General features: G+C 37.8%; 2 protein-coding genes across 7 annotated transcripts; both read left to right on the forward strand.

The window, feature by feature from the left end:
- Positions 1–7852: 7852 nt before the first annotated feature.
- LOC148874993 (farnesyl pyrophosphate synthase-like) lies at positions 7853–22597 on the forward strand. Its single transcript, XM_088963988.1, has 12 exons — positions 7853–8419; positions 9815–9839; positions 10010–10125; positions 10262–10348; positions 10484–10600; positions 10688–10776; positions 11661–11712; positions 12755–12850; positions 12959–13003; positions 13107–13196; positions 13279–13350; positions 22274–22597. Exons 1-12 carry the CDS (start codon positions 8288–8290, stop codon positions 22400–22402), a joined length of 1050 nt encoding a protein of 349 aa, XP_088820114.1. The 5' UTR covers positions 7853–8287; the 3' UTR covers positions 22403–22597.
- A 1009-nt stretch (positions 22598–23606) lies between these two features.
- Positions 23607–49091, forward strand: LOC148874994 (C2 and GRAM domain-containing protein At1g03370-like). Of its 6 annotated transcripts, none has more exons than XM_088963983.1 (10): positions 23607–23761; positions 24461–24806; positions 25075–26328; positions 40921–41103; positions 41299–41582; positions 41677–41793; positions 42027–42289; positions 47178–47319; positions 47829–48101; positions 48237–49091. In XM_088963983.1, the coding sequence occupies exons 1-10, from the start codon at positions 23717–23719 to the stop codon at positions 48432–48434; spliced, it is 3105 nt and encodes a 1034-aa protein (XP_088820109.1). In that variant the 5' UTR covers positions 23607–23716; the 3' UTR covers positions 48435–49091. The 6 variants fall into 6 exon arrangements, with proteins under 6 accessions (XP_088820109.1, XP_088820111.1, XP_088820112.1 ...); XM_088963985.1 differs by having other exon boundaries at positions 41434–41582; positions 47178–47346; XM_088963982.1 differs by having other exon boundaries at positions 23608–23761; positions 47178–47346.
- The last annotated feature ends 22998 nt before the right edge of the window (positions 49092–72089 follow it).

Below are 72089 nucleotides of genomic sequence, written 5' to 3' on the forward strand. Positions count from 1 at the left end.
TGGACCAAATTTAAAAATTAGAATATTTTAGTCAAACAAAAGTTCCACACTCTCATCACACTTTTAATAGTAGTATAAATTAAAATATACTGAGCATCTATTTTAAATATGTATTTAGTATCATAGACATTTTCTGAATAGAAACTACCATGTTAGTATCATGTAAGCATTTTAAGCAATTTTTTATTTGGTTAACTGATTCGGATAAAAAGTGGTTACAACTGTTGAGAGGCATTTTCTAGAGAAAAAAAAAAAAAAAAAAGCCAAACTAACCCAAACCTAAGAGATAAAAACATTTTGGTAACATAAAGTGAAAAAAGCCAAGCCAACCCAAATCCAACCCGAGCCCAATCTAATATTAGGGTTAGAGATGATGACTCTACAACCAAAGTCAAAGTCAAAGTCAAGTAGATTGACCTCAAACCTGGCCTAACCTTGCATGATTTCCACCCCAACCCTTATGTGACAATGTATGGTTTCTAAGAGCAATTACAAGTATCTCTGCACTAAAAAAAATAAACGGTCAATAATAAATTACCACTAGCTTTGGGACTTGGAGTAGTAATACTTAACCCCTTAAATTTTCATGTACAGCAAAGACCCCTGAGCTTTCATGTTCCAACATTTTTGCCCCCTTTATTAGCATTTCATCAATTACGGAATTACTTTTTTTTTTCTTTTTTAAAAGCTCATTTGATTGTTTTGTGCATTTTAAACATTTTCCAAATCCCTAAAGTATCCTTTCGCTTATATAAGAGAGAGAGAACAAATCAGTTTAGTCATCAACACATTGTTAACAAAGGTGAGGTTATCTACTTTTACCCTACCCATTTTCATCATTTTGAAATAACATATTTTCACCCATGTGAAATTTGAAAAGGCATTTTAGCAAGGTATTTTTGCAAAATAATTGACCAAGTTTGGTCAATTGACAATATTGGTTGTTTCATAAATAATATCGAATCTAGTGAGCGGGAGAAAACATAGACATTTTATGATGAAATTACCCTTTTGTTAAAAACAGGATCAATCCAAATCCAAAAAACATTCATGTTTCATTCATCTTCTCCAAAGTTCGAGTTCCAGTGATTTGGGGTCCCATTCTCTGTTCAAGTTCAAGTTTGAGTAATTCGGGTTTGCATTCTCCATCCAAGTTCAAGTTTGAATGATTTGTGGTCCCATTCTCCAAGTTTGAGTTTGAATTCAAAATTACCCTATTTCAACTAGAGGGGTTTCTTCTTCTCACAAACTTCAGAGCTAGCAACTGAAGGTTCTACAACCTATAATATTGCTTTCTTCCCCATATGGAAAAGCATCTTTATCCTCCTAAATAACTGAAGACCTAGAGTAAAACAAGGACAAAGAAATTGGTGTTGCCTTGGGAGTATGGCAAGTAGAAGAAACTTAAGAAGAATAGGAGGGCTCCCCGTTGGAGGTACACATATACTTGCCGATTTCCAGATATTGTACGTGTTGCTTATTGGTGGAATGATGTGGAATGTACATCATTCCTTTGATTTGGTTCTAGAAGTGACATCGGCAAATTACGTTTTTTTTTGTCTCTTCTTGTCACACATAAGTGGTCTAGTCTCTTTCTAAAACTTTTAGTAACTATCCATTGCAATCCTTGTCATTGCTTATGTTATTCATCCAATATCTTCCTACATTTTTTTGCTTTATAATAGAACTTGTATATGAAAACACTGTGACCTTAAATTACAGTATTTAAAACAGGATCTCTTGGTCTATCCTTGAGAAAGATATTTCTTCAAGGAGTTCTAAGTCTTGTTGCGTTGCTTGCAATGAAGTTAAGAAACAAGTAATATACTAAAATGGTTTTTAAGTCTGTAAACTATCATCCAGTCTGTTTAGTGTTTCAAAAGTGCAAACCATCATCCGGTCTATTTAGTGTCGGATGGTTTCTAAGTCTGTAAAACACCACCCAGTCTGTTTAGTGCCAAATGGTTTTTAAGTTTGCAAAACACCATTCAGCCTATGTAATACCTAATGTTTTTCAACTCTAGAAAACACTATCCGGTTTGTGTAATGCTAGATGGTTTCCAACTCTGTAATAAACCATCTGCTACTTTTATGAAATATTGGGATTTATATGTTTTAGGGAGTAAATACTCTTTATCAACCGTGGGGTTGAAGTTGACAATCGAGAATTGAAAATTCAAAACTACAATAAAGCATCCAGTCTGTGTAATGCTGGATGGTTTCCAACTCTATAATAAACCATCCGGTCTTTCCCTTGTCGAATAGTGTATACACTTATGAGAATCATATACTATTTGTATGGAATGTTGGGATTTATATGATTTTTATGGTGTAAATACTATTTTATCACCTGAGGGGCTGAAGTTGACAATTGAGAACTGAAAATTCAAAACTGCAATAAAGCATCCAATCTGTGTAATGCCATATGGTTTCCAACTCTGTAATAAACCATCCAGTCTTTTCCTTTCCAGATGATTTATACACTTGTGAGAATCATATACTACTTTTATGGAATATTGGAATTTATATGATTTTTAGGGTGAAAATACTATTTTATCATCTGAGAAGCTGAAGTTTACAACTACACTTGAAAATTAAAATTGCAATAAACCATCCAGTCTGTATAATGCCAGATGGTTTCAAATTTTGTAAAGCACCATTCAGTATTCCCCATGTCGGATGGTTTCCAATTCTATTAAACACCACTCGGGTTACTCCATATCAAATGGTCTAGGCACAAAATATGCTCTTGTTGTTGATCATATAAGTAGATATGTTGTTTGGATATTAATTAGTTTGGAACAAACCAAAACTGGTCCAAATCCAACTAATTAAGATATTCTATCACAATACCTCCCCATAGAAATAAGCATTATGAGTTTTTTAGCCAATTTGGCATTATCAACCACCACCTTCTTCTTGTACACTTTCCTAAAGTTCTTTGCAAGGACCAATCTCTTATTGACTGTTCTATTCATGACTCATTGGCCCATATGCCATTGGTGAAGGATGAGAGGGTGGTGACAGTGGTGGTATTTGCTTTTGTTCCCACTAGTATACACTAGTATAGTTGGTGACAGTGGTGACAATGGTGGTACACCTTCCTCTTATTGACAATTTTGATCAATATTAACCACTAGTGTAGTTGTCTGTATTTGGTATGCTAGCTGCATAGTGCCAACATGTTGCTACAATGCCGCAATGCCATTGAGGATAGTATTAAACACCATTTATGCTAGTAGTATTTTAAGATTTATATAAACATAAAACATAAGAAAATGTTTCATCTTTTATCAAAATATGTACCTCTAGTGTACAATAAATAACCAAACACGTCTTTCATTGTTTCCACTAGTGTATTTTCAATATATATGCATTTACAAAAGAAATTATCTCCTTATATGTATTTAACATAACCCCACCCATGTATTAACAAAAAAAATCATTTTCCTCTCTAAGCATCAAGTTTCAAAAAAGCATTTGGTGCTTCATTTTGAATATAGACAAAAAAAAAAAAAATCAAAATGAAGAGTATATCAATTTCTTAGGCCTTGAAAAGGGGGATTCTTGCATCCCCTTCTATTGTGGCCAAATTCCTTGACTTTCCACAACATATTGACACATGAACCATAGATTGAGACTCAGTCCTCTTTTTCCTAGGTTAGCCTGGTTATCGCTTTGCATTTGGAGGAAGAACTTTAAGTTCAGATTCCACAGATGGCCATTGCAATTGATCCAATAAGGGATGTAAATTTCTTGGTATGTCATGCGATATGTCTCACAAGTAAATCAATCTTGACAATACTTATATATATATATATATATATATATATAAGTATTGTGTGTGTATCAAAATGCACGATAGGAACATGTAAACTTCTAGAGATTATTGATACAATGAAATCACTTGATATTCATATAAAGAAAATGGAATTGGATTAGTTGATCCTCATCTTGATTAACCTTTTGGATGTACTTCTCACCAAATGGAGTTAATCGTGTTTTCATTTTTGCACCTTCCAATTGCCTTTTAAAAAATAAATCTGCAACCTTCATTATTGTTTTCTCAACTAATCGTGCAATTGACAACTCTCTTGCTTCTTTTAATGCAAAGTTAAAACTTTTAGACAAGTTTGTCATGTCTATATTGTACCTATTTCCATCAAAATAGGCTCTTGCCCAATGTCTCTTTTCAAGCTTCACTATCCATTCAAAGGCATTTGCATTTATTCCTTTAAACGTTTTCCAAGATTTCATCATGTTCCTGCATAGTAAATCCACAAGCTGCCACCCAAAACAATTTTCTCAATGACTCATCTTTGAATGTACCCCAAAAGTTCTCCAAAACATGATGAAGACAGAAACTATGATGTGAACCAAGAAACACCTTGGGAACTCTTTTAAGAAGTTCATGATGTCGATCAGTAACTATTGTGAGGTATGGCTAAAACCACTCCCAACAGCCATTGTTCTCAATCTTGACTATTCCAAATGCAACTAGAATAATACCATTATTTCCATCAACCCCAGAAGCTATTAACAAAGCACCAGGCACAAAACCCTTCAGATGTGTCCCATCAATTGGTAGAATTGGCCTTAAATTTTTGTGAAAAGTGCAAATACATGCTCCAAATGCCCAAAAGAAACATGAAAATGTCGAATCATCATTTAGTACAATGTGTGCCACACATCCTTCATCCCTTCAATGCAATTCCTGCATCAAACTTGGCAATTTGGTATATGAGTTTTGAAATGTCCCATCTATCAAATCTAATGCCTTCATTTTAGCCCTTACCACCTTTGAATATGATATTGTAATGCCAAACATTATTTTTATATCTGTGATCATTTCAATTAGTCGAATGTCCCGATGTTTCTCTAGCTTTCCCTTTAGTTTGGATGTTATCTAATATGAAGTTGCTTGACGGTGATCATGACCACCTTTGCGCATATGTATAGAACATGTATGACTTTACTATATTTTGTCATTTTAAAAGTTGTCAAATTATGCAAATTTTTTGGCATGTACATGCCAAGAATACTCTGCAACAACACACTTCACGGTTATCATTTGTGGGCTTGTATAAATTGGATTGTATTCATACTTTGTCTTGATTGCATAATCTTGAAGAAAACTTTTCAATGTTGATAAACCTGTAAAAGACTGTCCAACTGATAATTCAAATGAATCACCAAAATTGTTGCTTGTATTTTCATCACCTACATTGTAATCCATTGCCTTTACAAAAAATGTATGTTGGGATCAAAATTATAATCATCAATCAAGTCTTGCTTGAATTCCTCTCCATGATGTCCATTTCGAAATTCCATTTCTTGTTGCCCTTTTGTTGCCTCGCATAATTGAAATCATCTTCACATGTTTCTTGATTATTTGGGCTTAAACTAAAATCCTCTTGAAATTTTGGTTCATTTTGGCTTAAATTTGGGTTGAATTTCTCTTCCAACTCTCTTTTTGGTTGACTTATCAATGCATGATGGAAGTGTTTTTCTATAATTGGTTCTTGTGACCCAGAAGACATCAAAGTAAAATAAATTATATCGAATCAATATAAAATAAATAGTCATTTCTTTAAATAGTATACCGGGGAAGTGATGAAGGAACATAAGATATATTGGATCATCCCTCAACATTATATCTACCACCAGGCTTGGTATTTTTGTTCATGCTCCCAACTCCTAATTGAATTTTAGCTTCAGATTTAATTAAAATAATAAAACATAAATGTTAATTTAAATAAAATAAGTAAAACATGATTCAATAAAGTGATGAATAAAATGCTTAATAATATGAAAAGAATTACTAGAAATGGCAACAGGGCAGGTTCGGGGCAAGGATCATATTCCCTGTCCCGCCCCCTATTTTGAAATTAACCCTCATCGTCGTCCCCGATCCCCACTGGGGATAAAATTTGTCCTCCATCCCCGATCCCCGATGGGGATGGGTTCCCTGTAGGGACCTGAATCGCCAAAATTTTTTTAGATAATAGTATTTTTTTGAAAAATAAATTTATTTAAAGCAAATAACAATTTTAAATTATAAATAATGTTTTAAATATGTTTAATATATAAATTATATACATTTAATATATATATATATATATATATATATATAATCGGGGTTGGGGTTGGGGTGGGGCGGGGACCTCAATCCACATCCCCGATCCTGACTCCGATTGGGGATTCCTATTAATCCCCCTCTCCCTTATATATATATATATATATATATATATATATATATATATATATAATCGGGGTTGGGGTTGGGGTGGGGCGGGGACCTCAATCCACATCCCCGATCCTGACTCCGATTGGGGATTCCTATTAATCCCCCTCTCCCTCCCCGCCCCACCAAAACAATCACCATCCCTGACCTGATGGGGTTAGGGAAGTCGGGTCCTCGACAAGGATGGGGAAAATTGCCATCCCTAATGTATACCATGACTATATTACAATGTCGAGGGTATGGATCTATAGCATATTCTAATGCTCGATCATCATCTGCATCTATGGATATCGAAGAATGTTGGTCAAGCGGATATCAACACTTGATTTTTATCATTGACCCCTCCACTAGTTTTCATATTGAATGTAATTTTTGAATAGATTCAACAAAATTGATACCCTTAACAACTTGATCCACCTTGGTATACCCTGATATATATTCAGAATTATTGCCACTATCCTTTAACTGTCCATCATAGTAACATTTCAAAGGCACATATGGTGTGTTATCTTGAACATGTCGTCCTCGTTCTCCCGTATTGCTCTACATAAGTAAAAAAACATAAAATTGTTTTAAATTATTCAACATGGGCAATAAGTGTTTGTGAATCAAACACTTTACTATAAAAATGTAATGCTCCAAATTTATTCATAGATGAAAAAATGTGGAAAAAAAATTGTTCTCTTTATTTGTGCTAATGTTCTTACTAAAATTCTTCATCTTAGCAACAACCTTATGTATTACATTTTAGAGAACACAATGGATAGAAAACATTACATGAAATTGAGGATACTTCTCTATAAAGAAAAGAGGATGCTCGAGGCTTTCCTTCTCTATCGTTGTTGATTTGGAGCTCTGTTTTGAAACAAACCAAGCACTAAGGAACTTCAACCGTCAAAACCCTCTGTCATTAACTCTAGAATGAAAGACAAAACATATGGAAACTAACGATTGAACACGTATGCATTTCTGATATTGCTTTGAAGATGGAATCTATGCTTCCTAGTTGTAGATTCTGAAATTGCTTTGAAGATGAAATCGATGCTTCCTAATTGTAGAGTCTGATATTGCTTTGAAGATGGAGTTGATGCTTCCCAGCCAACTGTAGTTTGAATCGATGGAGTCAATGCTTCCCAACCAACCGTAATTTGAATTGATGCTTAATCAGTTATCTGTGTGAGATGGAGAATGAGAGCCCAAACAACGAATGAAACAAGATTCAGTGGATTATGTTTTTAACAAAAGGGTAATTTTATCATAAAATGTTTATGTTTTCTCCCGCTCACTGAATTCGATATTATATATGAAACATAACTGAAATTGTCAATTGACCAAACTTGGTCATTTTTTTTGCAAAAAAACCCTTTTAGTAAATTAATATCTTGTATAAATCTAAAGAACATAAACTAAATGGATAAAAATAAAATGGTCTTTGTTGCAAATGAAGGTTCAGGGGGCTAAGTATCATTACCCCAAACCATTGGGTGGTAATCTGTAATCTACCCAAATAAAAACAAAATGATTTATAGCATTGAAAAGGGTGCTTTAGAAAATCATCTATTAAGGGTAAAATTGCAATACAAAAACTACAAAGTTCAATTATTGATTGTGCTAACAAGTAAGCTTATGCATGCATAGAGGACAAAGACTTCCATAAATCATAATTAAATAAAAATTTTAAAATGCCTATAATTTTGACTGTTCAGCCCAACTTTTGGAAATGGTAGAATGAATCTGACCGTGGATTAATGTCAAAATTAACCGGCAGTGCATTATAGGGGGCGGCTACTAATAGACTAGAGATGGCTGCAATTTCAGATTTCTGAGGGTAGTACAGTCTACTTATCCCTTTTCATATTTATTTGTATTCCGTCTTTTTTGCAGGCAACTCAAGCGTACTTTCTCATAAGCTACCATTAGAAAGTAGAAAGTAGAGACTCCATTCCGGTCCGCGTGACTTGCCTTGCCATAAGCCATCTTCTCCATCACCAGGTCATATACTGACTGCATTCTCTTTGCGCTCTCCGCCTCTCTGTCTTAGTCATGGCGGCTCTGAACGGAGCAACAGGTGATCTCAAATCGACCTTTCGCCTGGTATACTCCAAATTGAAATCTCAGCTACTCCAAGATCCCTCTTTCGAGTTCACCGATGATTCTCGTCAATGGGTAGAGCGGGTAACAAAACTCCTCTCCTCTTCTTGTTCTTATTTCTTACCACTCAAGATCTATAGTCCTTAATGTTTTCTTCCCGTTAATATTGTAATTGTTGGTATCTGAATGCTTATTCTCACGCAATTGGATGTGAACGTTTGCTGCTTTATTTGTCGAGTAATCCGAGTAGTTGGTAGGATTCTTTTTCCTGTATCTATGTTATCTTGTCATCTATGCACCAGTTTTTCTTTCTTTCTTTCTTCTTGCTTTTTGAAAATGGCTTGGAAATGGTATCTTTTACTTGCTCTGTTGCTTAAGTCATCGTTCAGAGCTATGATAAATAAACCGTAATCTGTTTGATTAAGCGCGGTATTCTTGGATAAATAGATACGGGACTCCAAGAAGGGGAAGAAAGAATTGTTCTTTTATGAAGTGGATTTGAAAATCATCTCTAATAATGGATTGTGTGTAGCTCAGGAGAGAGCTGAAAAGGGAATGAATAAATGATCCAAATCCAACTTGATAGATTTAGTGCTATGGTTTACAAGGGTATTAGGGCGTGCTTTGTTAGGAGGTGGAAATGGAGATCCGACTTTACTGCATGCATAAACAATTATTGTTACATGATAGAATGCATATTTTCTTAGCTCGGATCATGTTTTGCTTCAAGACTCTACAGAAAAGACTACCTCCTTCATGCCTATGTTCTTGTTAGCTGCTACCATGCTAACAGCCTAACACTACCTTTTTTTTCACAACCTGTTCTCTCTGATTGTTACCACAACAGGAAGGATTTTACTTTACAAATATCTTTTTATAAGATGTATTGTCATGCAGTTTAAGAAATTTGATGATGACTGTTCTAGTCCATTTCCATGAGGTGGTGTTACTCTTCTCTAACAGCTTGTTAAGAGATTTAAGAACTGTGCTAATTTCTAAACATATGCTGCTGATGGTGCTAACACTAGACTTTCTCAACCAAGATATACCATTGCAGCACTACCTTTGTTTTGATTGCACACAGACAACAGATTGCGATTGTCAAAGTGGAACCATTAATTCTGCATGCATACATATTCCCCCTCCCTAAAATTTCTCAAACAAATCAACAGAACAGCAAAAGTTTTGTTCATATTAGCTTACATTACCATTCATTATCATTCTGATCCTCCAAGAGGGTTTATGGTATATATTGTTCTTTCATCTTGCTAATTCATTTGAAGAAAAGCTTTGGGTTTTTATTTCTTGTCTTGCCAATGGTAAAATGGCCTAACTGGTTTTAAGTTCAAGGTACTAGGTTGTAATTATTAGCTCTTTTTTGTCATATTGTTTTCTTGAAAACTTTCTATCTATTTTCTATTCATTGTAAACTTAACTTATTCACATTCTGACCATGTTTGTTTGCACCTTCTGCTGCAGATGTTGGATTATAATGTGCCTGGAGGTGGGAAATAAATTGCTTATACTTGTATCATTTTTTATTTGAGAAAAAAAGGATAAGTTAGTATTCGTTACATGATTAGTTATGCATTTGTTTCTGCAAGGAACTGACTAAAATAGGAAGGCATCATCTAAAGAAACATGGTCCAGTCTCACCTTTATAGGTATTGGCAGGAAAGTTGAATCGAGGTCTCTCTGTGATCGATAGCTACAAGCTGCTGAAAGAAGGAAAGGAACTTACAGAAGATGAAATCTTTCTAGCATGCACACTTGGTTGGTGTATTGAATGGGTATAGTATTGGACACAATCCTTGGGCTTTTGACCGTTTGAACTTTTGTTACTAGAACATTCTTATACCCAAAATTTTCCCACCATTTATCTGTTATAGTGCATAGGATCTTACTCATTGACAAAATACCATGCAGCTTCAGGCTTATTTTCTTGTTCTTGATGATATTATGGACAACTCTCACACACGTCGTGGTCAACCTTGTTGGTTCAGGGTACCCAAGGTATGTGGCCATTGTGAGTATAGCCATGGTGCTTCCGTTGCTTTCTTTTGTGGTGTTACATACATTTCTATTATCATCCTTTGATTTTTGATTTGGCAGGGAGCATTACTGACTTGTATAAGTTATTTGTTATAGGTTGGCCTTATTGCTGCAAATGATGGGATACTCCTTCGCAACCATATTCCTAGGATTCTTAGGAGACACTTCAGAGAGAAGCCTTACTATGTGGATCTGTTGGATTTATTTAATGAGGTTATTGTCTTCGTGCAAGGAAAATTCACTTTGTTTCATTTTTAGCCAAATACTGAAAGTTATCCAATTTCTCTCATTGTTTATCAGATAGAGTTCCAGACAGCTTCAGGGCAGATGATAGATTTGATTACTACACTTGAAGGAGAAAAAGATTTGTCCAAGTACACGATGCCACTGTAAGTGAGAAAACATACATTTACTCCAACCAGTAAGTACTATATAGTGATAGTGTTCTGTAACAAGCATTATACACTTGTATCCATATCTCACCATATGCACCATTTCTCACTATTTAGCTGGTGGGCCTCGTTTAAGGTGTGAAATGCAGGACATTAAAGTATTCAATAAAAAAGAAAGGCAGGATATTAAATAGTTTCCATGGCAGTAAATGACACCATGCAGTTCCCTTAAATAAAACAATGTATGCAATTGACAAGTGTTTGTTAGAGGATTACACTATGGTTTCTGTTATTCATATCCTTGTGCTATTAGCATCATAATTTTTCTACAAACTCTTCTAACCCAACCAGTCAATGCATGGGTCATATGTATTCTATTATATGGAGTTCAGAAAACTGAAGCTTTGTGTTGTTGATGGATGCATTACAGTTTTTCCAGTGAGAGCATATCCAAGTAACATGATGCATTGACCCATTGTGCTTCTGTTCTGAAAGGAATAACATACTAGTGATGCTAAATGGCATAAGTGACATCTTAGCTTCTGAAAGTATCTTGTTTGTTATCAGCAGAAAATGTCTTTTTGACTTCAGGGGTTTTCATTTTAAGCATTTTGTTGATCACTGGAATGCTATTTTGTGGGTAGATTTCTTGGTCTAATGTCTAGCCTGTTGGCTAATTTCTTGTTTTCAGCTGTTGAGGAAATCTCTCCCTCAGCAGCTTTATCCTATCTTTATTAATAATATTCACCATTTCTCAAAAAGAAAAAAGTCTTTTTGTCTTAATATGAATTTCCAGTCTGGATTAAGTTATGATTTTAATTAAATCAAATTTCTGATGGTCTTTGCTGATTTGAGTTATGATGTGGTTTTGATGGATGCAGTCACCATCGCATTGTTCAGTACAAAACTGCCTATTACTCATTTTACCTTCCGGTGAGTATAAAAAAGGAGAGGAAAAAAGAAATCATTATTCTAATGCAACAATATGCTGACTTTAATTGATTTGTATATTTTAATATCTATGATGATGTTTGCTTAAAGAACTATTTTCTAGAGGGTAGTCTAGTACTAATCTTTCTTTTCCTATTTTTATTTTCTCTTATTCTTCCACATAGAATTCGTGATACCTGGGAATAATTGGACATGAAAACTTTACTTTTAGAAGCTTGTTTGATGCTCACTGGTTTGGCTTAATTTTTGTTCTTTATTTTCTTAACATTTAAATGGTGCACATCTTTTTTTTTTCCTCTTTCAATGAAGCGATAATATAACATATTCAGTTGCTTTTTCCTTTTGCTAGCATCATCCAACAAGTATTGCTGACTTACAGGAAGATGGGTTCCATTTGCAGCTGCCTGTTATGCTTGACTTCCTTTTTCTCAATAATCTGGCTGTGGCTTTGAAATATGTATTATTTGAATTTTGAAGCACTCTTGATATTCATATAACTAATTGCACATTTCTTTTTTTTATAAATTTTTTAATTTCTTATTTCTTAGTATCTGTTTTATACTACCTTTAGAATCTTATTCTTTAGAAAAAAAAGAAGCAGCTTTTATGTTTACACAATTTGCTGTCCTTCACTTATTTCCTGAATGGTTTGCCAAACAATTTGGAAACAATGTACTCTGGTCTGGTATTGGTAAGGAGGTAATGGTCCTCCAATACATGTATGGAAGGATGGATTGAGATCTCACACTAGAAGTTGTTATAATCAGTGTGACTTGACCATCCAACTTGTAGATACATGTCAAATTTTCTTTACCCATCGAAAATAAAGAAAAATAAAATCTTAGATTTTAGATATGAGCAGTACTCAGAGTAAGATGTTTTCCTTTATTCCCTATGCTTCTTAGAACTTTATTGGTATTAATACTCACTTTGATGAATCCAACTTCTTGTCAGAATTATTGCTATTCTTTTCGGTATAATGTGTAATTTGACCATTCTATTTATATTTATTTTGAATCAATAGGTTGCATGTGCATTGCTTATGTCTGGTGAGAAACTGGATGACCATATTCATGTAAAGGACATTCTTATAGAAATGGGAACCTACTTTCAAGTACAGGTGATTGACCTCTGCACATTAATATTTCTGATATCCTAAGTTCTATTATCTGTCTATTTGGTTCTTTTGTTGTGAATTTAATGTTTTGTTATTCTTTATCTTTCATAGGATGATTTTCTGGATTGTTTTGGTGATCCTAAGGTTATTGGCAAGGTAAGGTTTAGCCTTGATCTCTCATTGCTATTTGATTTTCTATAAATATGAAGTTTCTAACCCGTCAAGGAGATCTTATTTTGTGCTTTTCTGAGGCTATCAGATAGGAACGGATATTGAAGATTTTAAGTGCTCATGGCTGGTAGTGAAAGCACTTGAGCTCGCCAATGAAGAACAAAAGAAATTATTATATGTAAGATGGCATTTCTTCTCCACCACTGTGGTGCTACTTGTTTCCCCAGTGATTTTCTTATTAATAATAATTTTATTTTTAGGAGTATTATGGTAAACCAGATCCAGACTCTGTCGCAAAAGTAAAAGAACTTTATCAAGCTCTTGATCTTCAGGTTTGATCTCTCTCTCTTTCTCTCTCTCCCATTGTAATTGGGACTGAAGAGTTCTTTATAGATTTGGCTTGCACTCCACATCTTACTCCTAAGGACTCTTTATTTTTTCTTTGTATACAATATGTCAATATGTATTGTTTATATTAGTATAAATTGTAAAATTTAGAGTACCTGCAATTGTTTTTTTTTGATCGATAACAGAAATTTTTATTAATGAATAATACTTGTGAAATTTTATTACAGAAAATGGGGAGGTAAACTATCTTAACTCCCCAACATCAAAATGGCAACAAAATACTAAAAATGTGCCCAAAACAAAGAATCCTTAGCCACCCCTTGCTTAGCTAACCCATCAGCCATTGAGTTAGCACTTCTCTTGACCCAGCTGTATTGCACCTCTAAGTCCTTACACAACCAATAAAATTTTTTCTTCTCATTGCTGTAGCTCCACAAGCCACTGATATCTCCTTTCAGCCACCTAATCACCGCCTTTGAGTCCCCCTCAATCACTAAGCATCTAATGTTTAATTCTCTTGCTCTTTGGATTCCTTCAAGAACTGCTAGAATTTCGGCCCTAAGAGTCACCCTCTCCAATTGGCTCAGAGAACATGGCAGTAATATACCCCTCCTCATTCCTAAAAACACCCCCTATCCCAGAAGGCCCTGGATTCCTTAAGCTACATCCATCAAAATTCAGTTTTATGAATCCAGAGGGATGGGGGGGTCCAAGTGGGACTACAGTTCCTTTTATACATGGCAGCATTAGCAACCTCTTTCCACTTTCTCAGCATGTCTGCCATAGAGAATTCAGAGAATATCTCTATTGATTTCAGCCAATGAGCAACCCTTGAAAGTATCAAATCTGTTAGGTTTTCTGTGGTTCTTTCCTTATCAGAAAAGATTTGTGAATTTCTTTCTTCCCATATTGATTAGCACACTGCAGCCCTAATGCTTCTCCACATAATCTTCCCCCTTCTCTTAGGCCAACTAAAGGAGAGAACAAGCATTGCACACTCACGGGGGGTTCCAAGTATACTCCAAAAGGGAAAACACCCACTCCCAAACAGTCTTAGTAACTGGACAAGTAACCATAATATGATAACCCGTTTCCCCATCAGCTTTGCAAAGAATACACCTATTGGGAAGTAAACAACAGTTGGGCCTCTTTTTTTGAAACAAGTCATTTGTGTTAAATCTTTCTAGGAAAATTTCCTAACAAAAGCTACCAACCCGAGGAGGAATGGGTTTGCTCCAAATGTCTTTAACCAGGAATGACAGCCCAAGCGGAGTAGTAGGTTGGACTAATGTCTCAAAAGACGAAGCACAAGAGAAAGAGCCGGATGAAGAAGGGGTCCAGATTCTGGTGTCTCCCTTACTAGGGTTCAAGAAAACATTTTCAAGGATGGTTAGCAAAGATGACATACACCCCAAATCTGTATCCCTTATTGCCCTTCTCAACCCCAGATTCCACCCAAACCCAGAAGAAGAATTATAAGGAACCAAGGAGAAAGTGGGTTCATTTTTCAAATCTGACAAAGCAAACAATGATGGAAATTGGTCTTTTAGGGGTAGGTCCCTGTTGAAACTGAAGAGAGGAGAGTTGAGTGTTCTGCAATGAGGGTTTGAGAAGAGGATTTCGAACTCTACATCTCTCAGCACCCTAACACTATTTTATTAAAATAGGTTTGAATAATTACAAGGAGGCCCTTAGTTGGGCAAGAATTTACAAAGAATTTAATATAGACAGGATGGGCCCAGAATAAGGCCCATTACAGAAAAACATAAATAACAACAAAGAATAAACAGCCTATGGGCCATTCGGCCCACCTTCTCTACACTCCCCCTCAAGCTGAGCATAGATGTCAATCATGCCAAGCTTGCTGGTATCATGCTGAAGTTTTGCCTTGGGAATGCCTTTGGTAAGAAAATCTGTCAACTGTCCTTCAAATGTGATGAAAGGAAGACACACTTCACCCGAAGAGACCCTTTCCCTAATGAAGTGTCGATCAACTTCAATATGCTTGGTTCTATCATGTTGCACTGGGTTGTGAGCAATGTTGATGGCAACCTGATTATCACAGTATAACATCATTGGCTTGTCATATTCAATTCCAAGTTCTTCCATCAAAGATTTTAGCCATAATAATTCAGAAACCCCATGTGCCATGGCCCTGTATTCTGTTTCAGCAAAAGACCGAGCAACAATTGATTGTTTCTTGCTTCTCCAAGAAACAACATTACCAGCTACCAAGCTGCAATACCCAGAGGTAGATCTTCTATCATCAATGTTCCCGGCCCAGTCAGCAGCGGTGTAAGCTTCAAGTTTCATATGACCATGCTTGGTAAACAGAATACCCTTTCCTGGGGAGCCCTTCAAATAACATAGGATTCTCTCTACAGCTACCAAATGAGTGTCTCGAGGAGCATGCATGAATTGGCTAATGCAACTGACTGCATATGTAATATCTGGCCAAGTCATGCATAAGTACAAAAGTTTCCCAAGAAGTCTCTGAAAGATTCCTTTATCTTCTAACAATGTCCCTTTTGAGGCTGAGAGTTTATGACTCATATCAATAGGAGTAGCAACTGGTCTAGCACCCATCTTTCTAGTTTCAGAGAGCAAGTCAAGAACATACTTCCTTTGGGAGATAAGAATCCCATCCTTGGATCGAGCCACTTCTATGCCAAGAAAGTATCTCAATTCCCCTAAATCTTTAATCTCAAACTCTGTATGGAGAAAATATTTTAGATCATGAATTCCTGAGGCATCATTACCCGTCACTACAATATCATCTACATACACAATGAGGTATACTGCCAGAGGTCCACTCCTCTTCACAAAAAGAGTATGATTGGACTGTGTCTGCACATAACCAAAGTTAACAAGTGCTGTTCTAAATCTCTCAAACCATGCTCTAAGGGATTGTTTTAGTCCATAAAGAGACTTCTTCAGCCTGCATACCTTCCCTTTCATATCAGTTCCATACATCCCTGGAGGAAGAGACATGTAAACCTCCTCATGTAATTCACCATTCAGAAATGCATTCTTCACATCCAATTGATAAAGGGGCCAGTCAAAGTGAGCAGCTAAAGATAGAAGAACCCTCACAGATGTCATCTTGGCAACAGGTGCAAAAGCCTCTAAATAATCAATCCCATATGTCTGTGTATAGCCTTTTGCAACCAGCCTGGCCTTGTACCTTTCAATGGTGCCATCAACTCTGTATTTGATAGTAAAGACCCACTTGCAACCAACAGGGTCCTTCCCTTCAGGCAAATCCACCACTTCCCATGTGTCATTCTTGTGTAGGGCATCGATTTCAGATTTCATAGCATCCCTCCATTCTGGAATCTTAAGAGCTTCTGACACAGACCTGGGAATAGGATGAGAAGCAACAGAAGAGAGATAGGCAAAATATGAAGGTGAAAGCAAACTGTAAGAAAGGTGTTTGGAAATGCAGTGTGCAGTGCACTTCCGTTTTCCTTTTCTAACAGGAATGGGAATATCAAGGTCAGGGAAGGACGAATCCAAAGGTGTTGAACCAGTACCTGTTGTCCCTTCTATGACTGGAAGTGTATGAGGCTCATGTGTTGTAGGAGAAACAACCTGCACATTTTTGGATCTTTGCCTTTGATACACCTTGGGATTGAGGATAGGACGAGGAGGTAGGGTACTGGGACAAGGAGAATGGAACGACTGATCCACCCTTGATTCATTTGAGGGAGAGGCAGACACATCAAGGGACTCAACAAGGACAGGAAGAGGAAGAGCAAACACCTGTGTCAAATCCTCCCCCTATGGACAATGTCCTTCTGGAGAGGAACCATAAAAAGGAGAAAACTCATCAAAGGTGACATCCATTGAGACATACCGATTGCCAGACTTTGGATCAAAACAACAATAGCCCTTTTGTTTGGGGAAATAACCAAGGAAGATACACTTTTGGGCTTTGGGTTCTAACTTATGCCTTTGGACACTTGGAACATGTACATAACAGGTGCGGCCAAAGACACGAATAGGAATAGGAAAAAGGTCTTTGTCTGGATGAAGAAGAGTGAAGGGAGACTTAAACCCCAAAACCCTGGATGGCATGCAGTTTATAAGATAGGTAGCAGTAAGTACAGCATCACCCCAAAACTTGGTAGGAACATGTGAGGCAAATAAGATACTTCTTGTAACCTCAACAATATGCCTGTTTTTCCTCTCAGCAACCCCATTTTGTTCTGGGGTCCTAGCACATGAGCTTTGATGAATAACCCCCATGTCCGAAAGATAGCATGATAGGTTTTTCTCAAGGTATTCTTTTGCATTGTCTGATCTGAAGATTTTAATCCTGGTATCAAATTGGGTTAGAACATATTCATGGAATTGTTTTACAAGTCTTGGAACTTCATCACGGGATTTCATCAGGAATATCCAAGTGAATCGTGAAAAGTCATCAATAAATAGGATAAAATATTTGTAGCCACCCATGGAGGGTAAGTGGTAAGGTCCCCACACATCAGAATGCACAATATTAAAAGGAACAGAAGATCTTTTATTTCTCAAAGGATACTTGCTTCTACAATGCTTTGACAATTCACAAGGCTCACAATGAAGAATGGACAGACTAATTCCCTTAAACAGTTCAGGGAATAGATGACTCAGGGCCGAAAAAGACAGATGACCAAAACGACAATGACACAACATAATCCGACTAACAGACTCTGAAGAGATAGATCCAAGAGCAACATTCCCAAGATGATCAGTGCATTGTCCCGGAGTATCAAGCAGGTATATTCCGTTCGCCTCATGGCCACTCCCAATCACCTTCTGAGACTCCAGATCCTGAAAAACACAATAGGAAGGAAAAAATGTTGCACAACAGTTTAGTGACTTGGTTAAACTGCTCACAAACAACAAATTTGTATTTAGTTTAGGTACATGAAGGGTAGAAGGTAGGTACAAGGAATCCGTAGCCTTGATGGTTTCCTTACCAGAGATAGGGGCAAGTGAACCATCAACTAAGGTGATTTTATCACGTCCAGTAAGTAAGTCATATGAAACAAACAAGGTAGCAGATTGGTCATATGGTCAGAAGCACCTGAGTCAATAATCCAAGGGATCTTGAGATTACCTGAAGAGGTAGTATGATTAGCAGAAGCCCTTATACCTGAATGAGCAAATGCTGAAGTAGTAGAATTTCCTGAAGGGTCGGAAGTAGAGGTCACATCACTCAGCTGACTGATCATCTTCCCAAACTTTTCATATTCTACTCTCATGGCTGCCAACTGTGCAGAAGCAGACATCTCTTCACTATCTGACCCGGTAGCTACATTTGCACTTCTTGATCTTTTATTATCATGTTTTTTTCTGAAATCGAATGGGAACAAGATTAGGATGTAACTTCCAACACTTGTCTTTGGTGTGCTTCGGCTTCTTGCAGTATTCACATATAACTTCTTTCTTTCCTGTGCCACTAGAAGTTCCAACATTCCCTTTAGGTTTAATCCCCATATTGGCAAAGTGATCATTAAGATCAGCCCCTTGAACCTGGACATCCCTTCTGCTCTCTTCACTACTCACCAATGCATAAGCTTGTGACAAAGAGACACACTCCTTGGAAAGAATATTCTGTTTTGTGATATCATATTTTGGGTTTAGTCCAGTTAAGAACTCAAAAACCCTGTTCCTTTCAACCAATTTCCTGTAGGTCTCTGCATCATTGGTGGTGTCCCAAGTTACAACTTCTATTAGGTCAATCTCTTGCCATAGGGATTTCAGGGTTGAGAAATATACAGCAAGAGGTTTCTCTCCTTGCCTTAAATTCTTTACATCACTTCTCAATTTATATGCCCGGGCCACATTGAGTTTTTGAGAATAGGATTCTGCAACACTGTCCCAAATTTCTTTTGCTGAATTCATCCATAGGTAGTGTTGACTGATTTGTGGCTGCATTGAGTTCACAAGCCACCCAATGACAGTGTAATTTTCTTGCATCCACTTCTCGTAGGATGGATCATCTTCTGGGGGAGCCTTCTTACTCCCGGAAATGAACCCCCACTTTCCTCTACTATATACATGAATCTTTACTGATTGTGACCATGCCAGATAATTAGTTCCATCTAGTTTAACTGTGGTCACAGTCAATAAGGAATCACTAGGAGTCCCCTGAACCAGTCCATATTCAACACCACTTTTATTTTCAAACTCTGAGGAGTACATCATGTAAACACTCCAAATATGATTTCAGATGACTTCTACAAGTATACTGAATAAAGACAAGCAATAACTGAGTTCGGCCGACCACAAGGAGGCAACACACTGAGTTCAGCCGACCACAAGAAGACAATACACTGAGTTCAGGCTTCAAGAAGTAATCAGAAACTCCTAGGCACTGTGCACTCAGCCGAAGTACCTTTTCAAGGTTGTACATTCAGCCAAGAAGAGAAAGCACCAATCGGTATTGCTGAATAGGCCTTTTCACAAACACAGTGTGGGCAATAGAGACAACCCCACTGTCAAGGAAGAGAAAAGACCCCAAAAAACAGTTTGTACAGCCCCCTAAAACAGCCGAACAAGAGTAACAATACACAGCCTTGTTACAAGGATGTTTAGGCAGGTTTTAACAGTCCAAAAAGAAGAGAAAAACAGCCCAGAAATTTCTGGGTTAAACCAGATTTAATGCAGTTGAAGGTAGTACAGAACAGTTAGGATTTTCGGACACTTCAACAGTCCAAACACAACCGAAGGTAATACAAAACAGAACCAGAAAACTGAGCACAACTTACAGTTTGAGCTTCAACAGTCCAAACACAGTCGAGCTTCAAAAACAGAACCGAGCTGTTCCCCTTCCCCTTTTTTTCTTCTTCTCTGATTCTTCCTGGTCATCGAACCCCTTCTCCAAGAGATTATAGTCTTGGGCTCGTCCATTGACCTCCAAGAATTAGGCAGTATGTGACTAAGCCTCCAGCCCTAGGATGTTTAAGTTCAGATACGCTCTGATACCATGTTGAAACTGAAGAGAGGAGAGTCGAGTGTTCTGCAATGAGGGTTTTGAGAAGAGGATTTCGAACTCTACATCTCTCAGCACCCTAACACTTTTATTAAAATAGGTTTGAATAATTACAAGGAGGCCCTTAGTTGGGCAAGAATTTACAAAGAACTTAATATAGACAGGATGGGCCCAGAATAAGGCCCATTACAGAAAAACATAAATAACAACAAAGAATAAACAGCCTATGGGCCATTCGGCCCACCTTCTCTACAGTCCCCAACCCAAATTTGCTCCCAGAATTTTATTCGATTACCGGAGTTCAAATCGTACCTGATCCAAGGGGAGAAAACTGGAAGCAGATCATGAATGGCTTTCCATGGGATTGCGGCAGTAGTCCTTGCCAAAATTCCAGAATCCCAGTCATTCTCATCCAGCCCATATATGCTAGCCACAATCTTCGTCCACAATTTGTCCCTTTCCAATAGGAATCTCCACAACCATTTCCCCAATAATGCCATGTTCCTTTGCTTGATATTCCCAATCCCAAGCCCCCCTAGCTTCTTGCTCCTATTTACCACTTCCCACCTCACCCTATGGTCTTTCTTCTCCACTCCTGGTTCCCATAAAAAATCCCTCATTAATTTTTCTGTCCTATTGGAGACCTTTGTAGGAATCTTGAACACTGACATGAAGTAAATAGGAAGGTTGGAAAGGGTAGACCTAATCAAGGTGATTCTCCCCCCAAGAGAAAGATAATTTTTCCTCCAAAAAGCAAGCCTTTTTCTCAAATCTCTCTACTACCGGGTTCCAAAAGCTTTCATTCTTGGGGTTATCTCCTAGGGGGAGGCCCAAATAAGTGATAGGCCACTCCGAGATAGCGCACCCTAACACACCTGCACAATCACTTACTTCCCTTTCTTCCAAATTCACTCCCACCATACAACTCTTATCGAAGTTCACTTTAAGATTAGACATCTGCTCAAAGAGTTGTATTGTTCGTTTTAGGTTTCTGATCCATCTTATATCCCCACCCTCACAAAATAGGATTGTCTCATCTGCAAACTGCAAGTGTGTAAGTGGTACTTCCCCCCTTCTGACTCTCCAACCTCTTATTAAGTCTCTAGAATCGGCTCTATGTATCAGTCTCCCCAGGACATCTGCAATCAGAGTACCTGCAATTGTTGAATAGAGAGGGTGAGACATGTGAGGTAAACAGACCGGAAATGCATTGGGATATATAAATGTGGAATCATTATTAATGTATCTACAACTCAACTCAGCCTTGCCTAAGAAACACTCGGCCTTAATCCCAATTATTTGGGATTGGCTACACAAATCCTGTCCTACCATTGTACTCTATCAAGAGGCATGCTTTCTGTCAAATTGATGTCTCACTACTGTAACATTTATTTTTGGACATAAAGAGGCATGGCATAGTCTAACCTGTAGCAGAGGTTGATACTCCAAATAATAGGTGTGTTTGACCTAGAAGACTAGAATAGAGCTCAATGGGGGTTGGGCTAGCTAAAACAGAAACTAGAACTTCATTATGGCACTACGGAACCCGTAGGATATTTGTTATTGGGCACTCTTGATCTAGTTATATTGTTATAAAATACTTGTGCCTTATTTTTTGAGATATGAGAGTCCTTCAGAGGGTTGACCTTGGTGCAATGGTTGGGTTGCTCCATTGCAACCTGGGTGACCAGGGTTCAAATGTTGGAAACAGCCTCTTTGTATTGTGCAGGGGTAGGCTGCGCACATCTTCCCCAGACCCCGCATTGGCGGGAGCCTCGTTCACTGGGCTGCCCTTTTTTAGAGTCCTTTAGGCTCAGTTCGGAAGGAGTACAAATGCAAATCAAGTTTCTGTCTTCCATGTGTATCATGTAAATAAGTTGCACATTGGGTTGGAGTATCCCATTTGATGTTCTTTTTTAACATTGCAGGGTGTATTTGAAGAGTATGAGAAGGGGAGTTATAAAAAGTTGATCTCCTCCATTAAAGATCATCCAAGCAAAGCAGTGCAAGCTGTGTTGGAGTCCTTCTTGGAGAAGATTTACAAAAGGCAGAAGTAATGAGGGCATGAAGAAACAATTGCAAAGGGAGGAGAACGGGGATAATATAAAATTCCACTTCTTTCTTTTCCTAATTTGTTTTCTTTGTCCATTTATCTTTTAATTTACCTGTGATGCCGTCTTCTATATGCGTGAACACTTACTGTTGCTTCTGTTAATTTTCTTTCACCAGAACATATCCTTGCATTTTCGAAATTTGAGTTTTGGATTCCATCCATCATTAGTTATTAGAGCTTAATGGCATGCCAAACCACAGTGTGAGGCAAAATTGGGTTCGTCCAATTGAACTACAGAACTAAATTTGACCTAATCATGCATGCATTTTATAGATTAATGCAACTAGAAGCTTGGGCCTGCAGATACAAGAAACGTAATATGGGACATTGGATTCAGTTCTCACTAGACTGCTCACACTGTCCTCACAGCCATATCTCCATTGTATCGCATGTTAAGAGAACCAAGATATACCACCGGAGATATACCGCCGGCTTCGTGGAAGAGATCAATTGGGTAAAGATCATACAGATGCCATTTTGACAATGAGAATTCTGGTAAAGTTGAAGAGCTGCTTTTTGATCAGGGAAGATTCATCTGATTATTCTTTTTAATGTAGAAAATCTGTTATGGATCGATTCAGTGTGTGGGCTGTGGACCACTGTTATTTGCAGTCCGTTTGTTTGCACCAGGGCAAATGAAATTTGCAACCGGTGAAACCTTCAGTGAAACCCCTGAATCATAATATTTCACGTTTCAATGACCTCGAAAACCGTACACACCGACGAAATCCACCCAAATTTCAATGAGTGAATGGCCATGGCCTCGTGCCGCTGGCAGAAATCATGCCCCGAAAGAATTCGAATTTCCTCCTTGACAAAATCTCCCGACTCCCGTCGTATACGTATCTTTTGATTTTCTTTTCATTCATGGGAGGTGTTCCGAATGCGAACCAATGCACGGCTGCAATTACTGTACAAGTGTGAGATGGTTCAGGTGGGTGTGAGGAGGGAATCGGGATTCGCCCCGAATACTCACCGCTTTTTAGGAGAGTCCACTCTTTTTTATTAGCCACGTGTCATCCGACAATTTCTGGGCATTAAAAATGTCAGATCATCGTTTGTAAACGGGTAAAGTCTCCTGCTGGTTATAGGGAGACGAGACCTGGGGAGTGGGATCCATTCCCGCCTTCGTCAGCAATCATCAGGATTGGAGACAGGGTCAATGGGCTATCCCCATCGAGATTTTGATCTGCCACGTCACAATTAATTTAACCACGTCAGATCATGTGTGAGACCCCAATCAGTCAATCACAACTCAATGACGAGGATTCCTCCTCCCCTATTTTTACTTTATTTATTTAAGGTGCGTATGAATTTCCAAACTTAGACCAGACAAAGAATGGATATGGAGTCTCTTTGGCTTTCATTTTCATGCCTCGTTCTTTCGGTCTCTCTCTTGTCAATTTCGATTTCGATATTTCCGTTTCGGAAATTAGGATTTTCTGAAGGCTTTTCGTGATCTTAATTTTCTTCTCTCGAGTTATGCAGTTTTGATTTTTCTTGTTCTGTATTTTTGTTTTTTGGTGATCAAAATTCTGTATCCATTTATTGGTCCCACTTCATTTTTTTCTCAATGTTTCCCCATCTTTCTCTTTTCCTATCTAAATTATTATGTTTTTTTTACCAGAATTATTTATTTTATTTGATTCATTTTTTAATCATTCTTTTCTTTTCTTCACATTGAACCTTCTGTTTGATTTGAGTTTTTTGTATTCTTTATTTTCAGTTGATACTTCTGTTCATATTCATTAATGTATGATTCTATTGTTTTTCCTCCCATCTGTGACAAAAATAAGATTTTCTGCAGCACAAATGGGATCCTTTTGTTTATGTAATCTGTAATTAATAAAAAACGAAACCATTGTAAAATTCTTTTCTTTATTAAAGAATAAGAATTCTCTCTTTATTTTCTTTTGTAAGATTAATTTCTAATTTTTCAATTTTCAACGTAAATGATAAATCGCGTTTTCATTTAATTTGCACAAAAAAAAAAAAAATGAAGCTTTTGGTACGTGTGATCGAAGCGCGAAATCTACGCGCATTGGATCTTAATGGTTCAAGTGATACTTATGTTCGGTTACACCTGGGAAAGCAAAAATTTAAGACGAAGGTGCTGAAGAAGAACTTGAATCCTTCTTGGGGAGAGGAGTTCAGTTTTGGGGTTGAGGACCTCCGTGAAAAGCTCGTTGTCTCTGTTCTAGTTGAGGATAAATACTTCAACGACGACTTCGTGGGCAAGCTCAAAGTGCCCGTTTCCAAGGTTTTCGACGCCGAGAATAAGTCTCTCGGCACTACCTGGTATCCCCTGAAACCCAAGAATAAGAAGAAGTCCAAGAACAAAGAATGTGGTATGTAGTATGCACTCCCATAATCAGCTTCCTGTTTCTCCTGTTGTGTTATTGGGTTGGTGGGGATATTTTTATTACGGTTTCCTTTTGAAATTTATTGCTTTTAAATTTTTTTATTTATAAGCAATTATAACCAAAATTTATTTCCGTCATTTGATGTTATAATTTTTAACTGCATTATTGTTCTTATTGCAGAAATGTGATTGCTCTATCGCTTATGGTTTTATAAATTTGTTGGTTATCTCTCTCTCGCTTTTTTGTTTGGCAGGCGAAATTCTTCTCACCATATCTTTATCTCAAAACAACTCTTTCTTAGACGAGAAATTGTCCCGTACTGGTGATAATGTGCCACAAATGAGGAATTCTGTAGACTTAATAAGTGAATCATTTTCCGGATCCCCCAGTGGACCCTTAAAATCCCCTTATGCAGCGGGAATGGAGGAGACCATTTCTGCAAAGGATGAAAAAATGTCATCACAGACACTTAGTGGTCTGATAGCTCAAATTTTTCTTAAACAGGGGGAAACAATATCTGCTAGCGCTAGCAGTAGAAGTATTGCTACCGTGGACTCACCTGAGACGTCCAAAGTTGAAGTTAATGAGAATAAATCCGAAGAACAGTCCTTTGGTGGCAGTTTTGAAGAAGCAATAAGGAGCATGTCAAAAAGAGATCAAGGTGGGGAGGTACCGGGCAATTTACTAGGAGGGATACTTCTCGATCAATCTTATATTATTGCACCGTCCAGCTTGAATTCTCTACTCTTCTCACCTGATTCAGATTTCCAGAAATCGTTGGCAGAGGTGCAAGGAACCACTGAAATCCAACAAGGACCTTGGAGATGTGACAATTGCACGGAGAACTTAAAAAGAGTAATTACATACACAAAGGCTGCAACTAAATTGATCAAGGCTGTGAAAGCAACCGAAGAGCAGGTATATCTGAAAGCTGATGGGAAGGTTTTTGCAGTTTTGTCAAGCGTAAGCACACCAGATGTTATGTATGGGAGCACCTTCAAGACGGAATTGCTCTTCTGTATTACACCTGGACCTGAGCTGCCTAGAGAAGAACAATCATCACGGTTGATAATATCATGGCGCATGAACTTTCTACAGAGCACTATGATGAAAAGTATGATAGAAGGTGGGGCACGACAAGGTCTTAAGGACAGCTTTGAGCAGTTTGCTGATTTGTTATCTCAAAATGTTAAGAAGGTTGATTTGAAGGACCTTGGGTCCGACAAGGAGCTGGTTTTGGCTTCTTTGCAGGTGGAGCCACAGTCAGGTTGGAAGCTCGCATTCCAATATTTTGCAAATTTTACAGTAGTTTCCACTATTGTTATGGGAGCGTATGTAATCACACACATCTTATTAGCCATGCCCAGCTCGGTCCAAGGGCTTGAGTTTGTAGGGCTTGACTTGCCAGACTCAGTTAGTGAAGTGATTGTAAGTGGAATTCTTGTTCTTCAGAGCCAACGCCTTTTGGGGTTGATAGCCCGTTTCCTGCAGGCCAGAGTTCAGAAAGGTAAAACACTGTTAACAACCCCCTAACTTTATTTTCTTTTATAATAATTCGTTTTATGTGCTTAAATTGTACAAGTGCAATAACTTAAACGGACTTTAAGGTAAAACAGATAAATAGGAGTTAATTGGCTTACTAGGATAGCCCTTAGTTTATTAACTATGAGTTATGATGTTTTCACCGGTGACATTAAGTTGCTGATCTTTGGACTAGCTTGTGCAATTTTCTAGCTGAAGTTAGGAACTGGGAGTAATTTCTACTATACTATCAGAAACCTTGACCTTGGGTGTATCATTAATAACATTGGGAATATAATGTTCCATTTTCTTTTCCTAGACGTACTGCCCATTCTGGTTTTCGTCAATTATGTCTTTGGGTGCTTCTTTTGCATTTCATGTTCAGAACTATGCTTCTTGTCATATAACCCGATGGATAGGATGCTAATGGAAGCAAGCGATTATATACATACACATAAGATGCAAAGCTTGGAATCAAGACATGTTAGAAAGTCAAAATCCTATTAGTTTTCTTAAAGCAAAACCAAAAGTACCCAAACACCTTCCTTTTGGTGCTGTTGTGAAGCTTATTGGTTACCTACTCCAATGATCCAAAGTCTTCTGATTTTGTACATGATTTGAATAAGCAATTTCACCAACTCAATAATTTTAGAATTTTCTATTTTGTTTGGGAAGTGTTTTAGAGGGTTTCCAGTTTCACAGAATTCAGCTTTCAATTTTTAGAATATACTTGTCTAAGGTGGGGTCAAAATAGGAATTCTTTAGCAATTGAAAGTGAGTAGTTGTATTTGGTATGTCAGACTGATTTCTTGAGTCTTAATGGAAGTATTTAGACATCGCATATGCATCTATGAGTACAGGATCAATCTTTATTATAGAAAGATGTTGATTATTGAAAATCAAGTTCAATGTTTTGGAAACCATTCAGAATATGGTCAGAAACCATTGACTGATAAAAATGTGGTTGAACCATGGCTGAACTGGTGTTAAACCAGGAATTCCACTTTTATAACTCTATATTTTAAATGAACATATTTATGTCATTAACAATCAACCCAGTTGAACTATTATCAAACTGGTAGAACCATGAAAAACCCCTTCCTGGTTCTATGTCTGAACCAGTTTTCAAAGAAAATTTTGAATGTGATTTCCTTTGTTATTTTTCTTGAGTTTTGACTCTCTAAAGGCCATTACCCAATGATGGTCTTGACTATCCAGGGTAGACTGGATATCGTCCTAACCTTTGGCATTTATTTTTCGCACAAAGTGACTGTTCTGAGATCTGAGATTTTATTATGCACTACATAATGGCTGATCTTGATTCTCTCAAAATACCATTTTTTTTGGAGTTACTTCATTGAAGGCCTCATATTAAGTGGTTTGAATTGGTAGTTGGATTTCGAAGAGATGGTGACTCTTCTATCTGCTTATTTGTGTGTACCCATTCTTGGCCTTTTCCATTGGATCAGATTTCTACCAATTCTAGTTGATTTTTCCATCCTACATTAAATTGGTAACATTAACCAACATTATGTTACAATGTTCTCACATAGTGGAGATCCTTTAGGGAAAGACTCAACAATAGCGAGATAATGTGATGTTCCTGATTGCTTACTGGCTTGATCATTCAGAGGACAATATAATTAAACTGAAGGTGAAGAAGGATGTATTTATCAAGATTCAAGCATGTGACACTTGTAGTCAAAACTCCAATTGAAGAATTGAAGAAGCTTGCTGAGAACAAGAAAGTGATGAAGCAAATATATGAGCTAGTGGTGCTGAAGTAAAGTTAAAGTAAAACACTCAAAGAAAGCCTGGCATGGGGTATTTTGTAACAACATTATTTTGAGTATCATTCTTAATTTTCCATAAGATGCATATAATTCAAAGTTAGTGCATTTATGAGGACTGAGGTTTATTGTGATCATGGGCCAAGTTTTATGCTCAAATACTTAAAATCTCAAGGATGACTTTTAATGGAGGTAAATAATGTCAAGCTCTGCCCATAGAATCTGAATGGGAGGAATCAAACTCATAATCTACCATAAGATTTGGATTTTAGGTCAAGAATTATATCGGAAATTCAATTATACCATCATTTTTCCAAGGGCCATTTTTGGTATGCTCAAAAGTTTCAAACAATTTGAATTTGGTATTGTTTGGAAGTCTAGTTATGTATTTATGAAATAAAATGATCATGTGTCTCGAATATGGTTTAAGTTATATCCAACAATTGAGATACAAGTTTGTGTTGGGAGGATTTGCTAATTTAGGAGTCTTAGAATTTTGTATTGCTTTATTAGGGAACTCCAATTATGTTTGTTGAGTTTACTTAATTAGAGTTTGAATTGAGAAATGTTTTGAAATTATGAGGCAGTTGTGCTTAGTACCTAAATTTGATTTCTTAGGTATTAAGGAAATTGATCATTGAAAATTGACTGACACTTTGCTTTGTTACCATGCATAGGTTTGAATCTCGCATGTTTTCTTCTTCTTCTTGGTATATCTATCTTAATAATCTCCTAGGCTCCCCTATATCAGAGTGACAAATACTGTGGGTTCCCTTTTTTGCTGCTTAATTGACAAAGGAATATATGCTTGGCTTCTGCTTTCAAGTTTCAGGTTTATAGTGACTGGAATGATCTTTATTGAGCTAGAATAGACAAGGTCCTCAACTTGCTAAGTTATGACATTTAGCTTAAAAGTAACTATTGGAGATGACTTACTGATGAAGAAATAAAGATTAATGGGAAAAATGTAATATGAGAATGGTAATAAAAACTTAATAAACTAATATTCAATCAATAAATATAATACTTGCTACAAACTGAAGATAGATCCTAATGAAGTCAGCACCATTAAGTTTCTCTAGTAGTTCGCATCTAGAGATAGGGCTGTGAATGGATTAGGTCTGGGTAGACCTGATTCTAGCCAATAAAAACGATACATAGATTTAATTCCAACAGGGTCTATAAGTAAACTGATCCTATTAATAATTGGGAGTATCAAGTCTGACCTGGTAAGACCCAAACTGATGTCTCTAGCATGGTATTTTGGCAATGAAAGTATAAAACTACAAACCTCCTTAATCTATTTTCTCAAAATATCTTATATTTCCCCTATAAAGTGACAACCTTAGACATCTTATGTTAAATTATTATAGATAAACCATGACAAACATTTATAAAGCATACACACGTGCATTCATATATACAGACCATAATTGGTTAGATGGCTAAAAGGAAAATTCAATGGTTCTGGACATATAGGCATGTTATTGGAGAAATAATACACCTGGCAGAAGAACTGAATACAAGCTTCCATTGGATTCCTAGATCTGCCAACAGTAGAGATGACTTAGCAAAACAAGGAGAAACCAGAGATCGATTTTTCTAGGGGCTTGGTTCCCTAAAATAGAAATTTGTAAAGAGGGATGGCTATTAGGTGCTAGGCCAAATTTCCCGCCTGGGTACTGAAATGTAACATTATCATCAATCAATAAAGTTTTTAGTTGCTGACAAATAAAAGCCTGTGTCTTAATTGGGTAAAACCCATTACCTATGTTATTAATCTAGTTCGACAGATCTAGAAGAGAGAAGAGAGAAGAGAGAAGAGATGAGAGAGGAGAGAAGAGAGAAAAGAGAGATCTATTCCAAGTTGAGTGGCTGGCGGCACCTAAGTTAATATTTATACTTAGGGCGACAACTCATAACTAATACACTGAGGAAAAGACAAAAAGACCCTTTAGTAGGCCACAGGCCTCTACATACACATTACAAAACTCCCCCTCAAGTTGGAGCATATATGTCAATCATGCCCAACTTGTCACACAGTTCATTATGTCGCAAATAGTGAAGACCCTTTGTAAGGACATCAGCTAGTTGTTCCTTGGAACTGATGTAAGGAGTACAAACTTCTCCCTTTTTAAGTTTCTCCCTTATGAAATGCTTGTCGACTTCAATGTACTTGGTCCTGTCATGAAGAACTAGATTGGCTGCAATATTAATGGCTACCTTGTTGTCACAATAGAGAGACATTGGGCCATCAACCGAGAGGCCTAACTCTTCAACCAAGTTCTTCACCCATAGTACTTCAGCAATTCCATGTGCCATGGCCCTATACTTGGCCTCAGCACTAGATCTGGCCATTACACTTGGCTTTTTGCTTCTCCAAGTGACCAAGTTCCCACCAACAAAGGTACAATATCCATTAGTTGATTTCCTATCATCAACTTCTCTAGCCCAATTTGCATCGGTGTAGACTCCCACTTTCATATGATCATGTTTCTTGAAAAGAGTTGTAAATCAGTCCTCTGAATCTGATGTAAACTTGGGAAAATTAGAGAAAAAAGAGTCAGAAAAGAAGAGAACAGCAGTACAAGAGAATGAAGATGGAGAAAAGAGGAGGAAGAAAAAGAGTTCGAATGTCTCTTCCCTCCCTTCTCTAATCCTTTTACTAAACTTCAATCTTAACATAATTATAAGTATACCCTTAAGTGGGTGGCCAACTAGGCAACAACATAAAGAGAACTGGCAAAAGAAATAACAGGCCCATTAGCTAACAAATAAATAAAACATATTACAAGAAAAGATACTAGGGCCCATTCAGCCCAACCTCTTTACACTCCCCCTCAAGCTGAGCATAGATGTCAATCATGCCCAGCTTGCTTATATAGTGTGTCAGTTTCCCTCTCGGAACTCCCTTGGTCAAAATATCAGCCGGCTGCTCTTATGAGGTGATGAATGGCAAACAAACTTCTCATGAGAAAACTCTTTCCCGTATAAAATGTCTATAAACCTCAATGTGCTTACCTCTATCATGTTGAATAGGATTATGTGCAATTTTGATAGCTGCTTGGTTGTCACAGTAGAGCATCATTGGCTTCTCATAGTCAACTCCCAATTCTTCTAAAAGGGATTGTAGCCACATTAATTCTAAAACACCATGTGCCATAGCCCTATATTCGGCTCCAACAGAGGATCTGACAACTACAGACTGTTTCTTACTCCTCCATAAAACAATATTCCTTGCCACCAAAGCACAATAACTTGAGGTGGATCTCCTATCATCAATACACCCTGCCCTTGATTAATAACACTCACTGCATAGGAAATGTCTGGCTGAGTCATGCAAAGATATAACAACTTCCCAAGCAGTCTCTGAAACACTCCCTTATCAGATAAAAGTTCACCATCTGTAGCAGAAAGCTTGTGATTAGGATCAATAGGAGTAGATGCTGGTTTAACACCAAGTTTGTCAGTCTCAGCAAGGAGGTCAAGGACATATTTGCATCGAGAAATGAAGATACCATCTTTAGATCTAGCAACTTCAATGCCCAAAAAATATAAGAGATTTCCTAAATCCTTGATGTCAAATTTAGAGTTAAGAAATCTTTTGAGTTTATTGACCTCTTGGGTGTCATTACCCGTGACCACAATATCATCAACATAGACTATGAAAAAGGTCACCAGAGAGCCACTTCTTTTCAAGAACAAGGTATGATCCGATTGAGTTTGTGCGTAACCAAATGAGACAATAGCAGTCCTGAACCTCTCAAACCAAGCCTGAGGATACTATTTGAGACCATAAAGAGATTTTTGCAGTTTACACCCCTTCCCCTGCATTTCCTTTCCATACACCCCTGGAGGCAAAGACATAGACCTCTTCATGTAGATCGCCATTCAAGAAGGCATTTTTAACAACAAACTGGTGGAGAGGCCAATCAAAAGTAGTAGCCAGAGATAACAAAACCCGGACTAAGGTTATCTTAGCCACAAGAGCAAATGTCTCAAGATAGTCAATACCATACATCTGAGTGTAGCCTTTAGCAACCAAACTGGCCTTAAACCTCTCAATAGAGACATCAAAGTGATATTTAATGGCAAGAAAAGAGTAGTAGGTAGGAGATAGAAGGCTATAAGATAGGTGTTTGGAGATACAATGGGTTGTACACTTCTGCTTGCCCTTGCGGAAAGCAATAGGAAGATCAAGGTCTGGGAAGGGTGTAGCTGGGTCAAAGGAAGGCCGACCTGTTACCTTAGTAATGATGGGAGGAGCAAGAGGCTCTTTTGTAGGAGTGGAAACAACTTGCCCATGTCTGAATCTGTGCCTTTGGTATCACCTTTGAAGAACAGGATGAGGAGGAATTACAGGAGGATGAGGTGGAGGAGGAGGAGTAGTAATATTGGAGGTAGGCCCAGTGGGAGAAGTGGACACCTCATGAGATGACTCAAAAGGAACAGGAAGAGGAACTACTAGAGACATAGCAAAGGGTTCCTTAGATTTCTCCCCCTCAGGAGGAATACTAAAGAAAGGAGTAGACAAAGCAAATGTGACATCACGAGATACAAAACGAGTACCATTAACTGAATCAAAATAGCAATATCCCTTCTGTGTGGGGGCATATCCCAGAAAAACACATTTACGAGCCTTAGGTTCAAATTTGTGCCTTTGATGGCTATGAACATGCACATAACAAGTGCACCAAAAACACAGAGAGGAAGAGAGAAGAGATCTTCATTCAAAAAGAGAAGGCTAAAGGGGGTTTTGAAGCCAAGAACCCTGGAAAAGAATACGGTTAATAAAAAAAGTTGCAGTAAGGACAATATCTCCCCAAAATTGTATAGGAACATGGGATGCAAAAAGGAGGGATCTGGCAACTTCAACCACATGTCGGTTCTTCCTTTCCGCCACTCCATTCTTTTGTGGAGTGTAGGAACAAGAACTATGATGAATAACCCCAAAAGTTTCAAGATAGGCTGAGAGGGTTTTCTCAAAATACTCCTTAGCATTATCAGAATGGAATATTTTGATCCGGGTGTTAAACTAGGTAAGAATGAGTTCATGAAATTTTTGCACAATAGTTGGTACTTCATCCCTAAATTTCATGAGATAAATTCAAGTGTAACGAGAGTAATCATCAATATAAAGGATAAAGTACCTATAACCCCCCATAATAGGCAAATGATATGGCCCCCATACATCAGAGTGAACAATATGAAAAGGAGAAATAGATCTTTTATTGTTTACTGAATAAGATTGTCTACAATGCTTTGCCAGTTCACACAACTCACAATGAAGACTTGATAAAGACACTCCCTTAAATATATTTGGAAATTAATGACTCAAAGCAGAAAAAGACAAATGACCAAACTAAAAGTGACATAACATGATTTTGTCAACAGACTCTAACAATACTGACTCCAAGGCAACTCCATGAGGTGGTCCAAGAGCACTATTAGGTGTGTCCAACAAGTATATTCCGTTCGCCTCATGGCCACTCTCAATCATCATCTGAGACTAGGTCTTGAAAAACACAATGAGTGGGAAAGAAGGTTATGTTACAGTTCATGGATTTAGTCAGGCTACTAATAGATAAAAGATTTGTATTAAGTTTAGGGACATGAAGAATAGAGGATAAATAAAGGGTGTCAGAGGTTTTTATATCCCTTTTGCCAGAAATGGGAGCAAGGGACCCATCAGTAAGGGATATTTTCTCTTTACCAGAGAGGTGGCATGAATAGAAAATGTTAGACAAGCTGGTCATATGGTCTAATGCACCGGAATCAATGATCCAATGGATTTAATGATTACTTGAAATTGAAGCATGGTTTGTAGAAGCACGAATACCTGAGTGAGCAAATGCTGATGATGATGATGTGTTGCCTGAAGAGTGAGATGTAGAAACAGTAGACTCCAAGTGACTTAATAGCCTACCATACTTTTCAAAGTCTGCCTTCATTGCTACCAACTGTTCAATGGTGGACTTCTCTTCACTCTCCTTACTTCCTCCTTCTGGTACTGTGGCAACATTAGCTGCTTTCGGATTTCTTGTCTGACTGCCCTTCTTAAAATTATTGTTATTCTTAAACTGGTCAGGATGAAGCTTCTAGCAAGTGTCCTTCGTATGCCTCGGTTTCCCGCATGTGCAAAGTGTTCCGTAGGTGGACTCTGTAACTGAACCTGCCGCCTACTCTCCTCACTGCTCACCATAGCATATGCCTAGGCAAGAATAACATCATCTTTGGCCAGAATATTCTGTCTAATGATGTCAAACTCAGGGTTGAGTCCAGTAAGAAATTCAAACACCCTGTTTCTTTTCACCAACTTCCTAGTCTCTCATGCAACTGTCTCCATAACATCAATTTCCTGCCATAAGGATTTCAGTATAAAATAGTAGATTGCCACACTCTAGCCACATTCAACTTCTGTGAATAAGTTTCAGTAACACTGTCCTAGATCTCCTTGGCAGAGGACATCCAGAGATAGTGTTGACTTATATGAGTTTGCATAGAGTTGACTAACCATCCTATAACAGTATAGTTATCCTGTATCCATTTCTCATATTCAGGGTTTGTCTCTTCGAGTTTCACTTTAGTGCCTGTGAGGTACCCTAATTTTCCTCTACTACAGACATAAATCCTTATAGACTGTGCCCAAGCAAGATAATTTGTCCCATCTAGCTTGATTGTGGTCACGTTAGTCAAAACGGAATCTATCGAGCCAAGCCCGAAAACCGGCACCTGCTTGAACTCACTTTCGTATTGCTCCATTAATCAAACGAAAATAAAAAAACCAGAAGTTTGGTCCTTATAAACTTACTTGAAGTCAAACCAGTACACAGATGCTTGAAAACTAGGGTTTCATTGTGTCCGATTGTTGGGAAGAAAGAGAGAAGATGCAGCCTCTCCTACCAGAGCTTCCCAATCTCTTCCAAACCTGAACCACCCTCTTTTAGAAGTCAAAAGACACCTCCCAAGCACAGAATGCCACACCCAAAGCTTCACTTTTACTTGTAACTTCGAAAATCTCTAATCGGCTAGGGTTTTGGGCAGAAACAGTACATCACCACTTGTTGGCAATATTCGGCCATATTTACACTCTCCAAACCCTCTACCAATTAGGCCAAAGATCCTCTGAACTATAGAGAACCTATCTCTCCATACACTCTTAAATCAAAGGGTGTATGGGAAAAGAGAAAGAAGAAAAGAAGGAAGAAAGAAACCTGTTTTGATACCAATTTGTAAATCAGTCCTCTAAATTTGATGTAAACTTGGGAAAATTAGAGAAAAAAGAGGAAGAAAAGAAGAGAACAACAGTATAAGAGAAGATGGAGAAAAGAGGAGGAAGAAGAAGAAGAGTTCAAATGTCTCTTCCCTACCTTCTCTAATCCTTTTACTAAACTTCAATCTTAACATAATTACAAGTATACCCTTAAGTGGGCGGCCAGCTAGGCAGTAACATAAAGAGAATTAGCAAAAGAAATAACAGGCCCATTAAGATAGGTCCATTAGCTAACAAATAAATAAGACATACTACAAGAAAAGATACTAGGGCCCATTCAGCCCAGTCTCTTTACAAAAAGTAACCCAGTTCCTGGATACTTCTTTAGATATTTGAGTACCCTCTCAGCTGCCTCTAGATGGGAGGATGTTGGTGCATGCATAAATTGACTGAGGACACCAACAACATAAGCTATCCGGTCGAGTCATTGATAGGTAGAGGAGTCTTCCTACCAACCTCTGAAATTTCCTGATATATGTCACTGGTTCTCCAGTACAATCACCAAGCCGATGGTTTTCTTCAATAGGAGAGTCTGCAGGTTTTGCTCCTAACTTTTCTGTGTCCTGCAAAAGATCTAGGACATACTTCCTTGGGGAAATGAAGATGCCCCTTTTTGAGCGGGCAACCTCAATACCAAGGAAATAATGTAGCTATCCCAGATCTTTCACCTCAAATTGCATAGCAATGGATTATTTGACCTTTTAATCTCAGTCCCAATTCCCCGTAATCACAATGTCATCAATATAGACAATTAATACCACAACATTCTTCTAGTTTCTCTTGACAAATAGAGTATGGTCAGATTGGCACTGCTTGAACCCAATTTGCTGTAAAGCCAAGTGAAATCTGCTAAACGAGGCCCTTGGGGATTGTTTCAAACCATATAAAGATTTTTTTAGTTTGCAAACTTTCCCTTCACACCCTTGTGCTACAAACCCAAGAGACTGAATCATGTAAACTTCTTCTACCATATCTCCATTTAAGAAAGCATTTTTTATGTCCAGTTGGTGGAGCTCCCAATCAAAGTTAATAGCCAAGGATAGTATAATCCGAATAGTGTTCATTTTAGCAACTGGGGCAAAGTCTCTGCATAGTTAACCCCATACACCTGAGTATACCCTTTTGCAACTAGCCTGGCTTTATACCTTTCAACCGACCCATCTGCTCTATGCTTTACTGTGAATACCCACTTGCATCCCATTGGCTCCTTGCCTTCGGGAAGATTCACCAACTCCCAGGTATTGTTTTTGTGAAGAGTACTAATTTCTTCCTTCATTACATCTGTTCGTTTAGGTATAGATAAGGCTTTTGCAATACTTTTGGGAACAAAGACGGAATCAATGGTAGTCAAAAAGGCATGAAATGAGGGAGCAATGTTTTTGTAGGATAAAAACTGAGCAATAGGATGCTTAGTAATACATGATCAAACCCCTTTTCTATGAGCAATTGGGACATCAAGATCATTAGTAAGATCATCAATAGCAATAGGTTCAGTCATATCAAAGGGAACAAGGGTACCTGAATTTTATTTCAAGGAGTCAGAAGGTGCTGGATGTATGGTCTCAAGTTGCTTCATAGCCTTCGAATTCAACAGTCCCTTACGGCGTCTCAAGAAGACACGGAATGGAGAGGAGTTAGGAATAGGGGAAGAGGGATTTGAGGAGCTGGAGCTTGTCTCTCCTCCTTCACACTATTCTCCCCTTGAGGAGAGGCTTGAAAGAAGGGTTCTGACTCAATAAAGGACACATCCATAGATACAAAGTACTTAGAGGTGACTGGATTGAAGCATTTGTAGCCCTTCTGGGAAGAGGGATAACCCAAGAAAACACACGGAACAGATTTGGGGTCCAATTTACCCCGGTTAGGAGATAGATCATGAATAAAGCATTTACACCCAAACACACGTAGAGGAATGGAAAATAAAGGGGATTGAGGGAAGAAAAGTTGATGTGGGGCCTTGTATTGTAGAAGGCGTTATGGCATACGATTAATAACATAAGCTGTAGCCATCACAACCTCAACCCAAAAACGTTTTGGAACATGCATGTGAAGCATCATACTACGAACAACTTCGAGGAGATGGCGGTTCTTCCTTTCAACAACTCCATTCTGTTGTGGTGTTCTAGCACATGAGCTTCTATGAAGAGATCCATGTGAAGAGAAAAACTTAGTTAAGTCATGATGAAAAAACTCCTTTGCATCATCCGATTGAAAATTTGAACTTCAACATGAAATTGAGTGAAAACCATGCAATGGAAATCTTGCACAATCTTGGGTACTTATTCTCTCGAGTGCATAGGATATAGCCACGTGTATCTTGAATAATAATCAATAAAGCTAATAAAGTACTTGTACCCACCCTCAATAGGTATGTTAACAGGGCCCCAAACATTAGAAAAGACAATATGGAAAGGCAAAGTAGATGTTTTATTATTTGATGGAAAAGTCATTCTACAATGCTTACTCAAATGGCACATTTCACAATGCAAACTAATAAGAGACACTGACTTGAACAATTCAGGAAATATAACTCTCAAAGACTCAAAGGACAAATGACCAAGGCAATTATGCCATAATCACAGTTGACTGTTTGTAGACTGACTCATAAGACTCACTAAAGATGATGCCGCAAGGCCAACTTTATTCTCTAGGATGTAGAGACCATCAACCATATGTCCTTTACCAATTGTCCTCCCCGAGGTTAAATCCTGGAAAACACAAGAATGAGGAAAAAATGTTACACAACAGTTTAAAGACTTAGTAATACTACTTATAGATAACAAATTGATAGGAAGTTCGGGAACATGAAGGGTATGGGATAAGACAAGGCCATTAGGAAGAGATACAGATCCCTGACCAACAATGGTGGATAGAGACCCATCAACAAGTTTCACTTTATCCTTTCCAGAAAGAAGAGTGTAGGTCTGGAAGAGATTTGGCTTACTGGTCATATGGTTTGATACTCCTGAGTCAATGACCCAAGGTGACTCGGGAGTAGAGGTACACACATGAAATGCAAAAGCACCGTTACCCGATGTAGAAGCGAATGAGGTAGAAGGGGTAGGAACCGACCTGTCCAACTGCTCGAGTGTCCTACTATACAATTCCAAATGATCTCTGGAAGAGTTGATGCTGTCTTCCTTGGGACCAGAACCACTAGGATGCTCTTGAGAAAACACTGTAGTTTGATTACTTTGCTGATAGTCTTCAGTGGCCAGATTTGTAGAACTAAATTTCTTCTAAGGAGGCTTCTTTGAAGTGTCTTGATTTTTGGTTGCTCACTTGGGCTTACCCACTAATTCCTAACAGGTTTCTCGAGTGTGTCTAGGCTTCTGGCAATGAGTACACCATAGTTTGTCCTTATCTTCACCTTTCCTTGGTTCCCCCTTTTTCATTCCTGTGTTACCCCTTCTTGCAGCTAGGGCAGTTGGTTTCTCCCCCTCAGAAACATTCATGAGATTTTTCCTGCTCTCTTCAGATTGGACTAGAGCATATACTTCCTGAACTGAAGGAGGTTCCCTACTTTCCAAAATCTGCACCTGAAGAGGCTCATAAGCCGGGTTCAGCCCATGTAAGAAAGCAAAAACCCACTATTGGGAGAAAAGTTTTTTGTAGTCCTGTGCATCTTCATCATTCTTCCTGTCAATGGTCTGAAAATAGTCTAGTTCCTTCCAGATAGATGTAAGGGCTGAGTAGTATGTAGATAGGCTACGGTCACCTTGTCTACATGTAGATGATTCTGCTTGAAGTTGATAAATCTTGGCAAAATGCCTCTGTTCAGAATAGGTTGCCTTGGCTTGTTCACAGATTTCACAGGCTGTGTCAGCCCATATGAAAATTTTCTGTACATGAGGTAAATGGAGCCTAGCAGCCATGACATAACCATGCTGTTCTCTTGATCCCATCGATCATGTTCAGCAGTACCAGAATTGGGTTCTTTTATTTTTTCACTTATATAGCCAGCCTTCCCCCTAACTGTAACATAAAGTTTGATGCCTTTGGACCATTCTAGATAGTTCAGGCCATCAAAGGGGGTAATAGACATAGAAAAATTCATGCTGTCCATTCCCCCATTTAGGTTTCCTTGCTGTGAAGTAATGCCAGAGGTTGCTGAATCCTCAGTAGTCATTTCCACAGAAATATTACTGCTGTTCTTTTTTAAAAAAACCAATCTGATATAGAAGATTTCTTTTTTCTCTGAACAATAAGTAGGCTCCAATAACACAGGTTTGACAGTACTGTAGGTCAAAATTCTTAGCTGAAACACTTAAGTTTGCACAGAAAGGATACAGCCAGTCTCTACGACTTCAGAACTGTGACATTCACAGTGGTCAAAGTTTCAATGCATTTGGCTGCCACCACAAACTCAAAAAAAAAAAAAAATTCTACTGCATTGGGTTGCCACCACAGATCCAGATATCATTTTTTAATGCATTCGGCTGCCACCACACCCTTCTTGGTACAGCGACCAAGAGAGAAGAAAGAAAAAAAAAATTGTCTGAAACTTGTGCCCGGAAGAAGCACACGATGGAGTCTTCAATCAGAATAGTTTTTCCAGAAAAGGAAAGAGAACCAGATCTCAGATCTGGAAAAGTTGCGCCCAGATCAGAGCTCTGATACCATGTAGTTCGACGGATCTAGAAGAGAGAAGGGAGAAAAGAAGAGAGAAGAGAGAAAAGAGAGATCTATTCCAAGTTGAGTGGCTGGCGACACCTAAGTTAATATTTATACTTAGGGCGACAGCTCATAACTAATACACTGAGGAAAAGACAAAAAGACCCTTTAGTAGGCCGCAGGCCTCTACATACACATTACAACAATTAATAATTGGGACTCAAGATACAAACCAATATCCTACATTATAGGGTCAGATCATTTCAGGTCTGTCAGGGTTGACCCAGTCAATTGACAGTTCTACCAAGAGATGGAGTCAGCACCTTAAGTTTGGAGTCAGCATCAAACACATCAATGGGAAAATCTCTTTATCCATTCATTCAATGGCTCTGATGAGCTATTACTTTAAATATTTGTGAAGAAACAGAAAGGATCTTCTAAGATCTACAAAATATTTGATTTTCGTAAACAGAAAAAGAATTAACAATACTTGCAACTAAAACCTATTCAAAATATTTTCTGGATCTGAAGTAAATCTTTAGAAGCATTACTCACTATATAGTGGCTTAGTGGGAATCCAATTGAAATTTTATTGGGAGAATCAAATCTATATCTCCACTTGAGTTGAGAACTAAGTAATTTGGCTTTTTGGAATGGGCCCAATTTTTTGGGCCTTAGGTTCAATTCAGTGATTTATCAGGCTTAGGCTTCATGGTGCAATTTTTTTGGCCTATGGAATTGAGCTAGATTCACAAATTTTTATGTCCCAATTACTAATCTGTCTTTTTAGCCACATGAAGGCCATCTAAGCCTAAAGAAAAGTATGAGTTTGGCTTCCCTTTTCTTAAACTTTGGCCTCACATCATACTGATTCATTTTTCTTTCAATTTTGCAATTCTAGGTAGTGATCATGGCATCAAAGCACAAGGGGATGGGTGGCTACTAACTGTTGCATTGATTGAGGGAAGTAATATAGCAGCTGTTGATTCAAAAGGGTTTTCTGACCCATATGTAGTCTTTACTTGCAATGGTAAAACTAGATCGAGCTCTATCACTTTTCAGAAAGCTGATCCTGAATGGAATGGTGAGCTATTGTTTTTGGTATTCTACTTTCTAGTTTCAATATGCTCTATGGATTTACCACTTGCATAACCTATGATGCCATGGTTCAGTCCTAGAACAGTAAGCACTCAAATTTCTGTCAACAAGAATGATCTGTATGAAATTCAAATGTTCCATATATTGATTTCGTTTTGTTGAAAACCTGTTGGATACACAGAAATATTTGAATTTGATGCAATGGATGAACCTCCTTCTGTGTTGGATGTGGAAGTTTATGATTTTGATGGATCCTTTGTTGAAGCTGAATGTCTTGGCCATGCTGAAATCAATTTTGTAAAATCTAATATATCAGACCTTGCGGATGTTTGGATCCCTCTTCAAGGAAGATTAGCTCAAGCATGTCAGTCTAAACTGCACCTAAGAATATTTTTGAACAATACAAGAGGTAGCAATGTTGTTAAGGAGTATCTAGTAAAGATGGAGAAGGAGGTTGGGAAAAAGGTGCTTTGTCTAAGTTGGCTTCAGTGTTATTCTTAACAAAGTTCATGCCATTTTCTTTTAGTTGTGCATTGTTAATGACCAAGAACACTTGCAGATAAATTTGCGGTCACCTCAAACAAATTCAGCATTCCAGAAACTGTTCGGGCTTCCACCCGAGGAATTTCTTATCAATGATTTTACTTGTCACTTGAAGCGCAAAATGCCACTGCAGGTGCTGTTACATTCAATGCTATTGATCATTGCCATTTAAACTTTCAATTGCAGAGTTACTTCCCCATAAGCTTTGCTTTTGTTGAAATATCTTAATAACCTTGCATTTCTCTCTAATTTTGGGTTATACTTTGTGGAACAACATTGATTATGCTAATGTTTCTCTTTATTAGTCTACAGGGTACCTATGCTTCAAAGGCTTTAAATTGTTGAATTATGGTTGCTTCTGTGCAGGGTCGCCTCTTTCTGTCAGCAAGAATAATTGGGTTCCACACAAGCTTGTTTGGACATAAAACCACATTCTTCTTTCTCTGGAAGGACATAGAAGATATTCAAGTTTTTCCTGCTACACTTGCCTCAATGGGCAGTCCATTCATTATCATTACTCTTCAACAAGGCAGAGGTATGGATGCAAGGCATGGTGCAAAGACACAAGATGAACAAGGGAGACTGAAGTTCCATTTCCAAGCTTTTGTATCCTTCAATGTTGCCATTAGGTACCTAATGAAACCTATTTTATTTGAAAGAATCAAAATGATTAAATGTAGGAAGAATAAAGAAAAGAGAGAGTAGTTTAGAGAGAATAAAATCTTCTGGTGGCATACTGCTCCCATATCAAAATTATATTAAAAATACACTTATACCCCTGGATGCCCATATCTCAATGATAAAACTATTAAAAGAGGGGGGGGGGGGAGAAGGAAACGAGAAACCTTAACCCTCCTTAGCATTCAAGCTACCTAATAAAAGAACGAATGAAATAAAATAAAAAATATCTTATAGGGGACATTCATAGAACCCTGATTAGGCTCGTGGTATGAACCAAGAGGTATACCGGCCTCAAGTGAGGGGATTAGCCCCAAAGAGGAACACCTAGGGCCTAATAGAGATGGTTGGGCCTGTCCAGTTATGCTAGGCTTGAGATTTTTGGGCTGGACTTGCATCAGTAGGACTCATAAACTTTGGATCCTCTTTGTGGCACTACTTTTTATTACCTTTGTTCAATATGCTATGTAATGAAGGGATTATGTGATGTTTTCATAATGTGATGGTGAGGAGGGAGAAATCCCACCTTTAGATCCCCTACCCAAGCATGATTTCTACTTTTATTCCCACCTTTATTTCTTTGTCCATGATTGCCTTGTCTCCATGAATTTCCCTTGGAAATTTTGTCACCTATTTAATGAATTGCTATTATGACTTTTGAAGCACCCCATAGCTTTCAATTTTGAACCCAATGCTTGAGCAGTTTTTGTCTTCCAAGTTTTGTCTCAACTTTCATGGCTTCAGTAGGTTGTAGTCCTAATTTTTTGTCAATCATGTGTGGTCTCTAGCCCCACCGAGTGTTAAAGTTTAGGGAGAAGTACAATTTAGGCCAACTTTTCAACTTTAGGACTGCCAACTTTAAATATGCAAGAAAATGTTATCTTTTAAAATTTAATTCAGTGATTTAATAGGTTTTCCTAGGTGCACAGGTGAGGTGCATTTTAAGGCATGCACCTCACCTAGGCCCTGGGTGCAGCATTTTCAAAAGGTGCACGCCTGATGCGCCTTAGGCTTATTAGGATGAATGAATTAACAGCATTAGCAAAAAATGTTATGTTTGATTTTATATTTACATTTTCATTTTGAATATGTTTTATATGTTATGTTTATGTATTTTAATTTGAGATAATAGTTTTTTAAAATTGAAGTTTATATTTTTATTTCTTTTGCATTTATTTTGATTTGTTTTGGCATTTTTTGCACTTTGCTTCAAAAAGGCATGCGCTTTGCCTTGTACCTTAGGGCGCAAAATGCCCCTTGTGTGTGTGTGTGTTTTTCTGCGCCTTGTGCTTTTAAAACACTGATTTAATTGCAATTTAGGAAAATATGTTATGTGCTTCTCAAGTTCTAAACATAACAAATGCATACATGGATTATACCAAAATAATATGTAACATAAATATTAGATCATACCAAAAAAATATGTAGCATTTATAAATCATCATCATCATCATTATCTAAGCCTTGTCCTATCTATAGGTGGTCAGCTACATGAATCCTATTTTGCCATGCTGTGAACATCAGAAAACGGCTCACTTGGGTTGATTTGGAGTCGCCACCCACCATTGGGAATGAATTGGGAGTGATGGGCCTCGGGGCTTTTTTGCTTAAAATCATTTTGGTCTTTTTAGTAACTCCATATGTGAGGTACCGATCTAACCAAGCTAGGTAAGACTTGGATGGGAGAGGGAAGGGATTAGGCACCCTCTCCTGTGTTCGATAGGTGGGGCCTACATGGGTTTTAGAAACAAGCTCTAACAGACAATGTTTATCACAAAACACATTAATGAGACTTCACTAATAACAAGAAAATGAGGAATTATCTAATGCCCATAAATGAAAAGTCACTTAACGAGAGATGGGGAGAGAGAGTGGTGGCAGTGTGAGAGAGGTGGTGAGGGAGAGAGTTTCAGATCTGGTTTAGTGATCAGTAATGACAGTGAGAAGAAGAAGAATAAGAGGAAGAATGAGAGAGAGAGAGAGAGAGAGAGAGAGAGAGAGAGAGAGAGAGAGAGAGAAGATGTTGGGGAAGGAGGAACTGCTATCGGGTTCACTGCTGCATCGAGTTTCAAGAGAAAGGAGATGAACAATCGATTTTTCTATCTGGGGAGAGAGATAAGAGAGAAAAATGAGACAAAGAGGGGAACTGAGTTGGATGGAGGTGGAGAGGGTTGCTGCCGCTAGGTTGCTCGGTTGAGAGATTGAAGGAGATGATGGTGAGAGAGATAAGAGAGAAAAATGAGAGAAAGAGGGGAACTGAGTTAGATGGAGGTGGAGAGGGTTGCTGCCGTTAGGTTGCTCGGTTGAGAGCTTGAAGGAGATGATGGTGAACAGTAATTGTTTTTGATAAAAATAGCTCGGGTTGGGTTTTATATTACGGTAAAAGGATAATTTCGTAATTTTGTGAACTTTAGGGATATTTTGGTCAAATCGATTAGAAAAGGGGGTAAATAAAGGTATTTTTGGATGAAATTTGACAAGGTAGGGTTTTCGGACATTTGGGATTGATTGGTGGGGTCAGATTGGCCTAACGGTGCTTGGATCAAGAGAATTTGAGTTACGGACATTCCAACTAACGAAAAAGTCCAAAATGAAATCTTTTTTCGAGGGGTAAACTGAGGAATTTGCATTGAAATTTTGTAGGATGGTATTTTTGAGTGTCTTAGATGAATTGACAAGATTTTATTGGTTCAAATGTGTTTGGGTTAAGGCAATTTGTGATACGAGCAATCCGACGTGCGAGAAAGCTCAGAATGGAATGTTCATACGATGGATGGGCGGATCGAGGAATTTTGAGTTGACATTTTGTAGGATCGAATTTCTGAATGTCTTGGACGAATTGGTAAGATTTGATCGGTTTAAATGTGTTTGGATCGAAGGAATTTGAGGTATGGGTGGTTCGGCTAATGAAAAGGTTCAGAATGGAATCTTTTTATGATGGAGAAGTAAAACAAATATTTCAAGGGCTAAAATTTGATGGGTGGTCAACGAGAGTTTTAGGAAGATTGGGGGTCTTGGAAGATGTATTGTGATATAGATCTGTGACTTTAAGAGTAACGGGTAACGAGAAGGCTTGAATTGGAATCTTTACCTTGGTGGATGGGTGATCGGGTGGGGGGACTGATGGTGGTTTTGATGGGTTTGGAGGTGTTGGGTTATATGTTACGACGAAGATCTTGAATTTGGAGATTGACCGCCAATAAGATTGGTCTATTTGGAATCTTTTTAAATAAAGGGTGAAATGGTCATTTTGAGATTTGAAATTTGATGGATGGTCAATCGGGAGGTTGATTGAGGTTTTGATCATGTCTAGGGTATTTGGATTGTGGGTTTTAGTTGTAGTGTTTGGTTCGTCAAAATGGAATCTTTGATGAGTGGATGACGAAATCAAGGAATTTAAGGTTGAGATTTGGATCGTGGGTTTTAGTCATAGCGCCTAGTTTGTTAAAATGGAATCTTTGATGGATGGATGGTGAAACCAAGTAATTTATGGCTGAAATTTGTTGTGATTGGATGTTTATAGGTTTTGTTTCATATAGTGGGGTCTAATCATATGATAAGTGTGTTGACGGGGTGCAATCGTGGCTGTCAAAAGGGAATCTTGTAGTTTTAACTGTGGATTTCAGGGTGCTTGAGTTAGAATTTAGTCTTTTAGGGTTTTGACATGTTTTAGAGAGAATGGTGGGGTCTGATCAGGCATCTGTAGTGTGAGGAGTGGGTCAGAGAGGGAACCGAGCAAAAATTGGGTGCTGACACATGCTATTCTGTTCAATGCAAAGGTAGGGGTGCATCATGAAGACTTCCCAGGAGATCTCCCATCCCAGTACCAAAAATATGTATCATAAAGCATCATATATTTTGACATTGTATTTTTGCAATTATATTTTAAATCCTATTACCATTCTGCCCCAAACCATAAGAGATTGCATTTTCTTACATATTTAAAGTTGACTTTCCTGAAGTGGAATTAGACCTTTAAAGTTGGCCTAAAGTGCACTTTCTTAAAGTTTACCTTCTGGATGACAACAAAAAATCCTTGGAGGATAAGCAAAGCACTAGTAAACTATCTCTTCATATGTTTGATGTGTATGAGAGGTGTTTTGTGCTATAAAGTATATTCTAGAAGTGTTTATGCAATATAAGGTGTTGTATGGGGGTACATATTATAGATTTAGGGTTGCAAATATTCTAGAAGTGTTTATGCAATATAAGGTGTTGTATGGGGGTACATATTATAGTTTTAGGGTTGCAAATAGATTGAATCAAATTGAATGTAGACAAGGTTTACATGGTTTCTGCCAGTTGTACGCCCATGGGACCTGGGAAGAGGGATTAATCCACTATGAGAATACTCAGAAATACAAGACCATGAAAATAGGCACTCTCTCCCCTCACTCTCAACCCTAATCCATACCAAAAGAATGCTTATATAAGCCCAACATTAGAGAATAACTCAAAATTACAGATTGACTCCTTCACAAACCCAAATTTACAATTTGTAATACCCAGACATATAAACACACCACAGAGATCCTTCACAGACCCAATTTTAGGATGTGTTGTTATCACTTATCACTTATCAGAAATGGCACACTGTCAGAAAATAGAATATCCTTGTTATATGGCTAAATAAGGGTCCTGGAGTTTATTGGATATGCATATGTTGTGTATGGTTCATTGACTTACTAGGATAGTCTCCTTGTGCACTGTATGTTATATTGTACAATTGATGTTTATATTTTTAAATTAGATGGGCATCATATGTTACAGCTAGAGTTACATGTACTGTAATCTTGCTTTCTTTTATTTGGAACAGACCAGCTAATATCTATTAAACAGGACAATCATGGCTGTATGGAAGGCAAATTTCTTGAGTCCTGAGCAGAAGGTGGAAATTGATGAAGAAGAATCTGAAACAAGGAACCTCCAAACTGAAGATAATGGCTCTATCTTGGGTGTGGAGGATGCCAGGATGTCAGAGGTTTATTCCTGTCTTCTTCCTGTTCCTGTGAGATCTCTCTCTCTCTCTCTGTGTGTGTGTGTGTGTGTGCGCGCACACGCATGTGCGTGCATGCATGCACATATATGATAATGTCATTATGTTTTGCATATCTCCTCTCCCTTCAACATGTTCTGTCACTATGTTATGGTAGTCATGAAATTCCCAGGGGGACTGGTCATCTGAATTATGCAGAATTGAGTCAGGACTAGAATTCAAATTCAACCCCTCGCTATTCAAGACAACCTCAATGCCAACAAGTTGGCACAGTTGGTTGATTCGTCACCTGAGTTGCTATGTTTTGGTAGATTGGATGATTGTTGGATCTCCTTTGTTGGATTATTCAGTCTTCCCCAGTTTTCATGTATACCGAACATTGAATGGGACACTTATACAGTTTGTACTTGTCCAAGTTGAATTCAATTTGCATGTGTTAGGATTCTTTTCCTGTCAATATTTGATGTCAAAGTTATCTTTTGGGTGACTTGCAGATCAACTTGCTAACAGAAATGTTTGGTGGAGGTCCCTTGGAGCGTAAAATAATGGAACAAGTTGGATGTTCCAACTATTGTTACACACCATGGGAACTAGAGAAGGCTGACCTATATGAAAGGCAAATTTCTTACATATTGGACAAATCTCTTTTTCGTTACAGTGGAGAAGTGACAAGCACTCAACAAAAGTCTCCTCTTTCTGATAGAAATGGATGGATCATTGAAGAGGTCATGACAATCCAAGGAGTTCCACTTGCTGATCATTTTACTGTATGTATTATGTAACACCACTTAACATTATTCTGATAAAAGCTCAGTGTTGTAAGAGGATATTGGGTATGTTTTATTCCTTTGCTTTAGAACCTTGGTTGAGAATTGACAGAATGCCTTTCCACTGATTTGCAGCTTCACTTAAGATATCAAATTCAGGATCTCGCCTCCAGATCTAAGGGATGTCTATATGTTCAAGTATTCTTCGGCATTGGGTGGCTGAAAAGCACCAAACATCAGAAAAAGATAAAAAAGAGTATCTCATCAAATCTGCAAGATCGCCTGAAGAAGATGTTCAGTCTATTTGAGAAAGAGTATGTTACAGGAATGTAGAATTTGGGGCATCAGTGCAGGATTATTATGATGAAACTTCACTGGGTTATTTTTCTGATGCATTGTTTGATGATCAACAAACATACTCTGTTTCATGCATGGATTCAGAGGTATCCGGTACTTTGGTGAAATGGATTTTTTGTGATCCAAGTGCAGGCAATAATTACCTATCTATCTGAGAGGACTAGACATCTAAATGCTAAAAACTTTTGATCTTCATCTTGCCGATATGCTGCATCAATATGGTTTGTGTAAACCATTCTAGAATGGATGTCATTACATTTTGGATTGGCGATGCAGATGTCCATAAGGAGCTTAATTTAACATATCCTATGATCATACAGTCACAAAAGGACCTATCTGAATGGGTGAGGAGATGTTTGTTACAAGGGATGCGTAGGTTTCTCTCAATAGATTTACATGTAAAGTTTTTTCTGTTGTAAATTGCGCAATTAAAACAAAAAATTGCAGCTAGATGCTTTGTATTTTGATCAAGCGGGAGCAAGTTACTGACTTTAAGAAGATCAAGATGCGAATAATTGTACATGATTCATGTACTTGTATCCATAGTTGTTTGAATTGTACATTTCTGTATATACTCGTCCTTAGTAAAACATTTAATATAATAAATTTATAATTTCATCTTTGAATGTGAAACATGTATGGCCACGGATGATATTATTTGTTTTTCTCAGGAAAAATGTTCTTTTCTGTAGCAAGATCCAAGGAAAACATGCTTAGTTTGCCACAAGGAAAATGCTTTCTATAAACAAGAAACCTCTACTCCAGCTACGTAGAGGAGTGGTTTGTTGGCATAAATGGATCTGGAATGGGGGAACTCCAACAACTGATATCTCCTTTTACATGTGAATGGTTTTCCATGGTCGCATTCGGGTTGATGAAAACTATTCAGCGTAGTGGTGTGCTTTGTAAGATCTCACAAAAGGAGTCCTTGCATCACTTGCCGATTGGTAGTTGTTTGGCAACCAAAGTCTGGTATTATTTTGCCCAATGGATGGGGGTAACTTCGTTTGACTCCGAGTCAGAGAGTACCATACTGAACAGGTAGCATGAACTTGCCAACAAGACAAACACCCAATGGGGATACATAGTAGGTCTTGCTCCCAATTTTATCCTCTGGGAAATCTTGAGGAAACAGAACAAGAGGAGGACGGAAGGCCATTATAGTTGCTCGCAGTTTGTGATCCGCAAGGTCTTGAACTGGATCCATCATTTACTACCCAAAGCACTTCAAGGAGTTAAACTTTAATAAAAAAGACTGCCAGTGTGAGGTTTAGGCCTAGATGAAGTCATGGTGAAGCATCAGCCTTTGAGGTATGTTTATGTCCTTCAATCATCTATTGGTTATATGAAGTTAAATGTTGATGGGGCTTCTTGTGGTAATCTAAGGGCAAGCAGCGGTAGTGGCACCATTAGAGGAGAGAGGAGAAAATAATGAAATGATTCTTTCCTTCTTCCACTGTTATGGTGTCAAAACCAATATGTTTGCAGAAGCCATGGCGCTATTACAAGGACTAGAGTTGGTCAAGGTGATGCACTTTGTGAAGATAGAGATTTATACGATTCTCTCTAATCTAGCCAAAATGGTGAAAGATTAGTCATATTTACCTTGGGATCTTTGGAACTGGAAGCATTTGTGAGATGAGGATTGAGAGAATGAGGTGGTCATTCATCACACTTTGAGAGAGGGGAATAAAGTTGCAGATGTTTTTGGCAAATTTCATATGTACTGGTCAGGATGCTGATTTTAAAGCAATGGATAAACTGCCTAATCCCCCCCCCCCCCCAACCAATCAGCAAAACCGCAAGACTTCATTGAATAATGTTCAAATTATGATCGAGAGACCAACAAATAGGGACAAACAATTAGAGACAAAACAAGAAAAACAATAAACTATACTGTAATAGGTGGAGAGAAACAAAACTAATACGAATCTGTGATGCAGGAGCTAGAGAGTCAAAATTGGGATTTTATGAAAATTTATGTATTTTTGTATTTTTTGATAGAAGGGTATTTTTGTCATTTTTGCAATTTTATGTAGGGAACAATGATAGCGTTTAATTTGTCTAGTTATAGTTTGTTTATATTTAAAATTTCAGAGTCAATGCATAAGTAGGATTAGAGTTATTGAGTCTTCTTTGAATTGAAATAAGATATGACAACTTAGTTTGAGTCCTATTAGGAATATTGAGTCTAATAGTTTGACTCCTAGGATTATTATGAGTTTAGAGTCTATAAATATGTATTGATGTTTTACACAAAGGCAATGAATTATGTTGAGTTTTCTTTAGCTTATGCTATCTATGGTGAGTGATTCCCATGCCCTAGAGTGATTCTAGGCACCCTGTGAGTGATTCCAGGTTTTTTTTTTCTCTTCTTTCTCTCCCTATTTTCTCTCTTATTCCTTCAATGTAGAGAACACTGATGTGGGCCCCATTGCAGTGGTCTCCACTGTGTTCGTAGGACAGCATGTATAGTTATTTGTTTCAATTATAATAGTATCAGTTTGAGTCAGTTTGTTAATTTAGTTGTTATTTATTTCAGTTTTTATTTACTTTATTTATTATGCAAGTCCTAAGGGCAGATGTGTCATTTCCATTATGTACTAAACATAACCTATAAATAATAAGAAAGTGGCGGTGGCAGATTTGTTAGAATCTGTCCCTCCTTTCAACCACGTGTTCTCCTGTTTCTCTTTTATTCTCTCTCATTTCTCTCACTTTTCTTCTGTTTTGTAAACCTAAAACCTATTAGGATTCAAGACTGATTACAATCTTGATCTTCTACTTGGTATCAGAGCCTATCTAGGGCTTCTCATGTGTGTCTAGTCTAGCCGACCACATGAGGACTAGCTAGGGTTGGAAGCTTTGAAGAAGTATTCGGTGGTTGAATATTGGAGATTACCGGGAGAGGTTCGCAGTAGTTGAAGACTTGCCGCGACTTGCAGAGAGTTGGTAATCAAGAAGAAGCAGCGAAGGTTAGGGTTCAGGTAACCCTAGAAGGCAGTAAATCAAAGTACATAAGTAAGTTTTTTTTATTGAGTTTCAGAGACTGCAATCAGTCGAGATAGGTTGGACCTATCTAGAAGGACGGGTCAAACTATGTTCAAGTTTGTTTCTAGGGTTTGACTTGTCGAACTGTGTTTAAGTTTGTTTCTAGGGTTTGACTATTGGGTCGAACCCGCCCCTCTCAGAGGTGATTAGTTTTTAGGGTTTCATATTGCCCTACGACAAGTCCCACTTGTACGGACAGCTTGGAGAGTGTAGTTGAACACTTATTTTAGACCTACAGTTGAAACCCTAATTTTGCTCTCGTAGTAGTGGGCCCCACAGTAGCATTTTCAGAAAAAAACATCTCAGATTGACAGGCTGCCTGGTACTGTGCATGTCGATTGATTTCTGATCAAATTTGAGTTGATTCCTTGCATATATTGTGATAGGTGATTGATTTCAGATCAGATTTGGGTTGGTTTCAAATCAGATCAGATTTGTGTTGGTTTCAGATCAGATTTCAGACCTACTTGTTTGACTCTGTTTTTTGGTACAGTGGCTCTAACAGTTTGTAGCCACTGAATCTTGATCAAAGATGGAGTTTAAGGGTCAGGGAGAAAGTAGTTTTAGAAACCACAGTTATGGTAGTGTATCTGAAATCGAGTTTCAGATTACAACTATGAGATTTGATAGGTCAAATTATTTGGAGTGGGCTCAATCAGCCATGATGGCTATTGGAGGAAGGGGAAAACTGGGTTACCTCTTGGGAGATGTGAAAGAACCTTCCAAGGAGGACCCAACATACACCAAGTGGGTTCAAGAGAACTATTTGGTTATGGCATGGCTGTGTAATTCTATGCAGCCACATATCAACCGAAATTACTTATGGGCTAAGACAACCAAAGAGATATGGGATGTTGTGAAAGAAACCTACTCCCAACTTCTTAATGTTGCCAGAGCCTATGAACTGAAGTGTGAGGTGAACAACCTTAAACAATGAGAGAAGCCAGTTTTTGTCTACTTCTCTACCTTGAAATCCTTGTGGCATGAGATTGACCATCTAGAGACCCTTAAGTGGGAGAGTCCCAAAGATGCACAAACTCACAGAAAGCAAGTTGAGACGAATAGGGTATTTGAGTTTTTGGCTGGTTTGAATTTAGAATATGACATTGTGCGACAACAGATATTGACAAGAGATAGTGTGACCCTTTCTCAAGCATACTCCCTGGTGCGTAGTGAAGAGACCAGGAGGAAAGTCATGATGCAGTCTCAGCCCTCTTTTCTAGCCTTGACAGCTATTAAACCTAAGCCAGGGGTGACTCAGAAAGGGACCGGAAGAAGGAAGATAAACGGGATCTGGTATGTGAACATTGCAAGAAACCCAAGCACACAAAAGATACTTGTTGGAAGCTACATCCTCACTTGGTCCCAGCAAAACTAAGAAATAAGAAGGGTAATGCTCATGTGGCCGTGAACACTGATTCAACATCCTCATCAGGCACATCCCTAGAGACTTTAGCTGTTGTTCGGGCTACCCTCATATAGTTGGAAAAGGAAGTTGGAAGTTCAGCTCAACCATCTCAGTCACCATCAGCTCCTACCACATCTGCATTTGTACATTCAGGTACTCGAGCCTCAGCTTACCATGCTTTAGCTTCAGGTAATACTGACCACTACTGGGTAATAGATTTAGGTGCATCTGATCATATGACTAGTTTGCCATCTTTGTTCACTTCTTATCACTTGTCCTCTGGCCGAGATAGAGTATCCATTGCTGATGGCTCTCTTGTTCCCATTTCAGGCAAGGGGGACATCAAGATATCGGATACTATCTCTTTATCTTCTGTCTTGCATGTTTCTAAGCTTGATACTAACCTGTTTTTAGTTAGTAGTATTACCAAACACATGAACTGTTCAATAACATTTTTTCCTGATCGATGTGTTTTTCAGGATTTGGAGACGATGAAGGTGATTGGGACTGGCCGTGAGACGAACGAGATCTATCTGCTTTGAGAGAGTTCTCGTCGGGAGGAGTCAGTGGATAAGAAGTCTTTTGTTTCCCAGTCTATGAGTTCGATTATGCTTTGGCATAACCGATTAGGTCATTTGTCTTTTAAGTCTTTGAAGAGTCTGTTTTTTGCTTTATTTGAGTCTGTTGAGTTATCAAATTTGAGGTGTAAGAGTTGTGAGTTTGCTAAACATTGTAGAACCTCTTATTCTTTAAGTAATAAAAAGGAGTAATTCATCTTTTGATATTGTGCATACTGATGTTTGGGGGCCATATCATATCTTTTCTATGGGTGGGTACAGATATTTTCTATTGTTTGTTGATGACTATACCCATTTTTCTTGGGTCTATCTTATGCATTTTCGGGATGAGGTTCCTGATCGGACCCAAAACTTCCATCAGATGGTTCTCACTCAATTTGGGACCAAAATCAAAGTCCTTAGATCTGATAATGCAAAGGAATACTTTGCTCAGCCATTGACCTCCTACCTTCTTAGTCATGGAGTTATTCACTATAGCACTTGCCCTTATACACCACAGTAGAACGGCATTGCCGAAAGGAAGAATAGGCATATTTTGGAGGTGGCTAAAAGCATTATGTTTACATCCAATGTACCAATTCGCTTTTGGGGTGATGCTATCATCACGGCAGTTTATCTCTTTAATCGAGTTCCTTCTCGGGTTCTTGATATGAGAACCCCCTTTTCCCTTCTATACCCAGACGATGAGTTGCTCATTGTTCCCCTTAAAACCTTTGGTTGTATCTGTTTCATTCATCTTCTCGGGCCTCATCATTCCAAGTTTGTACCTAAGGCCTCCAAATGCATTTTCCTTGGTTATACACAAACTCAAAAGGGTTATTGTTGCTATGATTCGGTTTTCGGAAAACGGTTTGTCTCCATAGATGTCACTTTCTTTAAGGAGACACCCTAGGATAGCAGTGAGAGTGGGGCTGTTTTGAGTTTCTTTCCTCATGGGGAGAGCAGTGAGAGTGGAAGTGGGGCTAGTAGAAGTGGGGTTGTTTTGAGTGGGGCTATTCCTTTACTTATTCCACTAGATAATGAAGGTGTAGTGGTGAGGGTGGTCAAAGGGAGCCGGAGTTGAGAGTCTATCACAGGCGGTGCAGGCAAGTTGATCCTAGTCATCGACAGTCCCGGTCAGCTCCAGTTCCTTCTATGGCTCCAGATCCAGAGCCTACTGAGATACCTCTCACTGTTGCCACTTCCCCTCTTGTGGATGACCTTGATCTCCCTATTGCCATTCGCAAAGGGAAACGACATTGCACCACTTCTACAGCTCACAGCATCTCACAGTTCTTATCTTATGATCGTCTGTCTCCATCTTACCGGTCCTATCTCACTTCCATTGCCGATGTCCCTATTCCAAGAACAGTGCAAGAAGCCTTATCAGTTCCAGAATGGAAAGATGCAATGCAAGTCGAAATGAATGCCCTGTTGAAGAATGATACTTGGGCACTAGTTGACCCACCAAAAGGAAAGAAACCGGTGGGATGCAGATAGGTGTTCACTGTGAAGTATAATGCTGATGGCTTTATTGAGGTACAAAGCTCGGTTGGTTGCAAAGGGGTTCACTCAGACTTATGGTATAAACTATTTGGAGACCTTTGCCCCAGTAGCCAAGATGACCACCATCCGAGTTTTGTTATCCCTTGCAGCAAATCATTCTTGGCCCCTGTTTCAGATGGATGTTAAAAATGCCTTTCTGAATGGAGACTTACAGGAAGAGGTTTACATGTAGTTGCCTCCTAGTTTCTATGATACAGAGACAGGTAAGAAGGTTTGCCGACTGAACAAGGCATTGTATGCTTTGAAACAGTCACCTAGAGCCTGGTTTGATAGGTTCAGATTAGCCCTTGGAAAGTTTGGTTATGTATAGGCCTAGTCAGATCATACATTATTCATCAAGAGGGTGGAGTCCTCTCTGACACTACTTGTATATGTTGATGATATTGTGGTGACAGGAAATGACAGTCATGAGATTGAATCTCTCAAACAGCTCATTCGTCAAGAGTTTGAGGTGAAAGATCTTCGTGCACTACAATACTTTTTGGGTATTGAGGTTGCTAGATCCAAGCAGAGGATTTTTATCTCTCAGAGAAAATATGTTCTAGATCTATTAGCGGAAACTGGAAAGTTGGGTGTTAAGCCAACTGATACACCCATCGAACAAAATAACGAGATTAGTGCAGAGGGTGGGGAGCCTCTTGAAGACAAAGTTATGTTCCAACGGTTGATTGGAAAGCTCCTATATCTTTGCCTCACTCGGCCGGATATTAGCTATGCAGTTAGTGTTGTTAGTTAGTACATGCACTCCCCTAGAACTTCTCATCTTCTTGCGGTAGAGAGAATATTAACATACTTGAAGAGATGCCGGGTAGAGGTATACTACTCAAGAACAATAATCACATGAGGGTGGAAGTCTATACAGATGCCAATTGGGTTGTGAGTGTTGATGACAGAAGGTCTACCTCTGGATATTGTGCCCTTGTGGGAGGTAACCTTGTCTCTTGGAGGAGTAAGAAACAGAGTGTTGTTTCCCGTTCCAGTGCTAAAGCGGAATACAAGTCAATGACTAATGGAGTGGCTGAAATCTTATGGCTGAGGTCACTACTTGAAGAGTTGGGTATTGACTATGAAAAGCCCTTAATGATGTATTGTAATAATCAGGTAGCTATTAATATAGCCCACAACCCAATGCAGCATGACAGAACTAAACATATCGAAGTTGATCGACATTTTGTGCGAGAAAGGGTTACATCACAAGAAGTGTGTCTTCCGTACATCACATCTAATATGTAGCTCGCAAATATCCTCACCAAGGCTGTACCAAGGAAGAAGTTAGAGACAGACCTATCCAAGTTGGGAATGATAGATATCTACTCCCAACTTGAGGGGGAATGTAGAGAACACTGATGTGAGCCTCACTGCAGTGGTCCCCACTGTGTTCGTAGGACAACATGCGTAGTTATTTGTTTCAGCTATAGTAGTGTCAGTTTGAGTCAGTTTGTTAATTCAGTTGTTATTTATTTCAGCTTTTATTTACTTTATTTATTATGTAAGTACTAAGGGCAGATGTATCATTTCCATTATGTACTAAACATAACCTATAAATAATAAGAAAGTGGCGGCGGTAGATCTATTAGAATCTGTTCCTCCTTTCAACCACTTATGTTATCCTGTTTCTCTTCTATTCTCTCTCCTTTCTCTCACTTTTCTTCTATTTTGTAAACCTAAAACCTATTAGGATTCAAGACTGATTATAGTCTTGATCTTTTACTTTCAAGAAGCCATTGCAGCCATTGACAACTATAACTCTGATAAAGAAGACCATTCAACATTCTCTAAGGACTAGAACTAAACTAAGCTGGTCCTACATCAGTTTGGTATCAGAGCCTAATGGTTTATTCACTATGTTCTCACATAGTGGCCGATTTTATTGGCCTAAGGTATCTTCTAGACAATCTTACAGGTCTAGAATCAATGATGATTGGGTTTCTAAACAATATGAATGGTCTTTGGTTGACTTATTTGAGAAGATGGTGGAAGAAAGTAGACCTAATAATGTTAGCTATGAGAGCAAGATTTTCAAACATGTTAGAAGAGAAAGGGAAATACCAAATTTCAAAAGAGATGATGATCCACAAGCATTCTTTGATTGGATTGTTGAACTAGAAGAGTATTTTGATTGGCATGATATGCTTGACAAACAAAGGATTAGATTTGTGCGCATGAAGCTGACGGGTCATGCTAAAGTATGGTGGAGAACTTTTGAAAAACGACTAGAAAATATAGGTGATGATCCAATTAGTACATGGGCTGAGACAAAGAAGTGTTTGCAAGAAAAGTATATCCCACTAGACTTCCACGATGATCTATATATGGAGTTGACTAATTTCAAGCAAAAGAAGAAGTAGCAAGTTACAACAAAGAATTTGAAGTCAATGGAAAAAAAGTACAAAGTTGAAAAGAAAGTAGATAATTCCTTGCAAGTTGATGCCTATCCTAGAGTTGAAGTTGAGGATGAAGCTAAAGAAGAAGAATTTCAAGCTATAGAAGTTGTAGATATTAAAAATCAAGAGGGTGTAGGCCAAGAAAAAACAGAAATTGCTGGAGTTTCCAACACTTATGATCAACTTGAGGTTAATGATCAAGAAGAAAAAGAAGTGGAGCAAGTTAAAGAAATTTAGGTGCAAGATAAAAAATGTTGATTGAAGTAGATCCTAGTAAGGAAGTGACTTTATCTTACAAGTTCAACTAGAACTAATTCAAGAATTACAACCTAGCATAGCACAGGTTCCCCCAACATCAACAATGTAGAAGGAGTTCTAGATCTTATTGAAGAATCGAGGATAGCAGAACACACAAAGATGGTGATTCTTAAGCTAGAGGTTGAAGGAAAAGTTCCAAATGTTGTAGTTGAGAATTTGGATAAACAAGGGGAAGATTCATCACATAGGCTGGTTGATGAATAAAGTGTTCAAGAAACTAATGTTATTGATGATTTAACAAAGATGGTTATGGAAGGCAATGTATCAGCAACACATTTCTTTCAAGATCCTTTTCTAGTTCTGTGTGGCCTCTACTCTATAGTCCAAGCATGTAGCTATGGGAAGTCTTACTCCCTTTGTAATTGGGGCATATCAACTTTTTATCCTCAACTTCTTCAAAACCCGAGGACTAGTTTTTTTGAATCGGGGGAGAATGATGTAGGAGATGGAGAGTCAAAATTGAGACTTTATGAAAATTTATGTATTTTTGTATTTTTGGATAGGGATATTTTTGTTATTTTTACAATTTTATGTAGGGAACAATGATAGGGTTTAATTTGTCTAGTTATAGTTTGCTTATGTTAAAATTTTAGAGTCATTGCATAAGTAGGATTAGAGTTATTGACTCTTCTTTGAATTGAAATAGGATAATGACAACTTAGTTTGAGTCCTACTAAGATTATTGAGTCTAACAGTTTGATTCCTAAGATTATTACGAGTTTAGAGTTTATAAATATGTATAGACGTTTTATACAAAGACAATGAATTATATTGAGTTTTCTTCAGCTTATGCTAGCTATGGTGAGTGATTCCCATGCCCTAGAGTGATTTTAGGCACCCCGTGAGTGATTCCAAGTATTTTCTCTCTTCTTTCTCTCCTTATTTTCTCTCTTATTCCTTCAAAAAGCCATTAACAATCATAAAGCTCTGATAAAGAAGACCATTCAACATTCTCTGAGGACTAGAACTGAGTTGGTCTTATATCAATCTGCAAATGGAATGAGCTTCAAGCAGGTTGCATGATCCAAAAGTCAATTTTCACTTTGATAACAGTTTTCTGCACCATCATTACCTTAGGCTAAAAGCTTTATGGAATGGTATTTTATAGGTTGAAAGCAGGCCATGGATCGGAGGGTCGGCAACAAAAACCTTTTTACATGCCAAGTTTCAATTTTCAAATGATTTGAAGCAGTCTGTGTTAAAACCACATTATGGCTACCTTTGAATGCATGCAAAATAAGGGGGAATGGAGGATTTCATTGAAAATTAATTTCTTGTTTCTCTCGACTTGGTAAATAAACCTGAAAAGTTGATGAATATAGTATTGCAAAATATAGATTGAGAACATCATATCTCTGCTTGGAAGAAGGAATGCCATTTTTCCTATGATTAGTGATGATTCCATCCATTTTACATATGATAACACATAAAATAGCAAATTTCAGAAAATTGTTTGCTTTACTTAGGGGGTGTTGGTATAATGGTATTGCATCACGCATTTTGGGTTGATCAACAAATTTGTGAGAAATGTGTCGTTAGGAATGGCAACAGGGCAGGGTAGGGTGGGGATGGGGAGAATGCCAATCATTTTATTTTTCTTTTTTACTTTATTTAAAAATTTAAAAATAAAATAATTAAAATTTACAATTCTATTAAAAAGATTAAAACATATTTTTAGAAATTTTAATATATAGACGTATGCGTACATATATACATATATAGATGTATGCATACATATATACATTTATATTAGCGGGATCAGGATCCCCGGGGGGGGGGGGGGGGGAGTGCTCTCCCCATCCTTGCCCCATCCCCGTCAATGGGAAGAAAATTTTCCCATCCTTGCCCCTAAGGGGAAAATCATCCCCACCCCTACCCCATTCGGGGTAGGTCCCCACGTGGATCAAAGAAATGGGGAAATTGTCATTCCTATGTGTTGTTAGTCACATCATGTATGAGTGTCATTTCAATTAAAAAAGGGCAAATTTCTTAAAGTACCCTATGGTTTAGGAAATTGACTAAGTTTACCCTTATTATTTACATATTGTATGTGTTTGGTTCTGTTTTTGTTTATTGAATAAACATTTGTATTTTATTTGCTAGTAAAACCAAGAAATGCAATAATTGCAACCGTTTATGACAAGTAGGTGCCAATTCAGCATAATAGTAAATAAATGCCTGGTTGTTTGTGGAAGCTTCAAAAAATAACTTCTATAAATGGCTGACATGCACATAAACCAAAGTTCACTTTTTACATTTTCGATGTATGCAGAAGAACAAGAGAGAGAAAATGCCGAGATGGCGCCTATGTAGCACCATCAATAAACATTTACTGAATAAACGTTAATGGAACCAAACACCTTGATTGTCTTAAAATACGCTTAAATTTTTTGAGAATTGTCTAAAATTTCCCTTGCTATTAACGTTCATTAGTGTTTCATCACAATTTATTCACATGTGGTATCACGTGATAAATAGATTTCTTTTTTAACCCAATATTGCTTTTTTTTGTGACTGATGCTTTGCTTTCTTCATATTTTTATTTCTAACACTGAAAACCTTAAACAGGGGTTTCACAGTGCTCAGCCTTGTTTCAACAGCTCTCCCTATTACTCTCTAGCCTGAGATTATGACAGGAGCTATGAAAGGTATGTTAGAAACCTTATGCCTAATCAGATATTTGGCTTGGGGCCTTTCAACATCTAGATCTTTCAACCTTCATTTATGCAGTATGAATTCGAGTTTCCTCTGAATTAATTACAGAGTACTCAGACATCCTTAAGGTACAAACCTTCAAATCTATCCATGGGGCAATTTTGTTCCATGGAATTAAATCAGGCTTCTAGGGACCCCATGTATATGCAATGACCCAGTCCTGCATTGATGTATGCTCAGTTTCATGAGCAACTTAGACATGCTGTTTTCCAGGCTCCTTTTTATCGCCAACCATTAAGTTTTGATTACTCCTAGAACCATTAGAAAACAGAGGATACCTGTATATCGTTACTCCTGCAGATCGTTTCATTTCCTTTCTGTTAGGTACTGCTGAGCGTAGGGATGCAATTGATTTGTTTTTGATGCACTACCTTTTAGTTATTATTGTATGTTTCTATTTTCCTTCTTATTAGCAAGGAGTGAAAAGCTAAGTAGTATTATTCATATTAGTCATATATTGTTGGTTCAATGCGTAGATATTGTGTGGAACCTATTCTAGCAAGATTCTGAGCGCCGGATTTAGCTACTGGAAAACCGACGTCCCGGCTAAAGAGATGCAGTCACCGGTCAGTAACAAAGTCAAAGAGCGGGGTGGGGACCCGTCCCTGCAAAAATCCCCATCCCTGTCCCCGCTAACAGGGACAAGGTTATCCCCATCCCCATCCCCACGGGAATCCCTATCCTTGTGGGGATCCCCATTCCCGGTCCCCGCCTCATTTCTGCTAACGGGGATGAAAAATTTCCCATCCTAGTCCTCACGGGGGGAAAATCATCTCCATCCTTGCCCCATTCGGGGTGGATCCCTACGGGGATCGGGGAAATGGGGAAAATTGTCATCCCTAGGATAGTGTTTGTTTTCATTTTGAAAATTTAAAGAAGATTGAAGGGCAAAAAAGTCTTTTCATTAAGAGTAATCAATGATTATCAATAAAAACTTAGGGATACTTTAAGTCAATTTCTAAATAATAGGGGTGAATAAGTCAATTTCCTAAACCTTAGAGGTACTTGAAGAACTTTATCCTTGAAAAAATTGCACGTGTGCGATTAATCATTGTCATTTATGGTTAAACGTCAAATTTGACATTTTGGATAGAAATAACAATTTGTATGATCAATTCAAAACATTTTTGACAAAAGAAATCCCACAAAAATTTGTATTGATTAATCTAAAATGCAATGCCATTGTGCCAAACATCTCCTTAAGTTTTTAGGAAATTGTTTTATTATCTATTAGTAATTTTATTTTTATTTTCATATTCCCACTTATAGGTTCCAAATGAGTGGTAGCAAGTTAGTCGTTCAACCTTTCAATTAAAATAGGCCAACTATTGACATCATAAATCAAATAAAAAATATAAAATAAATAAAATTATAGAACAATACAGAAAGTTTGTCAAATATATATATGACCTCAAGAAATTATAGGAATGCCACACAAAGACAAATCTCCTTATATAACTGACTTTATGATATTCGAAAATTATATGACTATCACATAAGACAAATTTTCTTTTTTTTCCTCATTATGTAATTGTCTCTATGAAAATTACAGGAGTGCCACATAAAAGACAAACCTTCCATTTAATTGATTCTATGGTATTCGAAAATTACAGCAATGTCACATATAATTATTTACGATTATGCCATCCTATAAAATAAAATGTCATCCATCTCTCTTGTCTACTTTTCTTTCTCTTCCTCTTCTTTATCTCAACTTTTATTTATTCATTTATTTATTTTATTATTATTATTATCTAAGCATTTATTTATTTAATAAAAGTAAATATATTGTTCATAAATCAATAAAATAAATCAGATTCGACATTGAGAGAAAATTTTAATAAACATTTATTTATTTATTTAGAAATACTTTACTAACAAATTATTCTCTCCCCTTGAGCTCAATATTTAGGGTTATCAACGGATTTTGTTTAGTTCGAGATAGCTTATATCAGTCCCATGCCAATATACTTGTATTTATTTATTTATTTATTTATTTATTTTATTCAATTTAATAAATTATTATATAAACATTAATTTATTTAAGAAAAAATAGGGTTGGACCAATGGGTTGGGTCTACCTGATGGAGCTAAATTGATTGAACATAATTATAACAATTATGGTTCCATGATTTTGTCTCGATTAATAATTGGGTTGGTTTTTATTTTTATTCAAAATTGATTTAGATCTAGAACCAATTATTTTATGAAAATATATATATATATATATATATATATATATATTTCTTGTAATTTTTATCATGTTTTATGTTTGAAATAGTAAATTTGATAGATAATAAGTAAGATATATTAGTTAAAAATGTTTAACTTATTAACATAAAAATATGGACTTTTTACAAAAAAAAAATTAATGAAGTTTATTGAATTTGCATAATCGGATACGTTTTGAAACATATTATTAAAACCGTGAGCAGGATAAAAATAATTCATTTTTGACAAAATTACCCCTTCTTAAAATCGGCAAATGAAATGGTCTTCCTCCTCCAAGACACCAAATTGGAACATGTCTCTCTCTTTTCCATGTTTTGTTCATCGTCTACCTCTTCTCATGGAAAATGTACCTTTCTGCTCTCAAGGGTGGTTTCAATGTAGCATCTTGTTCTTTCCCTTTACACTTTTATTTCAAACTAATAAAAGTCCACACATGTTGCACGTGGCAATATCAAATGATGATGATGATGATAATAGTTAGCAACCAAATGACCTTACTGATTGAACCATTAAACTATTTAACTAGGAAAATGGACTATGATTAAGACATTAATTCATTTTTTTCTTTGTATTTTAGCTATTTGTTTATTTACCAACAATAATTCTTATTTTTTAAATATATTTTTGTTTAATATGAAGAATGTATAATATTAATGCATGTTCAAAATTTTTTATAAAATTTATAAAAAATTCTATATTTTTATTTTTTATTATTTAATTTATGAGATAATAAAAATTACTTATTTACCAAGAGGAAATGCAATTCCAATATATTGTTTTAATATTGGTTTTTAATATTATGGTCAAATCAATTATTTATATATATCATTTATATATAATATATATGTTATTTATTATTTATTTATAAATATGTTATTTGTATTACATTTTTGTAAACTTATTATATGATGAAAATAGTTGAAAAAATACTTATATCTTTTTTGTTTTTCTTTATTTCAACTATTATATTTTCTTTTTCTTATAATAGTTTATTATTTTTTACATTAAATCAGATCATATTATATTCGGTTATCTAACACCTTGATCAGATTCAGATTCGAAGCAATATTTATGAGATCCGATTAGATCTTTAGATCAAATTGAATTCGAATATACCATGATTCAAATCCAATCCGATTTGTTTGCATCCCTACCAAACCACTTACTTACAATGACTTAGCTAATTAAATCATTGAACCACTTACTTAAAATAATTCTCATCCCTACCCAAAATTATCTACATTTTCTAGAATTTTTTTATTTAACAATAACACCATGTGTTGATCCATTTGACATGGATAGTTGAACTACTAACCCACCACTTGGATGGAAAAACCATTTTTTTTCTTTTTTGGTTGATTTTAAATCATGTATTCCATTTTCATCTTTGATAAAAGTAATTTTTATTTTTGCACGTGGTAGTATCAAATGATGATGATGATAATAATCAGCAACCAAATGACCTTATTGGTTGAACCGTTAACCTATTTAACCAGGAAAATGGAATATGTATAAGACATCAATTCATTTTTTTCATTGTATTTTAGCCATTTCTATCTTTACTAACAATAATTCTCATTTTTTCAAACGTATTTTTTTAACATGATGAATATATAATATTAATTTATGTTCAATTTTTATAATATTTATAAAAAATTTCTATATTTTTATTTTTATTATTTACTTTATGAGATAATAAAAATTACTTGTTTACCAAGAGGAAATGCAATTCCAATATATTGTTTGAACACTAGTTTTTAATATTGTGATCAAATCATTTATTTATATATGTAGTATTTATATATATTATTTTTATATAAAATATGCATTATTTATTATTTATTTATAAATATGTTATTTATATTGCATTTTTGTAAACTTTTTATATGATGGAAATAGTTGAAAATATACTTATATTTTTTGTTTGTTTATTTCAACTATTATATTTGCTTTTCCTTTTAATAATTTTTATTATTTTTTTAAAAGTTAAATTGGATTGTATCATATTCGAATATCCAACATCTTGATTGGATTTGAATTCGAATTCAAATCAATATTTATGAGATCCGGTCGAATATTTGGATCAAATCAGATTTGAATATACCCTGATTCAAATCTGGTCTGATCTGTTTGCATCCCTACCAAGCCACTTGCCTACGATGACCTACCTAATTAAACTATTGAACCATTTGACATGGTTAGTCGAGTCATGTGTTAGACATTATTGTTCTTTATTTTTTATCCTAATTGGTCCCATTTCTATCGTTAATGAAAATAATTCTCATTAATCACACTTTTTTATATGATGAATATATAATATTATACAATATACCCAAAGTTATCGATAAATTTTTATATTTTCTAGAATTTTATGTATTTTATTATTTAATAATAACATCAAGTGTTGATCCATTTGACATTAGCTTAACCACTAACCTACCACTTGGATGGAAAAACCAATTTGCTTTTTTGGTTGATTTTAAATCATGTATTCCATTTTCATCATCGATAAAAGTAATTCTTATTTTCACATTTATTGTTTTTTAATATGGTGAATATATAACAATAGAATTGTATCGAAATTCTCTATACAAAGCTAATATTCGTTACTTAGTTATGACATCATAGATTGACCCATTTGACCCAGAATGTTAGATCATTGACCTACCTATCATCTAGATATGGAAGTGGTTTCATTTTAAATCTGTTTTAAAATTTTGCATTTCATTTATATCATTGATAAAATAGTTATTGTTTATCATACTTATTTTTGTTTATATTATTAGTATATAATATTATAGATGTGCCCAAAATTGTTTCATATTTTTTTGTACTATTCTATTTTAAAAAAATATTTTTAATTATACATCATAGGTTAACCTATTTGACCTGAAAGGTTGAACCACTAACCCACCCCTAGATAAGAAGATGGTTTAATTTCCCATCGGTTTTAAGTTGTACAATTGATGTCTATCATTAATAAAATTATGTCTATTTTATTGTACTTATTTTTTAATATGACAAATATATAATAATAAAAACATGTCCAATTTTTTCAAAATTTTTCTATATTTTTTATATTTATAAATTTGTATTATTTATTTATGACATCAAGAAATTATCCATTTAACCCAAATGGTTGAAGTACTTACTCACGACCTAGATGAAAAATACGATTTCATTTGTAGGTTTATTTTAAAAATATAAAATTTCATTTTATTAATAATTATTGTTTATAGATTTATTAGTGGAATTTAATCATGATAAACAAAAGTATTTTTTATATTTCTAAATTTGTATTATTTATTTATAACATCATGAAATTATCCATTTGACCCAAATGGTTGAACTAGTTACCCACCACCTAGATGAAAAATATGATTTCATTTCTATGTTTATTTTAAAAATAAAAGATTTAATTCTATTAATACTTATTGTGTATGGATTTATTAGTGGGATTTAATGATCATAAACAAAAATATAAATGTTAGATTCAATGAGAGAGAATGTGGTTTATTTAATGACTTAGATGTGAGACTTAATGAGTGGTAATTGAGTGTACTTAATGGCATTCTTTTAATTACATTTTCTGTCCTTTTAATGGAGATGAATTAAATTGAAGAGGAGATACATTTTAGTAAAAAAAAATCAGAAGGCAATACCTCTTCATTCACACTTTTATAAGTAGTATAGATAGATAGATATAGATTAAAAGTAGATTGATTTTTGTCCTTGTTTCTTTAAACTCTCTTTGAATTTTGAGCTTTTGAGAAAATTTGTACTAAGTATGATCTACTTCATTGTTTTTGTTCTGTTACATGAATGTTGATAGGTAACTTTTTGAGAGTTTTGGTAAGATTTATTTGGATAGTGGAATTTGAAGTTGAGAAGGGTTTAAGGAAAACTCATCAATTTCCCAAAAATTTAATTTGAGAAAATCAGAGCTTCCAAGCAAGGTTTAAGGATAAGTTTTGGTTGAGATCTGATGTGGGGTGACCCAACCCAGCCCATTTGGGGCTGGGAGGCCCAACCCACGAGCGACAGATTCGGGAACGAGATCCGCTACATCAGGGGTTACCCTGCTCCCCTCGTACGGAGCCAACTGTGAAGAGTTCACATGACCCTGCCAAGGCTATTGTGTGCTCCTATATGGCTCCCATCCCAGGCGTTCATCTCCACGTACCTCCATGCAGCTCAAGTATAAATAGGGGTGCCTCCCTCCAGCTAAAAGGGCCAAGAATATACAATCTACAGTCTAAATTTGGAACTAGGCTTACAAACCATATCCTGTTTCACCTCTTCATACCACATACTAACTTGACCGTCGGAGACTCTGCCTTGAGTTCTCACCCAGGGCCTCTGATGTATTCTATCTTGCAGTACCTCGGCCACCTGCCTTTGGCTTCTATAGTACTCGGAGCCTCCTCCACCTCGGCTTACATACCACGGCCTCAGCAGCAACCTCTCCGAACCCTCGAAACCTTTAGCCAGCCTCAGGAGCCTAGGGACGAAATTACTTTGTTGTCCTTGGCCAATCCGAGCATCAACAATTGGCATCGTCTATGGGAAGCAGTGCTAGGATGTTCCCTAAAAGAACTTTAACAAGCTAACAAGTCCCCAAGCTCCGACCAACCAACATGGTATGAAAAACCTTGTCGCCAACGAGCCGTTCTAAACCGTGCTCGACCGCATGGAATATATGACATAGTGAGCCGAGTAATACTACCCCAGGCAGGAGATCGCCCAAAGGGTGACCGCCCCATCGGGGAATCAACACAGCCGGGTCGGCATGGGTCCACCAACCAACCTATCCCCAGCCTCGACCACATGCAATAGGCTGAGCCCTTGAAGTCTGGTAGTAGTTATCCAACCGACCCACTCTCCAAGACTTCAAGACCTCCTAGCCGAAGGGAGGAAGAATTGGAATGATCAGAGGATAGCCGCTAGCCCTCCGAGCAGCATCACCGACGCCGAAGGGTCAATCCGAGGGACGAAGGCGGATGCCGTGATCACCCTAGTGCCCATTCTAGGACCGAAGGCCAGCATCGAGCCTCTTCCCCTCACGTCTCAGACCTCTGGGACATCCTAAATGACTGCCGTGCTAAGTACGAAGCATGCGGTCTCAACTCCGAGCACTCCGGAGTCTGTGTCAAGCACCATCATGTCCATGAAGACCAGGATGGCGCACAGGCCATGCCTGACCCCATGTTCATCGAACTCTGAGCCAAGCTTGGTGCTATCAAAGTCAAGCTCCGATAGGTTAAAGAAGGCCGAACTGACACCTCGGTCGGACAAAGCAACTGCATAGGGAGAATGGATTCCTTCTCCCCTGACATCATCACCGAGCCTCTACCTCCAAACTTCAAAGCTCCTGCCTTGGAAATGTACGATGGGAACACTGACTCGGACGACCACCTTGACATGCCAGACTTTCCAAGCAACCTTCAAGGGAGCCACTCGGTGGTGGTTCTCAAGCCTCCCACCTCGATCCATCAACTTGTGGGAGTAGTTTTCTAGCATGTTCCTCGCACACTTCATCAGTAGCCGACGCCCCTAGAAAAGCGTTGTCTCGCTGATGATTGCCAAGCAGAAGTGAGGAGAAAGTTTGCGGTCATACATCGACCGCTTCAAGAAAGAAGAACTCGAGGTCCACGACCTCGACCCCTTGGTCTCTATGCATGCCGCTATCAGCGGGCTCCTTCCCAGCTCGGCTCTCAAATGCTCCGTTGCCAAAAGCCAGCTAAAGACGAAGCTGGAGTTCATAGAAATGGCTCAGAAATACATTACCATCAAAGAGGCTTCATCTACGGACACCCCTGAGAGGGGTACAGAGCACCGGGACGAAGTCCCCGAGAAGAAGAGGAAGAACGGAGACCAGGGCCATAGTAACAACAATAATAGCAACAGGAAGCCACTGGCCTCGGCCTTGGCTAACAATCAGTACACACCACTCAACTCCACCCGCACACAGATTCTGATGCAGATCGGCTAGGAGAAATTTATGAAGTGGCCTAAAAAGTACGTCAGAGGCGAGGTCTGCCCTTCGTCCTTCCAGCAGCAACAACAGCAGCACCAACAAGCAGCAAGCGTCATCGATGTCATAGTAGGAGGCACTGAAAGTATGGGTAATCCCATACTGCATGTGCCTCGGGTCTTACCCTGATGGCTGAGACAGGCCATCCCAACACTTGGTGGCACACCAGTATCAGCTTTGGCAGGATAAATCTCCCCAGACTTATCCAACGGCTGTGAACATTTAAAACTAACATGAGTCTCTATAAATGTCCAGTTTTAGGGTTTTACACAGAATTAAACCAAACAACATGAATCAAACATGCACTTTATTTATTTCCACTAAATAACAAAAGTACATCAAATCAGATTGAAGCTAAGGGCATACAAAAACTGTCTAACAGCTCCCACTTGCACTTAGGTCCAATTTGGTACAAGCCAGAGTCCCATACTTTCTACGTGTTTCTCAAACACCTTCTGTGTCAGTGGCTTAGTCAATGGGTCTACCACATTCTCTGCTGATGCTACCTCTTGCTATCATCCTCCCATAGGTCCAGTGTTGTCATACAACAATGGAATGGGTGATGTGCTGAATTCCAAATTCATGAATGAACACCTTCATTCATAAGGCAGCATCACTTATGGCAATGCGCTCGGCTTGGGTTGTGGACTATTAATTTGCAACTTAGGACCCCTGTTTGCTGACACTCAGGAAACAACACACGATCCTATCGTGAAAATATACCCAGGTGCAGACTTTCTATCATCTGGATCCGACTAGAAATCGGCATCGGTATACCCTAGAACTTGCAGTGAACTACCATCGAATACCAGACAAAACTCTTTTGTCCTTCGAAGGTATTTGAGTATGTTCTTCACAGCAGTCCAATGCTCCTGCCCTGGGTTTGCCTGGAATCTTCTTACCACACTCACCGCCTGAGCAATGTCCGGGCGAGTGCACAGCATGGCATACATGATGCTCCCTACGGCTGAGGCATAGGGAACGTCTCTCATCCTCTCAATCTCCTCAGAAGTCTTGGGAGACATCTTCTTGGAGAGAGTGACTCCGTTCCTGAAAGGAACGTTTCCTTTCTTGGAGTTCTCCATGCTGTACCTCTTGACAATTTTGTCAATATAAGCAGCCTGGGATAATCCAATTATCCGCTTCGATCTATCTCTATAGAATCGAAGACCCAGTATGTATGAAGCTTCTCCAAGATCTTTCATGGAGAACTGCTATGATAGCCATACCTTGACCAAACTCAACATTCCTACATCATTCCCAATGAGTAGGATATCGTCCACGTACAACACCAAAAAGGTGATCTTATCCCCACTGGACTTCCTGTAAACACAGGGCTCATCCGGATTCTGCTCAAAGTCAAACGTTTTGACTGCAGAATCAAAATGGATGTTCCAACTCCTAGAAGCCTGCTTAAGTCCATATATGGATCTATTAAGTTTACATACCATGTGTTCCTGACCAGCAGCAATGAAGCCTTGCGGTTGCTGCATGTAGATATCTTCACTAAGATCTCCATTCAGGAACGCGGTTTTGACATCCATTTGCCAAATCTCATAGTCATGGTACGCTGCTACAGCTAGCAGGATCCTAATGGATTTAAGCATGGCCACGGGCGAAAAGGTTTCCTCATAGTCGATGCCTTCTTTCTGAGTATACCCTTTCGCCACCAAGCGAGCTTTAAAGGTCTCAATCCTGCCATCGGGGCCCTTCTTCCTCTTGTAGATCCATTTGCAACCAATTTCTTTTACCCCGGGGGGCGGATCCACTAGAGTCCAGACTCCATTGGTCTCCATTGAGTCCATTTCAGCTCTCATGGCCTCCACCCACTTCTGGGAGTCTATGTCTAACATAGCTTCCGCGTAAGTCACGGGATCCTCTTCACTAGTCAAGGTTTCCACCAGGTAACTATCCTGGTCATAACCATATCGGACTGGTGGTCTGGATACCCGGGTGGTTCTTCTAGGTTGGTAATTACCTGGAATTTGTGGGACATCTCCCACTGCTCCTGAGCTTTCCTCATCAAGAACTATTTCCTGACGATGGGTGTCCAGGATGTAATCGGATTCTAAGAACTGGGCGTTTCGACTGCAGAACACTTTCTGCTCACTCGGGTCATAGAATAGATAACCCACCGAATCCTTTGGGTAGCCTATAAACAGGCAACGATTGGTTTTAGATTCCAACTTGTCCGCACTTATTCTTTTAACGTGTGTAGGACAACCCCAAATCTTCAAGTGTCTTACACTTGGCTTCCTTCCGGTCCAAAGTTCATATGGAGTTTTAGGAACTGATTTGGTTGGAACCCGATTCAGCACGTAGATAGCAGTCTCTAATGCGTATCCCCAAAAGGATGTGGGTAATTGTGAGCGTACGAGAAGTGATCGGACCATGTCTAACAAGGTCCTATTCCTCCTCTCTGAAACACCGTTGAGTTGAGGTGTAGTAGGAGGAGCTAATTGTGACACTATCCCATTGGCCTTTAAGTAGTCCCTGAATTCGTCAGAGAGATACTCGCCACCTCGATCTGATCGAAAGGCTTTAATTTCTCTCCCTAGCTATTTCTCAACTTCCTATCTGAACTCTTTGAACTTTTCAAATGATTCAGACTTATGTCTCATTAGGTACACGTAACCATATCGTGAAAAATCATCTGTAAAGGTGATGAAGTACACTTGTTGATTCCATGTCCTAACACTCAGGGGACCACATACATCAGTATGTATTAGGTCAAGTGTGCCTTCAGATCTTTCAGGCTTACCGTCAAATGGCCGCTTAGACATCTTACCTTGAAGGCAAGGTTCACAAGTGGGAAGATTTTCTACAGTTAGAAAATCCAAAGGACCATCCTTTACCAACCTTGTGATTCGGTCAATACCAATATGGCCAAGTCGGTAATGCCAGAGGCACGTGGGACTTACTGTATCACGATTCCTTTTCTTGGGATTTTCGACCGACGTAGTTTCGGTTAAGTTAGTTTCCAGAGAAGGATGTAGAACATAGAGACCGTTCTTTTGTTCCCCGCATGCGATGAATTTATTATTCCGTTTAACAGTAATCATATTACTAAAATAAACAGTATATCCATCAGCACACAGTTTTGAAACAGAAATTAAATTTCTTCTCAAGTTCTATACATAAAGACAATCTTTAAGTACAAGCATTCCTTCTTTAAAAACTAATTCTACGGTTCCTATTGCCGCTGCTGCAACACTTGCAGTTGTTCCCAAGAATAATGTCACTTCACCTTCACTCAACCTTCTGCTAATTTTGAACCCCTGCAGTGAGTTATACGCATGAGTTGAAGCCCCGGAGTCAACACACCAGGACACAGAAGTAACTAACAAGTTAGTTTCTATGACACAA

The sequence above is a fragment of the Nelumbo lutea genome, chromosome 1 (assembly GCF_056320005.1).
Source record: "Nelumbo lutea isolate HS-2025 chromosome 1, American lotus-T2T, whole genome shotgun sequence".
NCBI classification, from domain to species: Eukaryota; Viridiplantae; Streptophyta; class Magnoliopsida; order Proteales; family Nelumbonaceae; genus Nelumbo; species Nelumbo lutea.

Bases quoted from the DNA above. Each gene is read 5' to 3' on its own strand.
- LOC148874994 (XM_088963982.1), top strand. From the start codon at position 23,717: ATGACGAGGATTCCTCCTCCCCTATTTTTACTTTATTTATTTAAG. The intron at 24,807-25,074 runs GTATGTAGTATG...TTTGTTTGGCAG, and splicing joins GTCCAAGAACAAAGAATGTG to GCGAAATTCTTCTCACCATA. The intron at 41,583-41,676 runs GTGCTTTGTCTA...GAACACTTGCAG, and splicing joins AGAAGGAGGTTGGGAAAAAG to ATAAATTTGCGGTCACCTCA.
- LOC148874993 (XM_088963988.1), top strand. From the start codon at position 8,288: ATGGCGGCTCTGAACGGAGCAACAGGTGATCTCAAATCGACCTTTCGC. The intron at 10,126-10,261 runs GTATAGTATTGG...AATACCATGCAG, and splicing joins TTGGTTGGTGTATTGAATGG to CTTCAGGCTTATTTTCTTGT. The intron at 11,713-12,754 runs GTGAGTATAAAA...TTGAATCAATAG, and splicing joins ATTACTCATTTTACCTTCCG to GTTGCATGTGCATTGCTTAT.